Source organism: Mytilus trossulus, chromosome 8, assembly GCF_036588685.1.
Source record: "Mytilus trossulus isolate FHL-02 chromosome 8, PNRI_Mtr1.1.1.hap1, whole genome shotgun sequence".
NCBI classification, from domain to species: Eukaryota; Metazoa; Mollusca; class Bivalvia; order Mytilida; family Mytilidae; genus Mytilus; species Mytilus trossulus.
In genome coordinates, this window is record NC_086380.1 from 33,690,745 (window position 1) to 33,756,622 (window position 65,878).

The window sequence follows — 65,878 nt, forward strand, 5'->3', positions numbered from 1 at the left end:
TCTGATATTTAAAGAAAATGTGTACAAAAGTGAATATTTTAATTAAAAAAGTTATATTCCATATAAACACTCAGGAAATTTCAAGTATAATGAGTATAACAAAGGAATTACCTCCCTTTTGTCCTGAAAATTTCACCCTGTTGAGACTCCACACCCTTTAAATATTTAACAATACAAAATTTGTACAATTAAAATAAAGAAATAATAATATGTAAAAACTACAACACATTTCAATAAAGGGATGCGCTTTAGCACATGATACGGCCGTTGCTCTTTTAAGTTTCACCAAAACTGCATAAAATCCCCCTTTTTTAAGTATAAAAATTCATTACTTAAGAAAACGTAAAATCTAAAATTAATAAAAAGGGAAAGGGAGCTTATGTCAATAGATATAAACAATTCACCAAAGTTTCATAGACATTGGTGAAAGCCTTTTTGAGTTATTGTCCAGGTGTGAAAAATCCCCCTTTTTTATGAATAAAGCCCCATAAATTCAAAACTTAAAATCTGGAATTTATAACAATTAAAAGGGAGCAATAACAAAATGTATATAAAAATTCAGGAAACTAAAAAAAACCACTTTACATATTTTTTTTTAGATTCTCCATTCTAAACCAACTGGAGGCCTTTTGACTAGACAGACCATTATTAAGTTGACAAGTAAAATTTGTCTGCTCCATTTCATTTTCAAAGTAAAAATGAAATAGAGATACAGGGGGTGGGGGAATAACGAAGAAGATCTAACAATTGTAAATACAAGCTTCCAATCTAATTGAAAATGGAGAATCTTTACACCTTTTTTTTTTTTTTTTTTTTTTTTTTTATAAAAAATTACATTTTTTGAAATATATACAAAAAAAATTTGAATAACATTCTTCAGTTTTATCACATAATCATTGCTGCAGCCACAGCTTTCTGAAATAGAAATAAACATTCTTAAACATATTTGTCAAAACAAGATCAAACCGATATACCGATTTATACAATTATTAGCAAAAAAGGATGATAAAATCAATGGTTGATGTGCATCATGTTTATTTTCCTTTATTAGTTGTATGAATTAATGCATTGGTTTTCTAGTTTGAAACTGTTTCACATTTTGTTATGTTCAGGCAGGGCCTTTAAAACTGGTACTGTAAAACCAGAAATTATTGCATGCTATTCTTGTGATTTTTCAACAAATGGACAAATATGCAAGATAAATAATCCCAAGATTTCAGAAAAATCTGGCCTCAAAGTTTTGCATTAGAGATTAGATTTATAAATACAAGTTCCTATTGTGATATTCAACCAGTTGCATTATTTACATTCATATAGGTTTTGCTCATTGCTGAAGGTCCTACAGTGATTGTAATTTGCTTCTCTTTATATTGATAGTTGAGTAGTTGGCAATCTTATAACATCTCTTTATTCTTAAATACCCAATCCAGATTACCAGTATAATTAAAACTATTAATTTGGAAAATATTTCAAAATACATGTGTTCATAAAAAAATACATGGTGAATTTAAAAGTTCATTAATCAATATTTTAGTTTCTTACCATAAAATTCAGCTCCAATGGCCGTTTCCCAGCTTCAATCCTTGCAGACAAGCTGTGGTGCTAACCTGAAATATAAAATACAAAATTGTTTTAAGGCGAAGTGTACGTAATTAAACTTTACAATGGATTTTTTTTAAATTTCACATACGAATTCTGCTTGTAAAATTACACAATAAAATGAAATAAAAAAAGGGGGTAACTGTTTTCGTTTTTGAGATACGAGCCGTTGAAATTAACTACTCGATACACCAAAATTACAAAGGATATATAGGGAAAATCATCAAAATTAGCAGATATTTTTACATTATCAAAATTTTCTATTTTGTTGGACAATGGATTTTTTTCTTAAATTGATATACGATTTACAAATGAAAGACGAATCCATCGGTGCAAAGAAAGTCCTTGGCAACCGTATTATTTTTTTATGCTACTCTCTGTTGAAGTTTAGTTTTTGGCCGGAACATTGAAATTATCTGGCGACGTCATTGTCTGCAGTAACGTCGCCACAACTTCTACGACGAAACTCTATTATACCGTACAATGCCGTAGCAATGGCGTTCGTGTGTATTACCCGTCTTCCTATGTATTACAAATGATCTTACGCTATAATTTGATAAGGAAATAAACTAACTAATTTTAAAGAATATTTCTGTCGCAAAAGAAAATGCAAGTTTGTAAATTAATTTACCGCAAATGAAAGAAATTTGCCGTAGACTCTAATTTCATCTTTTCTATATTAGAGTTATTTCCGAACCTTTTTCAATGATGGCATGGATTGTTTAATTCTTTTATGAATCAAATATCGAGTTTGAATTAGTCCCGGTTAACACAGTGTTGTCAGAATGAATTGATCGGCTTTAATACTAAGATCTGGTATACACCTCATTTTCAATCTTACTTCTGTATGTTTGTATTTAAAAAAGTAGACCTATTTTCTGCATATTTTCATGTTCGTCATTCTGCATGTTGTTGATCTGAGGATTTGCACACAATATAGTCTACATCATAAACCTATTTCATTAGTCATGTTTACACACATGCTAAAGACACATCTCTGCCAAAACATATTTTATTTTACAAAATTTCCAATCCCTTTCCCTTTTCTTTAACTAAATGACAAAGAATGATGTAATGTTTGCTGAATGAAGTTTCAGTAACATAAGAAAATATTTGTTTGTTCCATGCATTATTTGTTAAAAATCCACATTTAAGGATTTAAATTGATTGATTGATTGTTGGTTGCTTAACGTCCAGTGGCAAATATGTCATGCATGTTCAGGACGAGAACAATTTAATAATAAATACAATAGGAAGTTTTGTTCATATAAACAGATGCCATCCGGGATGATGGTCTGAGAAATTTGGAGTGCCACTAGAAAATGAGACTACATGTATATTAGATAGGGACAGAAATTTTGCCGCATGCAACAGTCCACATATTCAACCCTTAAATTATAGTTGTTACAATGGTTTTTAACGGGCATAGAGTGTGGCACTCTCTTTACACGAGGCATCGGATTTAGTGTTCCCATTCTGACCGGACGTGACTGCGAGCTTAATAAATCCTGCACAGCCAAACGGATGCTCCTCTTCGGCAAATCTTTTACTGCCGGTCGGGAGAAGACCAAGCGACCATATTTCGTTACCCTAGTAACACGGATTTAAACAATAAGCATAATGCATACTATGGTTCTTCAACTATTTTAGTTCTTATACATCCGTGGCTTTAAAATGTTCTGCCTTTAGTGTCCCTTATCTAGGTTAATCCAGAAAAGTGCTTCATTTCATTTTATCTTCTGAATTTTTTAGACCGCAATGAGTAAAAAGAAGGACCCGCTTATATATACATTTTTAAAAAAATTGAAAAGATCAGAGTATTTGGTATAACTACCAGTCGCAGATATTTCATACATGTATATTCAAAATGAAAACCTTACACCTTATGTGATTCTTTTGAGATCGACGTACCTAGTCAGTGCAATAACGACCCCAACATACCCATGCAGTGTTATGAAATAATATTTGTGTAGGGGAATGCTTTAAATAGCGATGAATATAGAGTAACGCTTTAAATTAACTGGTGTAAAATTAATTATATAAGAATGCGACCTTATGAGAATTATCATGTTCGATGCTTTAAAAATTTTATCTAATAAAATGTTACAAGAATGTTACACCACAGAGTAACTCAGTGTAATGCACGGAGATTATTCATACTGTATTGCTACACAGGTTTACCTAACAAAGTGCAGTACGAATATAGCCTCTGCATAATGCAAATGCACGGCTTTCCTATTTATTTCATATAAAACAATAAGGAGATGTGGTATGACATCCAATGAGTCAACTACCTGCCACTGGTTAAATGAAGTCGATGTAAGCAATAACTATTAACAACCAAACTCTTTTCAACAATTAAAGGGACAAAAACATAATGTGTAGGCCACAAAAACACCGATATGAAAAATGCAAAAAATTTTCAACTAGACAATCAACAACCTAATTCATGAAAAAAAGAGTTACGAAAAACAAATACCATGTTGTGAAGTAACAGACTTGAACCAAATTGATAAACAAACCAGTATAAAACTATTAGTCCAATAATACAAATCTTTGGAGTTTGAAATGTATATTCAACGATTTTTATCGGATACATTTTTTTTTTGGGGGGGGGGGGGGGGGGGGGTCAATGTTTAAAATAAGAAAAGTAATATCCTATAAAAAAAAATGTTGAATGTCAATGATATGAAACTCCAAATTCTTACATTATTGGACAAGTAATTTGTAGATCCTTACGGGAGTTGGACCCCCCTTTTTGGGCCGATCAATGCATTTGAATGGGGACATATAGTTGGAACCCCCCCTTTTTTTAATGGCTGGATCCGCCCCTGCTAGTACACCATGGGCTTCTCAATTCTTGTATTATGATCTATTATCATGAACTAAGTGAAAGCATAGAGCTGACTGAGTGCGAGATCTTCTTGGATAATCATTGAGGTCATTTCACCTCTCATTTCACTAAACATTAAATCACAGTTACAAGTGCCACAAAACTTTCCTGGCCTCTTTTCTTTAACCGTAATGATATTTTCTACTCATTTATAATCTTGAATTGAGACATATTAGGAATAATTAACACGTTACTCTGTCAAAATTACATTTTTTAAAATTTGAAATGATGCACACAGGCACAATAAAAGAAAACAAATTTTGCTATCTCTTCGAAATTGGAATTTGGAAAAGAAGAAATATATGACATGTTATATTTTTATCATACATGAATCATGTGTATTTGTACTTTCAATTTCAATTTGGTTCTAAATTTAGATTCAGTTTTCCAATAAATTTCGGACGGAATAGAAGACACCTGTTTATTTTCTGCACATGTATAAAAAGTTGAAAACTGGAAGTTGAAGGACATAGTTTTTACTTATTCTAAGATAAATGTTTAGAGTGATCACTTTTTAGTTTACTATGAGTATATTTTTGGGGCCTAATTTGTTAACTTTTGTCTTTGTTCTTCCGACTTGTAAGTGTTGCCCTAGACTAGTCGTCAAATTATATTCTCTTGGTATCGTCTTATTTTCTAAATTGATGTAAAACATGTCCTAAAATTTTCATTAGCACAAAATACGAACATGTCAACGTTTTTTTAATCTAATAATTAATTTCACATGTCATTCATTAATTGTTCGGTAACCTAAAACTGTATGTTGAGTACTGTGTGTTTTTGTTCAAAACTACGGCTTGTAAAACGATATTGTTGGATCAATTCAGGTTTAATTTTAAAAATTAGATAATTAATAATAGAAGTAGAATCGTCACATGTTTATTTATTTATAATTCTGTTGTGAGGCGTTTTTACAATCTGTTGATATCAAAAGTTTTCACACGAAATGCCTTTCATGTCCCATGCGTCTGAAACAAAAAAAAATCAACTAGTATTAAAGTCAGGCTGCACTAAACAATAGAATGCTTTGATTTCTAAATGGAGTAATTCAGATAATTTCTCATGATTAGGTTTTTTAAGACAGCATGGGCGTGCTTGTTGGATTTATGATAGACCGCACGAAGTATTTTCTCTTTACTGTGTCCTTTCTTGGAGTAAGGGAGATAACTTGCGTAACTAACGTCGAACGTTATTAATCCCGTATTCCGCTAGGGGCGTGCAATTACGTACACTTCGCCTTAAAGGATATAACTTCTGAAATACTGTATCTATGATATATAAAATGGGTTATATATGCGATAGGTTTTGAGAACATTGGTTAGACATCAATCCAACAACACAATTCAATCCTAAAAGGAGTAGGCTTAAAAGGTTTAAGTTGGCCCTAAGATTATTTTTTTTTAAAAATCAAGCCCAAATACTACAAATTTAACATATATATTGTTCTGGTATCATTATTGATACAAAATAAACACTTCATTTTGGCACCTGACACTATAAACTATTAAGTTATGACATCTTGATTATGCAGTTCTGGTGTATTCGCAAAAGCGCCAATTAAGGTCCAATTTTTCACAATTCAGAACAGTTTTTAGCATATCCAGTAATAGTTTACGTCTTTTTATTTAAATACATGTATTACCCTTGGTTCCTATAAGTTACGAAACATTTTGGATCAAAGGTATTCTTTAAGCTTTTAGGTAAGAAAATTCACAAAATTATAGCATTTTGATAATATCTCCCAATATAGCTAATTATGGAGACTACAATGTATTATAAAGAAGCGATTTATTTTAAGTCACATTAAGTTTCTTGAAATATATCCATTTAAGATCCAAATTGGGGCCCCTTTGATATTCTATGATAAAAGTTGAAATTTAAAATCTGTTATAAGGCCATACTTTGCCAAGAGACCATTGTCATATGATACTGATAAAATAAAGAGTATATACTGTTGACCAAACTCTTATAAACCTTTAACCCTAAAAAAGCCATGGGCGTCAAGTTGGTTACCTATTCCCTATTCCCTATTCGTTACCTATTCCCTATTCCCTATTCGTTACCTATTCGTTACCTATTCCCTATTCCCTATTCGTTACCTATTCGTTACCTATTCCCTATTCCCTATTCGTTACCTATTCGTTACCTATTCCCTATTCCCTATTCGTTGCCTATTCGTTACCTATTCCCTATTCCCTATTCGTTGCCTATTCGTTACCTATTCCCTATTCCCTATTCGTTACCTATTCGTTACCTATTCGTTACTTATTTGATTTTTAATATCCATCCCCCTTTTTAATTATGGCATTGTAAAGTTTAATATGGCTGCCATGGAAACGGCACAATTGTGAAAAAAAAATATGTTTTTGGTTTTGGGTGAACTGTTTGGATATGCTTCAACTCAGAATCATCATATTTTAAAACAATGTAGGTGCCCACTATATACAGGTGTTGGATGACTTTGGCGATCATTGGTACTACAATGTTGCCATGGAAACTACACCAAAATTTTCAAAATTCTCAAAATGCTCAAAACTTCATGAAACTTCACAGTAATGATGAGCAACAATGGTAGATGTGGCATTTGGAGTTGGAATTTCTAAATAGGTCTTGTTTCCATGGAAACAATGCAAAAAGGTCAAAAATTTCAAAAATAAGAATTTTGAGTAAACTGGATGAATCTTTACAGGATGGTAACTGGCATAGGCAGAGTCGGATTTTGAAGTTAAAATTTTCAAAATGGCAGCCGTAACCATGGAAACAGCAAAAATATCAAACATTTCAAAATGTTCAAACTTAATGAAACTTTGCAAAAATGTTACTAGACATCTGTAGATGCTCTCTTTCACTTTGGAATTGTCAAAATGGCTGCCGCTCACCTGGTAATAGGGGGAAGGGTGCCATCCGTTATTGCTAGCAATTACAAATCTAGTTGTTAATACTCTTACATATGGTAATAGTTCTAAATTTGTTGAGGTAAAATGATCTTTTTATGACCTATTTATATGTGTTTGTGCTCAACCGATCCTTTTACTTCATGTTCGATACGCATTTGTTCCTTACTTGGTTTTTTTATACGTTCTACTTTTTAACTGCTTTATGTCCGTATGTTTGAAGATGGATCTTGGTTCGACGGGATGAAATCACCGTGTTAGCACATGCATAAAAAAGAAGATGTGGTATGATTGCCAATGAGACAACACTCCACATTAGACCAAAATGACACAGAAATTATCAACTATAGTTTACTGTACGGCCTTCAACAATGAGCATAGCCCAAACCGTGTAGTCACCTATAAAAGGCCCAGGCACGATAACCTCATACAATTCAAACAACAAAATTGACCGCCGTATTTCATATACAAAAAAAACGGAAATATGCAACACAAAAACAAACAATAACTACTTAATTTCAGGCTTATAATACGAGTATATTACGTTGCACCTTTTAAAACATCATTTTCAATTGTTTTGTTGTCACTGGTGGAAGATTTGGGCTCTTAGAGGTGATATAACTCTATAAGTGCATTTGTATCCGTTCCAGCGCTCGGAAAATACCCTGTTACCTATTCGTTACTTATTCGCTTTTCCAAAGTTTTTTGTACGTTGCACCTTTTAGAAAAGAATTTTCAATTAAGTTCATATCTCTGGTGGTAATAATGTGTTCTTATAGATGAAATACCCCTATTAGCACATATTTACTCGTTCTAGCGCTCGGATAATACCCTGTTACTTATTCGTTCCTTATTTGCTTTAATGCACGGGGTATACGTTGCACCTTGAAATAAATCGTTTTTTAATTGTGTTCATGTCTCTGGTGGTAACAATGTGTTCTTAGGGATGAGATGACCCTATTAGAGCGCATGAACCCGTTCCAGCGCTCGGTAAATAACTTGTTACCTATTCGTTACCTATTCGTTACCTATTCACTTATGATACGTTTGTTGTACGTTGCACCTTTGAGAAAAGGATTTTCTATTAAATTCATATCTCTAGTGGTAATAATGTGTTCTTATAGATGAAATACCCCTATTACCGCGTATGTACCCGTTCCAGCGCTCAGTAAATACCCTGTTACCTATTCGTTACCTATTCACTTATAATACGTTTCTTGTACGTTGCATCTTTCAGAAAAGACTTTTCAATTGTGTCCGTGTCTCTGGTGGTAAAAATGTGTTCTTAGAGATGAAAATACCCTATTGGCGCGCATGTACCTGTCCCAGCGCTCCGTTAATAACCTGTTACCTATTCGTTACCTATTCACTTTTAATATTTTTGTTGTACGTTGCACCTTTTAGAAAAGGATTTTCAATTGTGCCCATAAGTCTGGTGGTAACAATGTGTTCTTAGAGATGAAATGACCTTATTAGCGCGCATGTACCCGTTCCAGCGCACGGTAAATACCCTGTTACCTATTCGTTACCTATTCGTTACCTATTCACTTATAATCCGTTTGTTGTACGTTGTACCTGTTAGAAAAGGATTTTTAATTGTCTTTATGTCTCTTGTGATAACAATGTGTTCTTAGAGATGACATTACCCTATTACCGCGCATGTACCCGTTCGAGCGCTCGATTAATACCCTGTTACCTATTCACTTATAAAACGTTTGTTGTACGTTGCACCTTTTAGAAAAGGATTTTTAATTGTCTCCATGTCTCTTGTGATAACAATGTGTTCTTAGAGATGAAATTATCCTATTAGCGCGCATGTACCCGTTTCAGCGCTAGGTAAATACCCTGTTACCTATTCGTTATCTATTCGTTACCTATTCACTTATAGAACGTTTGTTGTACGTTGCACCTTTTAGCAAAGGATTTTCAATTAAATTCATATCTCTGGTGTTAATAATATGTTCTTAGAGATGAAAGACCCCTATTGGCGCGTATGTACCCGTTCCAGCGCTGAGTTAATACCATGTTTCTTATTCGTTCCTTATTTGCTTTTTATGCACGAGGTATACGTTGCACCTTGAAATAAATCGTTTTTTAATTGTGTTCATGTCTCTGGTGGTAACAATGTGTTCTTAGAGATGAAATGACCCTATTAGAGCGCATGTACCCGTTCCAGCGCTCGGTAAATAACCTGTTACCTATTCGTTACTAATTCGCTTTTAATGCGCGGGGTATACGGTGCACCTTGAAATGAATCGTTTTTTAATTGTTTTCTAGTCTCTGGTGGTAAGAATGTGTTCTTAGAGATGAAATTACCCTATTAGCGCGCATGTACCCGTTCCAGCGTTCGTTTAATACCCTGTTACCTATTCGTTACCTATTCGTTACCTATTCACTTATAATACGCTTGTTGTACATTGCACCTTTTAGAAAAGGATTTTCAATTGTGCCCATGTCTCTGGTGGTAACAATGTGTTCTTAGAGATGAAATGACTCTATTAAAGCGCAAGTTCCCGTTCCAGCGCTCGGTAAATACCCTGTTACCTATTCGTTACTTATTCGCTTTTAATGCGCGGGGTATACGGTGCACCTTGAAATAAATCGTTTTTTAATTGTGTTCATGTCTCTGGTGGTAACAATGTGTTCTTAGAGATGAAATGACCCTATTAGCGCGCATGTACCAGTTCTAGTGCTCGGTAAATAACCTGTTACCTATTCGTTACTTATTCGCTTTTAATGCGCGGGGTATACGGTTCACCTTGAAATGAATCTTTTTTTAATTGTTTTCAAGTCTCTGGTGGTAACAATGTGTTCTAAGAGATGAAATGACCCTATTAGCGCGCATGTACCCGTTCCAGCGCTCGGTTAATACCCTGTTACCTATTCGTTACCTATTCACTTATAATACGTTTGTTGTACATTGCACCTTTTAGCAAAGGATTTTCAATTGTGCCCATGTCTCTGGTGGTAACAATGTGTTCATAGAGATGAAATGACTCTATTAAAGCGCATGTACCCGTTCCAGCGCTCGGAAAATACCCTGTTACCTATTCGTTACTTATTCGCTTTTTAATGCGCAGGGTATACGGTGCACCTTGAAATAAATCGTTTTTTAATTGTGTTCATGTCTCTGGTGGTAACAATGTGTTCTCAGAGATGAAATGACCCTATTAGAGCGCATGTAACCGTTCCAGCGCTCGGTAAATGACCTGTTACCTATTCGTTACTTATTCGCTTTTAATGCGCGGGATATACGGTGCACCTTGAAATGAATCTTTTTTAAATTGTTTTCAAGTCTCTTGTGGTAACAATGTGTTCTTAGAGATGAGATGGCCCTATTAGAGCGCATGAGCCCGTTCCAGCGCTCGGTAAATAACTTGTTACCTATTCGTTACCTATTCACTTATGATACGTTTGTTGTACGTTGCACCTTTGAGAAAAGGATTTTCAATTGTGCCCATGTCTCTGGTGTCAACAATGTGTTCTTAGAGATGAAATGACTCTATTAAAGTAAATGTACCCGTTCCAGCGCTCGGTAAAAACCCTGTTACCTATTCGTTACTTATTCGCTTTTAATGCGCGGGGTATACGGTGCACCTTGAAATAAATCGTTTTTTAATTGTGTTCATGTCTCTGGTGGTAACAATGTGTTCTTAAAGATGAAATTACCCTATTTGAGCGCATGTACCCGTTCCAGCGCTCGGTAAATAACCTGTTACCTATTCGTTACTTATTCGCCTTTAATGTGCGGGGTATACGGTGCACCTTTAAATGAATCTTTTTTTAATTGTTTTCAAGTCTCTGGTGGTAACAATGTGTTCTTAGAGATGAAATGACCCTATTAGCGCGCATGTACCCGTTCCAGCGCTCGGATAATACCCTGTTACCTATTCGTTACCTATTCACTTATAATAAGTTTGTTGTACATTGCACCTTTTAGAAAAGGATTTTCAATTGTGCCCATGTCTCTGGTGGTAACAATGTGTTCTTAGAGATGAAATGACTCTATTAAAGCGCATGCACCCGTTCCAGCGCTCAGTAAATAACTTGTTACCTATTCGTTACTTATTCGCTTTTAATGCGCGGGGTGTACGGTGCACCTTGAAATGAATCTTTTTTTAATTGTTTTCAAGTCTCTGGTGGTAAAAATGTGTTCTTAGAGATGAAATGACCCTATTAGCGCTTATGTACCCGTTCCAGCGTTCGGTTAATACCCTGTTACCTATTCGTTACCTATTCGCTACCTATTCACTTATAATACGTTTGTTGTACATTGCACCTTTTAGAAAAGGTTTTTTAATTGTCTACATGTCTCTTGTAGTAACAATGTGTTCTTAAAGATGAAATTACCCTATTAGCGTGCATGTACCCGTTCCAGCGCTCAGTAAATACCCTGTTACCTATTCGTTACCTATTCACTTTTAATATATTTGTTGTACGTTGCACCTTTTAGAAAAGGATTTTCAATTGTGCCCATGTCGCTGGTGGTAACAATGTGTTCTTAGAGATGAAATAACCCTATTAGCGCGCATTTACCCGTTCCAGCGTTCGGTTAATACCCTGTTACCTATTCGTTACCTATTCACTTATAATACGTTTGTTGTACATTGCACCTTTTAGAAAAGGATTTTCAATTGTGCCCATGTCTCTGGTGGTAACAATGTGTTCTTAGAAATGAAATGACTCTATTAGAGCGCATGTACCCGTTCCAGCGCTCGGTAAATAACTTGTTACCTATTCGTTACTTATTCGCTTTTAATGCGCGGGGTGTACGGTGCACCTTGAAATGAATCGTTTTTTTAATTGTTTTCAAGTCTCTGGTGGTAACAATGTGTTTTTAGAGATGAAATGACCCTATTAGCGCGCATGTACCCGTTCCAGCGTTCGGTTAATACCCTGTTTCCTATTCGTTACCTATTCGCTACCTATTCGTTACCTATTCGTTACCTATTCACTTATAATACGTTTGTTGTACGTTGCACCTTTTAAAAAAGGATTTTCAATTGTGCCCATGTCTCTGGTGGTAACAATGTGTTCTTAGAGATGAAATGACCCTATTACAGCGCATGTACCCGTTCCAGCGCTTGGTAAATAACCTGTTACCTATTCGTTACCTATTCGCTTTTGATGCGCGGGGTATACGGTGCACCTTCAAATACATCTTTTTATAATTGTGTTCATGTCTCTAATGGTAACAATTTGTTCTTAGAGATGAAATGACCCTATAAGAGCGCATGAACCCGTTCCAGCGCTCGGTTAATACCCTGTTACCTATTCGTTACCTATTCGTTACCTATTCACTTATAATACGTTTGTTGTACGTTGCACCTTTTAGAAAAGGATTTTTAATAGTCTCCATGTCTCTTGTGGTAAAAATGTGTTCTTAGAGATGCAATTACCCTATAAGCGCCCATGTACCCGTTCTAGCGCTCAGTAAATACCCTGATACCTATTCGTTACCTATTCACTTATAATACGTTTGTTGTACGTTGCACCTTTTAGAAAAGGAATTTCAATTGTGTCCGTGTCTCTGGTGGTAACGATGTGTTCTTAGAGATGAAATGACCCTATAAGAGCGCATGAACCCGTTCCAGCGCTCGGTTAATAACCTGTTACCTATTCGTTACCTATTCGTTACCTATTCACTTATAGTACGTTTGTTGTACGTTGCACCTTTAAGAAAAGGATTTTCAATTAAATTCATATCTCTGGTGGTAACGATGTGTTCTTATAGATGTATTACCCCTATAAGATTGCATGTACCCATTCCAATGCTCGGTTAATACCCTGTTACTTATTCGTTACCTATTCGTTACTTATTCGCTTTCAATATGTTTGTTGTACGTTGCACCTTTTCAAAAAGGATTTTCAATTGTGCCCATGTCTCTGGTAGTAACAATATGTTCTTAGAGGTGAAATAACTCTATTGGAGCGCATGTACCCGTTCCAGCGCTCGGTAAATAACTTGTTACCCATTCGTTACTTATTCGCTTTTAATGCGCGGGGTGTACGGTGCACCTTGAAATGAATCGTTTTTTAATTGTTTTCAAGTCTCTGGTGGTAACAATGTGTTCTTAGAGATGAAATGACCCTTTTAGCGCGCTGTACCCGTTCCAGCGTTCGGTTAATACCCTGTTACCTATTCGTTACCTATTCGTTACCTATTCACTTATAGTACGTTTGTTGTACGTTACACCTTGTAGAAAAGGATTTTCAATTAAATTCATATCTCTGGTGGTAATAATGTGTTCTTGTAGATGAAATACTCCTATTAGCGCGTATGTATCCGTTCCAGCGCTCAGTTTATACCCTGTTTCTTATTCGTTCCTTATTTGCTTTTTATGCACGAGATATACGTTGCACCTTGAAATAAATCGTTTTTTTATTGTGTTGATGTCTCTGGGTTTCATCTCTAAGAACACATTGTTACTATTAGAGACATGAACACAATTATAAAAAGATGTATTTGAAGGTGCACCGTATACCCCACGCATCAAAAGCGAATAGGTAACGAATAGGTATCAGGTTATTTACCAAGCGCTGGAACGGGTACATTTGCTCTAATAGTGTCATTTCATCTCTAAGAACACATTGTTACCACCAGAGACATGTGCACAATTGAAAATCCTTTTTTAAAAGGTGCAACGTACAACAAACATATTGAAAGCGAATAAGTAACGAATAGGTAACAGGGTATTAACCGAGCGCTTGAACGGGTACATGCGGGCTAATAGGGTCATGTCATCTCTAAGAACACATTGTTACCACCAGAGACACACACACAATTGAAAATCCTTTCCTAAAAGGTGCAACGTACAACAAACGTATTATAAGTGAATAGGTAACGAATAGGTAACAGGGTATTTACTGAGCGCTGGAACGGGTACATGCAATCTTATAGGGGTAATACATCTATAAGAACACATCGTTACCACCAGAGATATGAATTTAATTGAAAATCCTTTTCTTAAAGGTGCAACGTACAACAAACGTACTATAAGTGAATAGGTAACGAATAGGTAACGAATAGGTAACAGGGTATTAACCGAGCGCTGGAACGGGTTCATGCGCTCTTATAGGGTCATTTCATCTCTAATAAAATTGAGAATGGAAATGGGGAATGTGTCAAAGAGACAACAACCCGACCAAAATAAAATAAAAAACACAACAGCAGAAGGTCACCAACAGGTCTTCAATGTAGCGAGAAATTCCCGCACCCGGAGGTGTCCTTCAGCTGGCCCCCAAACAAACATATACTAGTTCAGTGATAATGAACGCCATACTTATTTCCAAATTGTACACAAGAAACTAAAATTTAAATAATACAAGACTAACAAAGGCCAGAGGCTCCTGACTTGGGATAGGCGCAAAAATGCAGCGGGGTTAAACATGTTTGTGAGATCTCAACCCTCCCCCTAAGAACACATTGTTACCACCAGAGACACGGACACAATTGAAAATCCTTTTCTAAAAGGTGCAACGTACAACAAACGTATTATAAGTGAATAGGTAACGAATAAGTATCAGGGTATTTACTGAGCGCTAGAACGGGTACATGGGCGCTTATAGGGTAATTTCATCTCTAAGAACACATTGTTACCACAAGAGACATGGAGACAATTAAAAATCCTTTTCTAAAAGGTGCAACGTACAACAAACGTATTATAAGTGAATAGGTAACGAATAGGTAACAGGGTATTAAACGAGCGCTGGAACGGGTTAATGCGCTCTTATAGGGTCATTTCATCTCTAAGAACACATTGTTACCATTAGAGACATGAACACAATTATAAAAAGATGTATTTGAAGGTGCACCGTATACCCCGCGCATCAAAAGCGAATAGGTAACGAATAGGTAACAGGTTATTTACCAAGCGCTGGAACGGGTACATGCGCTCTAATAAGGTCATTTCATCCCTAAGAACACATTGTTACCACCAGAGACATGGGCAATTGAAAATCCTTTTTTAAAAGGTGCAACGTACAACAAACGTATTAAAAGCGAATAAGTAACGAATAGGTAGCGAATAGGTAACGAATAGGTAGCGAATAGGTAACGAATAGGTAACAGGGTATTAACCGAACGCTGGAACGGGTACATGCGCGCTAATAGGGTCATTTCATCTCTAAGAACACATTGTTACCACCAGAGACTTGAAAACAATTAAAAAAACGATTCATTTCAAGGTGCACCGTACACCCCGCGCATTAAAAGCGAATAAGTAACGAATAGGTATCAAGTTATTTACCGAGCGCTGGAACGGGTACATGCGCTCTAATAGAGTCATTTCATCTCTAAGAACACATTGTTACCACCAGAGACATGGGCACAATTGAAAATCCTTTTCTAAAAGGTGCAATGTACAACAAACGTATTATAAGTGAATAAGTAACGAATAGGTAACAGGGTATTAACCGAGCGCTGGAACGGGTACATGCGCGCTAATAGGGTCATTTCATCTCTAAGAACACATTGTTACCACCAGAGACTTGAAAACAATTAAAAAAAGATTCATTTCATGGTGCACCGTATACCCCGCGCATTAAAAGCGAATAAGTAACGAATAGGTTATAGGTTATTTACCGAGCGCTGGAACGGGTACATGCGCTCTTATAGGGTCATTTCATCTCTAGGAACACATTGTTACCACCAGAGACATGAACACAATTAAAAAACGATTTATTTCAAGGTGCACCGTATAACCAGCGCATTAAAAGCGAATAAGTAACGAATAGGTAACAGAGTTTTTACCGAGCGCTAGAACGGGTACATGCGCTTTAATAGAGTCATTTCATCTCTAAGAACACATTGTTACCACCAGAGACATGGGCACAATTGAAAATCCTTTTCTAAAAGGTGCAATGTACAACAAACGTATTATAAACGAATAGGTAACGAATAGGAAACAGGCCTAGGGTATTAACCTAACGCTGGAACGGGTACATGCGCGCTAATAGGGTCATTTTATCTCTAAGAACACATTGTTACCACCAGACTTATGGGCACAATTGAAAATCCTTTTCTAAAAGGTGCAACGTACAACAAATATATTAAAAGTGAATAGGTAACGAATAGGTTACATATTATTAACGGAGCGCTGGGACGGGAACATGCGCGCCAATAGGGTATTTTCATCTTTAAGAACACATTTTCACCACCAGAGACACGGACACAATTGAAAATTCTTTTCTAAAAGATGCAACGTACATGAAACGTATTATAAGTGAAAAGGTAACGAAAAGGTAACAGGGTATTAACTGAGCGCTGGAACGGGTACATACGCGGTAATAGGGGTATTTCATCTATAAGAACACATTGTTACCACCAGAGACTTGAAAACAATTAAAAAAAGATTCATTTCAAGGTGCACCGTATACCCCGTGCATTAAAAGCGAATAAGTAACGAATAGGTAACAGGTTATTTACCGAGCGCTGGAACGGTTACATGCGCTCTAATAGGGTCATTTCATCTCTAAGAACACATTGTTATCACCAGAGACATGAACACAATTAAAAAACGATTTATTTCAAGGTGCACCGTATACCCCGCGCATTAAAAAGCGAAAAAGTAACGAATAGGTAACAGGGTATTAACCGAGCGCTGGAACGGGTACATGCGCTTTAATAGAGTCATTTCATCTCTAAGAACACATTGTTACCAGCAGAGACATGGGCACAATTGAAAATCCTTTTCTAAAAGGTGCAATGTACAACAAACGTATTATAAGTGAATAGGTAACGAATTGGTAACAGGGTATTAACCGAGCGCTGGAACGGGTACATGCGCGCTAATAGGGTCATTTCATCTCTAAGAGCACATTGTTACCACCAGAGACATGAACACAATTAAAAAACGATTTATTTTAAGGTGCACCGTATACCCCGCGCATTAAAAGCGAATAAGTAACGAATAGGTAACAGGGTATTTACCGAGCGCTGGAACGGGTACATGCGCTTTAATAGAGTCATTTCATCTCTAAGAACACATTGTTACCACCGGAGACATGTAGACAATTAAAAAACCTTTTCTAAAAGGTGCAATGTACAACAAACGTATTATAAGTGAATAGGTAACGAATAGGTAACGAATAGGTAACAGGGTATTAACCGAACGCTGGAACGGGTACATGCGCGCTAATAGGGTACTTTCATCTCTAAGAACACATTCTTACCACCAGAGACTTGAAAACAATTAAAAAACGATTCATTTCAAGGTGCACCGTATACCCCGCGCATTGAAAGCGAATTAGTAACGAATAGGTAACAGGTTATTTACCGAGCGCTGGAACGGGTACATGCGCTCTAATAGGGTCATTTCATCTCTAAGAACACATTGTTACCACCAGAGACATGAACACAATTAAAAAACGATTCATTTCAAGGTGCAACGTATACCTCGTGCATAAAAAGCAAATAAGGAACGAATAAGAAACAGGGTATTAACTGAGCGCTGGGACGGGTACATACGCGCCAATAGGGGTCTTTCATCTCTAAGAACACATTATTAACACCAGAGATATGAATTTAATTGAAAATCCTTTGCTAAAAGGTGCAACGTACAACAAACGTTCTATAAGTGAATAGGTAACGAAAAGGTAACGAATAGGTAACAGGGTATTTACCTAGCGCTGAAACGGGTAAATGCGCGCTAATAGGATAATTTCATCTCTAAGAACACTTTGTTATCACAAGAGACATGGAGACAATTAAAAATCCTTTTCTAAAAGGTGCAACGTACAACAAACGTATTTTAAGTGAATAGGTAACAGGGTATTAACCGAGCACTGGAACGGGTACATGCGCGGTATGGGGTAATGTCATCTCTAAGAACACATTGTTATCACAAGAGACATAAAGACAATTAAAAAAGGTGCAACGTACAACAAATATATTAAAAGTGAATAGGTAACGAATAGGTAACAGGTTATAAACGGAGCGCTGGGACGGGTACATGCGCGCCAATAGGGTATTTTCATCTCTAAGAACACATTTTTACCACCAGAGACACTGACACAATTGAAAATTCTTTTCTAAAAGATGCAACGTACAAGAAACGTATTATAAGTGAATAGGTAACGAATAGGTAACAGGGTATTTACTGAGCGCTGGAACGGGTACATACGCGGTAATAGGGGTATTTCATCTATTAGAACACATTATTACCACTAGATATATGAATTTAATAGAAAATCCTTTTCTCCAAGGTGCAACGTACAACAAACGTATCATAAGTGAATAGGTAACGAATAGGTAACGAATAGGTAACAAGTAATTTACCGAGCGCTGGAACGGGTTCATGCGCTCTAATAGGGTCATCTCATCTCTAAGAACACATTGTTACCACCAGAACACAATTAAAAAACGATTTATTTCAAGGTGCAACGTATACCCCGTGCATTAAAAGCAAATAAGGAACGAATAAGTAACAGGGTATTATCCGAGCGCTAGAACGAGTACATATGTGCTAATAGGGGTATTTCATCTATAAGAACACATTATTACCACCAGAGATATGAACTTAATTGAACATTCTTTTCTAAAAGGTGCAACGTACAAAAAACTTTTGAAAAGCGAATAAGTAACGAATAGGTAACAGGGTATTTTCCGAGCGCTGGAACGGATACAAATGCACTTATAGAGTTATATCACCTCTAAGAGCCCAAATCTTCCACCAGTGACAACAAAACAATTGAAAATGATGTTTTAAAAGGTGCAACGTAAGATGTTCGTATTATAAGCCTGAAATTAAGTAGTTATTGTTTGTTTTTGTGCTACATATTTCCGTTTTTGTTTGTATATGAAATACGGCGGTCAATTTTGTTGTTTGAATTGTATGAGGTTGTCATGCCTGTGCCTTTTATAGGTGACTTCACGGTTTGGGCTTTGCTCATTGTTGAAGGCCGTACAGTAAACTATAGTTGATAATTTCTGTGTCATTTTGGTCTAATGTGGAGTGTTGTCTCATTGGCAATCATACCACATCTTCAAGTGCTAACACGGTGATTTCATCCCGTCGAACCAAGATCCATCTTCAAACATATGGACATAAAGCAGTTAAAAAGTAGAACGTATAAAAAAAAACAAGTAAGGAACAAATGCGTATCGAACATGAAGTAAAAGGATCGATTGAGCACAAACACATATAAATAGGTCATAAAAAAATCATTTTACCTCAACAAATTTAGAACTATTACCATATGTAAGAGTATTAACAACTAGATTTGTAATTGCTAGCAATAACGGATGGCACCCTTCCCCCTATTACCAGGTGCGCGGCAGCCATTTTGACAATTCCAAAGTGAAAGAGAGCATTTACAGATGTCTAGTAACATTTTTGCAAAGTTTCATTAAGTTTGAACATTTTGAAATGTTTGATATTTTTGCTGTTTCCATGGTTACGGCTGCCATTTTGAAAATTCTAACTTCAAAATCCGACTCTGCCTATCTATGCCAGTTACCATCCTGTAAAGTTTCATCCAGTTTACTCAAAATTCTTATTTTTGAAATGTTTGACCTTTTTGCATTGTTTCCATGGTAACAAGACCTATTTTGGAAATTCCAACTCCAAATGCCACATCTACCATTGTTGCTCATCATTGCTGTGAAGTTTCATGAAGTTTTGAGCATTTTGAGAATTTTGAAAATTTTGGTGTAGTTTCCATGGCAACATTGTAGTTCCAATGATCGCCAAAGTAATCCAACACCTGTATATAGTGGGCGCCTACATTGTTTTAAAATATGATGATTCTGAGTTGAAGCATATCCAAACAGTTCACCCAAAAAAAAACAGATTTTTTTTCACAATTGTGCCGTTTCCATGGCAGCCATATTAAACTTTTCAATGCCATAATTAAAAAGGGGGAAGGATATTAAAAATCAAATAAGTAACGAATAGGTAACGAAAAGGGAATAGGTAACGAATAGGTAACGAATAGGGAATAGGGAATAGGTAACGAATAGGCAACGAATAGGGAATAGGGAATAGGTAACGAATAGGCAACGAATAGGGAATAGGGAATAGGTAACGAATAGGTAACGAATAGGGAATAGGGAATAGGTAACGAATAAGTAACGAATAGGGAATAGGGAATAGGTAACGAAAAGGTAACGAATAGGGAATAGGGAATAGGTAACGAATAGGGAATAGGGAATAGGTAACCAACTTGACGCCCATAAAAAAGCCAGTATTCATTTTAAAATAATCTTATTTATAGATTTTTTTTTTTAAACAGGATTAACAATACTGGTACCTACCTACATATTAGCTGTATTTGACCACCAAGTCTTATTCCCACACCATGAAAACATGCCACAGAAAGTACCTAAAAAGAAATTAACACATTTATTAATTTTACAAACCAATTTCTATGTCAACCTAAAGATTGATTTACACATTTTTCTGATTTCTTACTTCAAGTACCAATAGTATAAAATCCACATATTTGGTAAAGATTGAAAAACAAACAAAAGTAGTCAAGGTTTATGATTTGAATTCTGCACTCAACTAATTTGAATAATGAAAATGAGTTGTCTCCCATTGAATGAACAAATCTTGCTGTTAATTGTGCTAGTCTCCCCTTGAAAGTTAATTCCTATCTTAGAATTTACTCCTGCAATTGTAATAGAAATTCTTGTTAATGTACAATCAAGGGGTACAATCAAAATTACATGATGGATATACACACACCGGAAGTTACAGTCGAACTCGCCGCTTGAAAGGTTAGTAGTTGCATTTTCAATTAAATTTTGATTAATAAGTTGGCACACCGAATGTCGGATAGTATGTAGTTTTAAAATACACAATTGTTTTTGCTAGAAAGCGTGCAGTTATTGAAAACACTTCGACACAGTTCCAAATTTTCAACGAATTTTTGTGTCGAAGTGTTAGCATTAACTGCACGATTTCCAGCAATGATAATTGTGCATTTCAAAACTAGATAGTATCCGACATTCCGTGCACTACCTTATTTATTTAATTTCATTGATATAAACAAGTAAATACGACTACTTACCTTTCAAGCGGTCTGCTCGACTGTTACTTCCGGTGTGTGTATATCCATCACGTGATTTTGTACCCCTTGACAATGGTATCCCAAAATATTAAACTGGTAAATAAATTATTGAAAGATGTTTTTCATGCAGAAAATAAGGATGAATATGTACATTTAACAAATATTTCTAGAAAATGTATAGAAATTGTTTGACTTCAATAAACTTGCCTTCTCAATTTCATGGTAAAGCCTCAGACTTGGTTGAAAATTTTATTGACCATCTTCCTTAGAGCTGCTCTCCTGGCTGCCAGAGTGGCTGTCATCATTATCTTAATTGCAATCTTTTCGTTTTTGGTCCATTATTTATAGAAATAAATAAAAAAAATATCAGATGCACTCTCAATTAATCATGTATCTTGAAAATTTCACCAAATCAATTCTACCGATAGTGTCCCATAATTTCTCCCACCCTTAAATCTATTATCTGGAGCTCTGTTTACATTTTTTTTTTATTTACAGAACTCTGAATAATAGTCATTGTTAGCTAGTATACATCTGATATTAAACAAAAAACTTATACATATGAATATTTAAGTAAAATAATAAATTTAAAAGAATGAGGAGTTAAACAGGGGAATAATTTATTACCTCCCTTTGCCAAAAATTTCACCTGTTTAGACTCCACATCATTGCTATATCTAACAAAAATACAAGATGGTATAGCTATAATAAATAATAAATAATTTGATATAAATTATTTAAATAATTAACAAAAATATTTAGTACATCATTGTTCACCTAGGTGGTTCACTTCCATTACTCCGATTTTCTCAACCAATTGAAAAAATGGACACCAAGATATATAACAAATCTTGCTTATTGTGGCATTTAACACTAAAAATCTGAATTAATCTTTTCTCACCAAGATGTGTTTTTTTCTATGCTTCTTGTGAAATAATCTTTTTTATAGCTAAAAACACTGCAAAAAATAACAAACTAATGAAGAAAAAAAGAGATACATCCAACAAATCAGAAAACCAAAATGTACATTTTAACAAAATAACCTTTTTTTTCTTTTTTTTTTTTAGATTCTCCATTTTTAACCTTCTGGAAATGTTTGATAACACATTGACCATAATTAAGATATCAAGAGTAGGTTTAAAAGTAAAATCGGAAAATTATGAAGTATCAATTTAGCCAACAACTTCCAGCTTTGTTGAAAATGGAGAATCTTTACAATTTAAAAAATTTTTTTTTGGTAAAAAAATATGAACATTTTTTAAAACATACACAAAAATAGTCTGAATTACATTCTTTTTGGTTTCAGTTGTATTGCACAATAATTTCCTGCAGCCACAGTTGAAGTCACCTGAAAAAGAAATATACATTCTAATATCTTTCAGAACAATATTCAATGCAAAGGAATAAGTAACTAGTTAATAAATGCACTTATGATGCATAGAACAATAGAACATTGCTTTTACTTTGCTTTGAAGTGATTCTGTAGACTGAATTTACAAACAACCAGTCTTCAGTAGCAAACAAGGGATGACAAGTAGTTGGTTGTTGTTCGACGTATTTATAGATTATCGTTGAGATGACCAATGATAATCTGTTTATCGCTTTTTTACCTATGACGACCTTGTCAATTTCAATGTCAATTTTGTTAGCAACGCCACATGGTCTCCTTAGTTTCTAGCGAGAAGCAAAAAAAAAAAGATCAAAGGAAAAATGCACAAAATAGCGACCATTTGTTGCTTACATATCATTTGGTCTCTGGGAGATAGTTGTTTCAGTGGCAATCATACCACATGATGGTCCACATCCCATTCATTATACAATGTATATACGGGGAACAATTTTAGAAAACTAGATAGTAAGATTTTCTAAGTAACTGAATAATTTTTTTATTTCCTTTATTTATCTTGATACCTCCCTTTAGATTATATCACAGTTATAGTTCAAGAAAAATTAAAGTTTACTACGTCTCAAGATCTGCATAATTAAAATATAATACTTCTTTGCATAACATTCTAGGGTATTTACATGTTCTTGGCTAAATGACTCATTAATTTATGTATTGGTTCTTACCATATTAGTCAGCTCCAATGGCCATTCTCAGCCTCAATCCTTACAGACAAGCTGATGCTAATCTGAAATATAAAGTGTTAAGTCTTACCAGAATGGTTTCAAAAGATCACTGTTACCATATGAAATTAAAAAGAAATAGGTTATATATGTGTAATAGAGGCTGAGAACATATATTAACTAGATAGCAATCCAACAAACTAAATAATTAGGTTCAATATTCAAAATTACGTTATGTTTGTACTGATAAAAAAAAAATGCGTAAACTAGAAACCAAACTCTTAGAAACTTTCAAGCCTGAACCACATAAAATTTAAAAAGAATATTTATAAAACATTTATTTTATTCGAAACTGTATACTGGCACCTACCTATATACTAGCTGTATTAGACCTCCAAGTCTTATTCCCACACCATGAAAAAATCTCACAAAAAAAAACTGAAATATATGAAAATTTACAATTTATATACTTTATATTTCAATTTCCCTGACATTTACCAAACATTATTCCAATTTCTTACTATAACATAAATAACTGTAAAATCAATATAAAAGATTAAAATCAAAAACAGTAAGTCTTAAGTTTATTGATTGAATTTTCAACTCCACAAAAATAATAATTTAAATATATTCCATTGTTTATAAAGGTAAATTATGAGTTATCTCCCATTAAATGGCAAAAATAACATTTTACATTAGCAACATCAACTCTATCATATGCCCTTAATATACAATTTTTATCAAATTACTGATTGTATAGAAAATGTTTGGCTTAATTAAACTTGCCTTCTTATTTTCTTGGTGAAGCCTCAGACTTGGTTGAAGATTTATGTAACCATCTTCCTTGGAGCTGCTGCCATGGCTACTTTTCATGCTTTTCAACATAATTCTTTGTGATAACCAGTTCACTGAATCCATTTTAATATTCCAATGTCCTTTCCGTTGTATATAATCCAATATACAATTGTCCAAAGAATGTTCCAAAGCATCTCACAATATTTTCTTTTTACATTCATGGCAGCATGGAAGTAATTCTCAATATAAAAAATAATTGTTTGAACTCATACATAAAACAGTAAAAATATCAGATGTGCTTTTATACATGTAACTTGAATTTTGAAAATTGACCAAATGTTGTTTTTTAAATACCCACAATTTCTCTTTCCATTTTTATTTAGAACTATGTTTACATTTTTTTTATTTACATAGCTCAAATTATTGCTCTTATATTAGTTAGCAGACATCTGATATGTAAATACCTAAAAAAAGAGGTTATAAAAAAAGAACAGAATATTTATTGGCTAACACCTATAAATCACAAATATTTTTTTAATATTTTGGAGCATAGTTTAATAAAATTTCCCTTGTTTTAAGTTTCTCTTCACACACATCATAAGTATGAAAATAATTCTACAAAAATTTATCATAGCCTGAAGTAGCTCAGTTGTGCAAGTTCATATTTTCCATCAACAAAGGAGAATGGTCTTTACTGAAATTTAAATATATGGAAATATAAAAGGTCAAACATTTGTGATGACGATTAACCTTAATCAATTTGCATGCTCATCATGTGAGTTCTAAACAAAAATTGTTACATTCTTACGAAGGTTTAAATAAAAATCTCCTAATTCAAGAATAGAAAAAATTATAACTGCAGGAGTTGATTACACAAACGAGTACTGTCTGTAAATTTTAATAAAATTTCACAAATTTCGGGAAAATGGGGGGAAATTTCTCAACCAGTTTCATACTAGGAATAACACAACTTCAACGTGAGTGCAATCTTCCTTTGAAGTTTCAATGGTAAAAGAAACGCTGATAATATAAAATACAAATATAATACAAAATAGTGGTATGTTGTAAGAAATCTTTACATTTAGGATAAAATTTAGGATGAAATATTGTAAACTCAAAAAATCCTGTTTCTTTAAATTAAAAAATAATTGTCCAAATTCAAATTCCATGTAATAAAATCATTAAACTAGAATAGTTGAAGGAAATAGTTTCAAAATTTACAATTCAAAAGTAACATTTTTGTTCCCAAATTAAGTTTGATACATGAACCATATTAATCGGTGATGTCAAAATTTGTTTTTCATAAGAATGCTTCCAAAAAACTTAAGAGAAGAGAAATCACTGATATCTTGACATTAATATAGATGGACTGACACAAGGTAAACTTTGGGAATGACTGGTTCCTTAAATGGAGGATAACAATCAGAACTAGCTCTGTCAATACACAAGACAGGAAACACCTCTTTTCTGCCATTTGGAAACAAATCCCATGTAATAACGTAAATAGTTTTTTCCATCTTCAAATGATAAAAAAGCAATTATTCTCCCCCAGGGGTGGTTCCAGCCATTTTTAAAGAGATGGGGCTCCCACCCAGGATAAAAGGCAGGGTTCAAACTAGGTTCTGTTCTCATTTAATTGCAACCAAAAAAATTGTACAGGTTCTGCAGATCCCAGTGTCTCGCTTACTTTTGCTGTTAATCCCAGGCTCAACAAAAATGAGGGGGGGGGAATATCAATAAAAATATTCCTCTCAGACTATCATTTGATTGTAAGAAGCTTCTGTCCAAGTTTGGTAAAAATCCAGAATAGTTTATGAATCTAATAATTGTTTTAAAAACTTTAACTTCAGAATATAAGGTTAACTAAGTCCATTAATAAGCAAAATACGGAAAAACAGGAAATAAGTTTTAACTATTTTTTGTCTAGATACTAGCTTTTGATCATAAACAAGCTTCTATCTAAGTTTGTTACAAATCCAGAATTTTTGAAGAAAGTTATTAAAATTTTAAAAACTTTAGTGAATGTATTGTATCCTGGCATTTATAAGTAGAATATGGAAAAATTAATTTGTTTCATTTACAAAATTTACTTCTGGGTACTATCTTATGATCATATACAAGCTTAGGTGGAAGTTTTAGAAATCCAGAATAGTTTTAGAAAGTTATAAAAATTTCAAAAAACTTAAACTAAAGAGTGAATTTTTGTGATCGCCAATGATGACGCTGCTGACAGAATGTAGGATGGCCAAGTCTCATGTTTTTTTCAATTAAAGTTGAAGGCTCGACAAAAAGTATTAATGGTTTAAAAAGAATGTTAAATAAAATTTGTTGAATAGTGTTTAATCAAATTTTGCAGAGGTACATGCTTCCAATTGGCTTCCCTCAGAGTTACATGCCTCTAATTGGGACCGCGCTGCCAGGGGTACTGCTTCTAATTAGCTTTAGCAGACAGAGGTATATATGTACTGCTTCAAATCAGCTTCGCAACAAGACAGAGGGTATGTGCTCCCAATTAGCTTCACTAAGAGGTACATGCTTCCAATTGGCTTCGCTCAGACAAACGTACTGCTTCCAGTGTCGAAATGGTACGGTATGCAAGTCTGTACTATATCCAGCCTAGTAAATGGTACATAATTGCAAGTCAAATGTCGTCCAAATATACAAAAACATATTTTATTTAACATTCTTGATCTAGTTTATTTTCGCATCTACCTTCACTCTCCTATTTATAATTTATCCTGATGGTGACATTGTGAAATGCAAATTATCATTACAGGATTCTGCAGTTCCCTATAGTGTCAATCCTGATGAAGGTGCCATAGGATCCAAAATATGGCTATCTTATCAAATTCACTTTAGCAATCCCTTAATTTTTTTTATTATCTTTTGATTAAAAGAAGCATGTCCTAGTTCTGTCAAAGTTTGGTAAAAATCCAGAATAGTTTATGAATTTAATAAATATTTTAAAAACTTTAACAGCAGACTGAATGTTATGTTAACTTGAAGAAAAACTAAGTCAGTTATAAGTGAAAAATACAGAAAAATGGAATTTTATTTTTACAAAATTTACTTCTGGGTACATGTACTATCTTATCATCATAAACAAGCTTTGGTCCAAGCTTGGTACAAATCCAGGAGAGTTTAAGAAAGTTATCAAAGTTTTTAAAACTTTAACCACAGAGTGAATGTAATATTTCCCAGGAGAAAAACTAAGTCCAGTTACAAGTAAAATACGAAGAAATGGAATGTTATTTTTACAATATTTACTTCTGAATACTATCTTATGATCATTTACAAACTTCTGTCCAAGTTTGGTATAAATCCAGGATAGTTTAAGAAAGCTATTAAAATTTTAAAAACGTTAACCACAGAGTGAATATTTGTGGACGATGCCAATGACGGAATGTAGGATCGCTATGTGTCACTTTTTCAACTTAAGTCAAAGGCTCGACAAAAGGAGGATCCAACCTCTCCAGAACTCCCACCCTCTGAATCTACCACTGCCCCTAAAGTATGGTACATGATCTAATTTGAACCTGCTTAGTTATAAAAAAGAAGATGAGGTATGATTGCCAATGAGACAACTATCCACTATCCACTAAAGACCAAAATGACACAAACATTAACAATTATAATATGTTTAAAGTGAATATTGTATGCAATTTTTAAAAGAAATATAAGGGGAATTTCGAAAAGAAATGTCAAAATCTTGTCATGATGAGTAATTGTTAAATGTGACGAAAAAGTTAAAATTAAAAATAGTTGTTAATTATGTACTGATAATTATAAACCAAATAGTTATACCAAACATTTTTAAGAATTACACTGATTTTAGAAAAATATGATGCCGAATGGACAAATGTCATTTTTAGAAATTTCTTAATTAAATTAAATTTGAAACAAGTTATCTCCCTTGCTTAAAAGTAAAAGTTTTCAGCTGTGTAAAGACAAAGCAAAGAAACAAACAACTATTTCGCTTAAATACAACATTCGAGGCTAATTGATGAAACTTGATTACAAATATTTTTCAACCAAATGTGAATACTGTGGATTCCTTATTATTGACAGTTTTTTTTATTATTATTATTCATGTGAATGACAAATTTTAGGTTTTCACAAAATTATTTTTTGGGGGATTTGTATGGAGAATTTGTAAAATGTCTGAATGAAAGCATATTATTGGGGGTTAGAGTTAAAAATGAACCCAAGAATGATATATTTGAAGCAAAATAATTAGATACTTCTGTTTAATACTAGGGATTTTTATCTAAATAACTCTGGGAAATGATGATAGTTTCAGATAAATAAGAATGAAGGTTTAAGGGGGGTATTTGAAATGATTTAAATACTTGTTCTTCCCACTTGGTCAAAGCATTAAGTGAATTTAATTTAAAAGGTAGATTATAATTTTGAAATGTTACTTTTACTTCACCATTATCTTGTTAGCAATCAGTGCTTTTAAGAAACAGATACCCTGAAATAATTTTGATGACGCTTAAGTATATAACATTTTGGGTAATTTTTCACAATAAGGTATTTGAATTCAATCTAAGATACAAATATATTTTTAATATTTTGGTTTCCAATACATCATAATATGTCAAATATAATTTAGAATTTGATTAAAGACCTTTGTTTTTGACATTGTTTCGAAAATTATAAAACTTTTTTACAGATTTAAGCTCAAAATTATAATTTTTTTAATACTTAAATTACCAAACAAATATCAAATATTTTCATTTCAGAATTACATATAAAGATTCCCTCAAAAGCAGAACACCATATCCTGAACACTTGAAAACCATGACACCATTCAAAGAACCAATGAAAAAACAAAAGAAACAACCAGACCCTAGCAACTGCAAGCTACTCCAAAGAGAAACTATGTTAGTAATAGATAAGAAACGCAGCGCTCTGAGCTCAATGTATTTCTGAAATGGTCATTTGATATTTGCTTAGTCTTCAAAAAAAAAATCAAGATGAACATTAATGTTCAGCTATGAAACTTTAAATGCAGATGACAAACTTTAATTTAGTTTCAAGTACAAATGTACTGTTATTCTCCAATTTGACAATCAAGATGTATTGAAAACAGTAAAATATTTAGGGAAGTTGTTAAATTACAAAACTGAAATTTCAGTTTTATCATTTAAACGAGTGTATCACCAAAAACTGCATGAATTGTTTTGAAAATTTCAACCACCCGAAAGCACTAACAATGCAAACAAGACAATGTTTAAAAATGTTTTATAAATATCTGTTGATCATTTGATCCAAGGACCTTAAACTGTTTTACAACCTAATAAACCTCATCCTAAGTTATTTCAACTATCACCCTTTCTGCATTGATCAATTTGATAAAGAAATTAAATAAATGGGCGTTCCACTCTGGGTTAATCTCCAACCTCTTTTTTAGCTTCAAATGTTGTTGCATATATAAGTATGGAGATTTGTCACATTGGCACTCATACCACATCTTCCTATATATATCAATTTAACTATTGAAATTGATGGGCAAACCATTTTGCTGCATTTCAGAAGAAAATCTTGTTCAATGGTTAAATAGTGTTGTAATCAAATTAAATCAATCTTCTTCCACGGTTTTATCATTTAATATCCAGTTTTTAATGTATATTATAATTTGTATGCCTGAATCTTTTTTTGAGTTTTTTTCGGTCAAATTTCTAACTTGGTTGTTCACATGAAATGCTTAATAAAAATCTCTGTCATTTATGTATTCAAGCTGAATATGTTCTCAAATAAAATACTTTTTGGTAATTTTTAAATATGAAATGAAAATTATTCCAGAATCCACCGACAAGAATCAAATAAGTACCACTTGTATTTATATCGGCATATTTATCTTAATATTTTTAAATTATGAGAAGGTGTCCATGGCTTTAATTAATCAAATTATTATTTGGCTACAGTTAAAAATTATTGGATGAAAACTTTTACAACAACAAAAAAATGCTCGACATAATCTTCCAGAATCGTTGATGGTGAATGTTTGGGATAATCATAAATATTTTTTTTTATTACAATATCAACTAATTTCAGAAATTCAAAATCTTATTCAATTAATCTGAACCAAACCATATTTTCCCCAATTACTAAATACTTTGCAGACATATCTTAATTTTCAAGCAGTTTTTTACCACTTCCCAAGGGTAAAATATACATGAATTTGATCTTGGCATAGTGTACCTGAATTTTACTTCACAAATTTAGAGCAAAATTGCATCATTTGTTGAAATACCATATCGTATTGATACCCTTATTTTATACAACTTGCCTCCCCTTCTAATTTAGTGAATTTTTATTTCGCTACTCAGTGGCAGAATCCAGAACTTTTCATGAGGGGGCCCCCTCTAGTCATACTACAGTGATTCCTTATATAATCAACCAAAAGGAGTATGTTCGATAAGGTCCTAAAATGCTTAAGTTTCAAATTCAGATTAATCGACCAATATCACGATAAATTACAGCTAATCCATTGACTAGCTAGGATATACACAATTTTGTTGGAAATTTTACGTTTCTGCGTTTCATTATGACGTCACAAGTTGAACTCATATTGATTTTCACGAAAAAATCAATGAAAATGGGTAAATTTCCATAGATTATTGGACAGGAAATATAGAGCGCATACGTCGACAACAAAGATCTTTTAAAATAATGTTTGTGAAGACATTTCACACGTCTTATTTGAATCTTAAGCTTGTCGACGCCTGCGCTCTATGTTTCCTGGTCCTTCATTTGGTTGCAATCTGGCTTATTTTGACAAATTTCACCAAAATCCCTTATTTTGACCTTTTTGGGATGTAAAAATTAACGTGTTAGAAGTAAACTTTGACAAAAACAGTTCTGTGTAACTTTCTAACATGTCTTTAAGGCAACTTGAAACAGTTATTGTCTTGTTACTATGAACTTTATAATTGGGGCCAAATATGGTTCTTACCGAACTTACTCCTTTACCAACAAAAGGGGGGGGCAAGGCTCCCTGGATCCACCTATGCTACTGTCATTCAAGATATCAGTGTTTTCATGTAAACCTGAATCATAATTTGTCATTTTACCTTATATTTTCTGTAAAAAACAATACATTATTATATTCTGGAACAGTTCAATTGTAAAAACTCTTAGAAGCATATCTTAATTTTCTAAAAAAAAAATATAGAAATTTTTTATTTGTAATCTTTTATTTAACACATTTATTAATTTGGTTATGCATGAAAAAGGTTTGAACATTTATTTTCATATTCGTTGATTAAAGTAAATTAACATTTCCAATAAAAAAAAAATTATTCAAGAAATTATTTACTAATTATTTTTGATAGTCCAATGGAATTTTCAAAAAATTACAATATGTAAAACATTTTGAAGAAAGAGATGAAGTACACATAAAAATTTCATGTTGCATTTTGACAATTTTTGATAGAATAAATGCAGCACAGAATGAAAAAAAAAACATTTTACTTACACAAGTAGTAGATAAGTTAACATATCAAATACTTGCTAACATTCTGTGGTGTCTGAGATCACCCTTTTTTTTGTTTTGGTTGGTGCTTGGTGTCAGATCATTCCTGGTCTTTGGTAAGGTTGTTGTGCCTGAAAGCATCCCTGATCTTTGGAAAGGTTGGTGCATGGTGTCTGAGATCATCCCTGGCTATTTAGTTTAGTTGGTTGCATGGTGCCTGAAAACCTCTTAGGTCTTTGGTTGGGTTGGTGCTTTTTGCCCTAGTTCATGTCTGTTCTTTGTTTTGGTTGGTGCTCAGTGCTGGAGATCATCCCTGGTCTTTGGTTGAATTGGTGCTTGAGAATCTCTCAGGTCTTTGAATGGGTTGTTGCTGTATAATATTTTGTTGTCAGTGTAGACAATTTTCCGTCACTTTTTTTGGTTATGTGTTGTCTTTTTTCACCACATGGTTTGAGATTGTACATCTTGTTGATCAAAATATCTGACTGTTTTGTTTGAATTTTGAGGATAGTAGTAAAAATACTATTAGAGATATGCTATTCCCAGATGTTCCAGGACATGGATACCTTCATGATTACACTGTGTGTGCTGCTTCCTTGAAAAAAGGTGAAAACAAGATGTCTCATGTTAAATTTTGTGAGGTAGGATATTTCTCGTGTTCCAGGGTGTTCTCAAATTACACCAGTTAATACTTCTGATTGATTTGTTCTGTGGTTTTACCTCATTGACAAAAATACACAGAGACAAAAATAATAAATACTGCATACATATACATCTTCGTAAGAACTCTGAAATAGATATGAAGAAGAAAGATTAGTTATTTGCACTTCCATAAAAGAAATCTACATGCCACTCTTCTTCTGTCACAACATAGCCAAACTCTAGGGTGTATGACTGAGGTTGCATCTACAACAAAAACAAATTTGTAAATTATTAGTGTTTGAGAATGTTGGTGTCACTTCCATCAAATGAGTCCATGACTGAAACATCCTCTCGGCTGCATCTGCAAAAACAAATCTGTAGTGTCGTGGAGAACGTTTTTGTCACTTTCATCAAACGGGCCCTTTAACAAGCTCATGGTAGAGTGATCTTGTTACTATTGTATAGTGCTGCGGAAACTCTGCGCTACCCTCCCTGGCCTAGTACAACGGAGTCTATCCAACGTCTATGACTGTAACATCCCACTGCTGCAATCTGCGAAAAACAAAATAATAGAATTAATAATCTGTTGTTGAACTCTGAAATGAAATAAAAATACATATACAACATTACACATATAAGAAAAAAATCAATTAAACTTTATTTTATTTTCTTTGAGGTAAATTTCAAAAATTAAATACATATTTTTTTAATTTAACTTTGGTATCTTCCTTTTTTTTATGTAGCTCTTGTTGACCATTATACCAGACTGTTTTAACTATTAGAGGTATTGTATTTCTAGAAGTTCAAGGACATGCATACATTCTTGACTACACTGTGTGCTGCTTCAATGAAAAAAGGTGAAAATAAGATGTTGTGTTAAATTTTTATGAGGTAGGATATTTTTTGTGTTCCAGAGTGTTCTCTCTCAAATTACACTAGTCAAACTTATTACTTCTGATCGATGTACTGTTCTTTGGGTTTTAACTCATTGACAAAAATACACCAAAAGACAAAAAATAATAAATATTTTATACCTATGCATCTTTGTAAGAACTCTGAAATGGATATAAGAAGAAAGATTAGTAATTTGTCACTTCCATAAAAATGGACATACAGAAGTCTATATGCCACTCTTCTTCTGTCACAACATAGCCAAACTCTAGGGTGTATGACTGAGGTTGCATCTACAACAAAAACAAATTTGTAAATTATTAGTGTTTGAGAATGTTGGTGCCACTTCCATCAAATGAGTCCATGACTGAAACATCCTCTCGGCTGCATCTGCAAAAACAAATCTGTAGTGTTGTGGAGAACTTTGGTGTCACTTTCATCAAATGGGCCCTTTAACAAGCTCATGGTAGAGTGATCTTGCTACTATTGTATAGTGCTGCGGAAACTCTGCGCTACCCTCCCTGGCCTAGTACAACGGAGTCTATCCAACGTCTATGACTGTAACATCCCACTGCTGCAATCTGCGAAAATCAAAATTATAGAATTAATAATCTGTTGTTGAACTCTGAAATGAAATATAAATACATATACAACATTACACATATAAGAATAAAATCAATTAAACTTTATTTTCTTTCCTTTGAAGTAAATTTCAAAATTAAATATTTCTTTTTTAATTTAACTTTTACTTTATTTTCCCACAAAATTTAGCTTTGTAAATGTTGTAAAAATACACAAATTATTAGTCTGTTTCTTTTGTTACCTTTTCTGAAGTTGGACACAGACTTCTTTTTAATGAGTTTTACGGTGCAAATTGCTGTGTTTGTTTTTTCTACATTGGCTCATAGAGGTATAAGTGTGGGTTGAGATCTCTCAAAACATGTTTAACCCACTGCATTTTTGCACCTGTCCCTTGTTAGAAGCCTCTGGACCTTGTTAGTCTCGTAGGTTTTTTAATTTCAGTTCATTTTAATATATGTTTGAGTTTAGTATGACATCCACTTTCACTGACCTAGTGAACATTTTTGTGTAGGGGTCAGCTGAAGCCTGCCTCCAGATGCTGGATTTTCTTACTGAGTTGAAGAGTCATTAGTTGATTCGGCTGTTTTTTGCTCTTTGGTTGGGTTGTTGTCTCAGACATAATTCTTTTGTATAAGATTTGTACTTTGCAAATAATTGCACTCAAGTGAGTAAAAAATTGAAGCAAAAACATTTGAGTTTTACCACTGAAATAATATTTTTTGTTGGCAAAACCGTTTTATTTTGACATTCTGTTCTTTTTATTATCTGAGCAATCATCTACTACAATGGTTCTTATTAAATGTTGTATGCATACAGACCAAAATGAGGTTGAATTGTGATTTTGGGAAAAAAAATGAAATCAGCAATGCTTTTCAGATCATTTATACCAATTTAACTATAAAAATGACTGTTAATAATTACAAGTCATTTCTTCATTATTCCACTTTTATTAATATTTATAAAAAAAACAAAGTGCTGTTATTGTTTATCTAAATCATTGCAAATGCCTCTTTAAGTGATAAATTATCTAAATGTAATTTTTTTTAAGCAGAAGGTGGCTAAAATACACAAGATAATGATAATTAAGTAATTTTTATAACAATTTGAAGCTCCTACCTAAGCTTAGGAATTTGATGGTTTCTTTAATGTTTTTTGAGTGAAAGTGACAAGCTCCAGGGGAGGATCCAGCCATTTTAAAAAGGGGGGTTCCCAACCCAGAGTAAAGGGGGGGAGGGGTGGGGGAGTCAAACTATATGCTCCCATTCAAATGCATTGATAGGCCCCAAAAAAGGGGGGTTCCCAACCCAGATTAAAAGGGGGGGTCCAACTATATGCTCCCATTCAAATGCATTGATGGGCCAAAAAAAAGGGGGGTTCCAAATTCCAGCCCCCCCCCACCCCTGGATTCACCACTGAGCTCATTGTGTAAAAGGCATATTCTATTGTGCAAACCATAAGCCTTGCTATCAACAATAAATTTGGTGAAAACTTTATCAAAAATACAAGTCAAATCTTCTTATCACTAAAAAAAGGTTATATTGCCTTTTGTTCAAACTCATTTACACTCTGACGAAACTAAAAAAAAATCAGTCAAAGTCAATCAAATGTTTAGCATTGACAATGCATATAACATTTCAATGGAACTAACGTACATAAGGTTCTTTGTGACTCAAGAGGTGAAAGCCCATAAAACTACTAACAATGACCAAATGCTTTCCATGTCTCCAACAAAGTTGTCACTAGTACCATTCAACTTCAATCAACATTGTGTTTGTCTTAGTCAAAGTCAAAGTGCAGTGCTAGTGAAATTGTCTCAACAGAGTAGAAATGAGTAAAAAATGTTTTTGAAGATACTTGAACATTTATAAAATTATATTTATTTCAAGATGTAGGACACACGTTTGGACATTTTAGTGTGCTGATTAGGGTCTCCATGCTGTGGTATTTTGTTAGAAGAATGGCATCCTACATCTTAGTCTTGGAATTTATTTTGAAAAATGAAGAAAAAAATCTTTTGTTGATTGTAAGCATGGCAAAAGGCAAAACAATTTCTGTATTTCTTTTATCTAAGTTATCAATTATATATGTGAGGGGGATAGGACCTATATTGGGACTCAGGAATCTGGTATTTTAAAGCACAGGATTTAGGGATTGACCCCTTCAGGATAAAGTTTTTTTTTTTAATTTCTTGATGTCAGGATCTAAATTTATTTAAATTTCGAGAGCTCAGGATTTTGTGTTTTTAAGGCCGGGATTTCTGGATCAGGACCCCTCTTTAAGTTTTCAGAATTATTCCATGTGGTCAGAGTTATCTCCCATTGATCAAACAACTCCATATTTACTTACATTGTTAAATTTTGAAAAATGACCAGAGCAACTGAATTAATTCTAAAGACCATTCAGGTAGTGGCCATTTTCCTCAATGATAAGAGTGACATTTTTCTCTTGTTGGGGAGTCAAGATTTCCATTATTTTTTTAAACCATAAATTGGCTTATTTAAAATTTGAAACCCCTCAATTTGAAAAGTTTTCTGTATGAAATTTTGTCGTTAAATGGTTAGGCATTGCACAAAACAGGCTCAAGCTTTATTTAAAAAAAAAATTCACCCTGCAACATGCTCATGTGCTTAGGTCAGATATTTGTGTGTATGTAAGTTATTTGTCAGTCTGTTCATTTTATTCACAAATATTTTAGACTTTGGATGATTTACAAGTTCACGTATTGTATAAACATCAGACTATAGTTGAAACCTCTAGATGGTTTGGTTATTTATTTTCCTTTGGTCACTGTCTTGTTGGTGTATACCCTTGATCCCCCATTTTCCATAATGATGCTTAATATTTAACCAACAATAAGAATACTCACCAAGTATAATTTAAGATGAGGTTCTTACCATACTCTTTGGTAACCCCAAATATACTTAATACATTGCTTACTCTTCAAGGTCATACGGTTCTTCTTTCTGCTCAGTTGTTTGGTCCCTACAAAATATCATTTTATTTTAATATATGAAAGGATTGAAACTCAAAACTGTATTGTTCATCCTTTTTTAATAAAATGTTTATTCAGTCACATGTTTTCCTTGGTACATCTCCTTTAATCAATGCCATATTTCACCTCATTTCTAATATATTTATTTCAAGAAAGATAAAATTAAACACCACTATTATCCTATAAAACAAACCTCAAAATTTTAACCAATACATACCTGAGTAATCATTTCCAATGCTGTAAAGCTTCATCATAAACTGATTGATGAAATGCAGCTGGCTGATTTTCTAATCATTGTAATGTTGACTATAGTCTGATTCTCTAATCATTGTAATGTTGACTCTAGTCTGATTTTCTAATCATTGTAATGTTCACTGTAGTCTGATTCTCTAATCATTGTTATGTTGACTATACAGTCTAGGTGTCTGTAAGTCTTCACATTTCTCTGGTTCAACAATTCATCAAAATAAGACTGTTGCATTTTGTGGATAATAGTCTTGTAAATTCTCTGAAAAACCAAATGTAATTAACTTTTATATAAAAAATGTATTCAGAAGGTATTGCCAACAAATTCAGTTGGTACACTGTCAGTCTCCTAGACATATACATGAATGTGTCCCCTATTCCTGTTGTTGTAGGTAGATACTATTTGGAAGCAATACCTGGTCAAGTTACATGGATCTTTCAACTTGAAATGCATGATATATTTGCCACAGGGGGTTATGCACCCACAACCAATCATGAATTTTACCATGGTTACAGAACTTATAGTTACAGTTCGATGATGTTTATACAAGAGTAAAAGCTTGAAAACATAACAACTCTAATAAATCAATAAACTTAAAGAAATGGGGTAAAGTCATCATATTGTAATTTCACATGCAACATGAAAAATTAGTGAAATCATTCAATTCTCCAAAAGTAATTTTCTGGAACTTTTAAAATCTAAAATCCAACACAGATCACTTTGAATCAATTAATTGCCTTAAAATTCTTTCAAACATATTTCATGTCCCCTAATATTCTAATGAAACAAGAATGTGTCCATAGTACACGGATGCCCCACTCACACTATAATTTTCCATGTTCAGTGGACCGTGTAATTGGGGTCAAAACTTTAATTTGAAATTAAAATTAATAAGATCATATCATAGGGAACATGTGTACTAAGTTTCAAGTAAATGTGACTTTAACTTCATCAAAAACTACCTTGACCAAAAACTTTAACCTGAACTTTGAACTTTCATTTTCTATGTTCAGTGGACCATGAAATTGGGATCAAAACTATAATTTGGCATTAAAATTAGAAAGATCATATCATAGGGAACATGTGTACTAAGTTTCAAGTAGATGTGACTCAGTTTAACTTCATCAAAAACTACCTTGACCAAAAACTTTAACCTGAACTTTGCACTTTCATTTTCTATGTTCAGTGGACCATCGTAGGTGGGGCATAAAAATACCTAGGTCTTTGTCCAAGTAAAAATCAATTTAAACTGATTTGGCTTCTAATTCTAACCTATTGATCACACGACCATATATCGGTTCAAATTCTAACCTTTTGATCACATGACCATATAGGTGTTACACAACAATCTACTCATTTCACACTTTAGTAACTGGCTGTGCAGAAAAATATCTACTGACAAAGGACATACTGCAAATAAATTATGTAACTGAACTTTACTCAGATCAATAACAAAAACGTGAAAAAAGTGTTAAAACAATTAAGAGAAAACCATGTACATAATATTTATTACCACCAAAACGGCTGCAAGTAAATCGAGGATCAAGGACAATATAATGGAGAATCAAGTCTTCTACTTTTTGAATTATGGCTTTATCATCTTTATAAAATACAAACAGACTGCATCTACTATAAACTTGAAAACTGTAAACTTGAAATATAATTCCATGTATCAGTAAAATACGAAAAAGTAAAATAAATATTTTCAAATAGTTGAGCAAAAATATGCCATCTGCATTTTCAGTTGGTGCAACCTTTTCAAACATCACGATACTTGCTACAGCATCGACTCAGGCACTTGTTTTGTAGTAACCAGTGCATGCTCTAGTTTATTTTTTTTTATTTATTCCGATGTCAATGAACACGATTGATTGTTGGTTACTTGGTGTCCAGTGGCAAATATTTCATGCATATTCAGGACGATCAATGAACACGAGCCAACTTATTAAATTTCATCAGATAGTCTTCTATATCATATCTTAATTTTTCGAAAAAGATTTCAAAAGTCGTCTTTTGATCCATATTTTTAATAATGAAAATAATCTGGGAAAATACCAAGGGGTTAATATCTACCTTGAGTATGTGTGGTTTCACAAACAGTTCAAATCAAATCTTTTGCTTCTGTAAACTGCATGTGTCCATCTTGTTCGTTTGAAGACAAAGTGCTATTTGAAACACTTCGGCGGGAAGTTTTCCACTGGTCAATAATGAAGGGTCTAAAAACTCCAAACCAATGAAAACTCACAAGTAAGACACACCCTCGGTATTAAAACTGCTCACAAAATTTATTTGACAATAAAATTTAGATCTCAAATCGAGCATAAAAAGGTGTGATAATACATTTGATATAAAAATGACTTGTAAAGATCTTTTTTTATCCTAAAGACTCATGAAATTAAGAGACCGTGGCATTTTATACATAAACAGTTACAAATAATAAATAAGAAACAACACGAACTCCATTAAAAAAGTTACAATTAAATATGTATCATAATCTAGTTGTTCTTTATCACTTAGATCACATTTTTCCCCCAGATCCATCAATAGAACAAACACTACCAGCTTCAATTGGCAACTTGTGACTTCCACATCTAAATTTATTAATAGTATACATCATTTCAGGTGGGGAAACAGAGAGATATTTCTCAAAACCAAATTCAGTCTTACAATTCTATAATTAATACACTTAGGTGAGTTAAATATTTGTGCTTTCCAATTTTCAATAAATTTTTCATGAAGAAACTGTTTAACTTGTCTTGACAGAATAACATTTCTTTCCATAGTTTGGTTATTCCTACAATGATTATAACCACATTCAAGTAAAATTTCGTTGATACATGGTAACCATTTAGAGTGATACACATCATCTTCGTCAAGTCTATATAACATATCATATCGTGCGTGATATTTTCTTTTTTTTACCATTTAAAATAAGTTGCAAAAAGACAACCATTCTGGCTTTAATACAAATAGGCATAGGTTCTCTACCAAGCTCTCCATAAACAATACAATTTGGAGTACATTTTTTAATCTTCAAAATATACTTGCAAAATTCTATTGCAAAGATTAAATAATTTCATTGTTTTCGTAACCCCACACTTGAGCATCATACAACAATATAGGTGCAACCATTGCATCAAATATTTGTAACAAAATATCAACTGGTAAACAAAGCCTTCTCGCTTTACACAATGCATAGAGCATGGCCTTCCTAGCCTGTTAGACTAGCCGAGCTTTATTTTTTGAAAGTGTACCTTTTCTTAAAAAAGACTGTTCCCAGATATTGAAAATCTTCTATAACAACTATTTATTCATTATTATATAAAAACTGAGTATTCTCACACTGCCTATTTTTGAAAGTAGAATAACATTGGTCTTAGTTACATTGACTTTAAGTTTCCAGGTCTCACAATATAAAAACATCACATTTAGACTTTAGTGCAGATTGCAATTCAGCTGCCAGATTCTGCAAAAATAACAGTATCATCAGCATATATACTAGTCAACAAAAGAAACGATACACGACTTTAGAATAAAATTTATCAAAGAGTATTAAAATTTTAACAAAATGAGTTACACTATTTCCAAAGGCTTTCATTTGCAATGTATGCAATTGTGATAATGAAAATCAAAACCTTTCGGAGAGTACCTTAATTCCATGTAAACGATCATAGGGTGCAAATTATTTTTGTGGAAAGTTTGACACAAAATCGTCACACAATTTTCTAAGTACCAAATAGAATTATCAAATTCGTTTAAAAAATATTCATAACGCTAATCAAGTTAATATGTTCATGTTGTAACTAATTATATATATAATGGGTTGAATTGAAAAAAAATGGGTAAAAAATGTGTTTATGAAATCTCATAAAATGCAAAAAAATAAATTGTTTTCGTCTCAAATCAATGTTTTAGATATGAAAACAACACACTGTAACTTTAGAACCTTTCGGATTAGTTTTAAGATTGTTAACGTTCTATTTAATTTCACTTTACACATACAGTCAATGGTAAATCAATTGATAATGTTTACATTTTAACGATTTCTTGTTGGGCAGAACTTTGCTTTACAAATAAACAAAGAAACTGTACGATTTTTAAAAAAGAATTAATGTCAAACATTGTCTTTATTGTCATTGAAAGGTTGACATCATTAGTTAGAACTTCTGTTTTTAAAATTGTTGTTTTATGTAAATTTTGTCAAAAAACTTGAATTTCGCAAAATGACGTCACGAAAGCCCCAAAAATTCTTTTTTTTTAAACGGATTTATATTTTCATGGTCATTTAATATCACTACCTTCAATATTGGTCCTATAAACGAGAAACTTCATCTTTAATTTGAAAAAAGTCTTGTATCGTTTCTTGTGTTGACTAGTATAGAGGGGGCGCAAGGGGGGTCCCCATAACAGCAAAACAGTGAATTGATTTGGTGAAAAACAGATAACAAGGAATTGAAATAGGATAATAACAGATAACAGTAAATGAAATATGAAAATAATTCTGTCTAGGACCAATCCAGTAGATGACTCGTAGATCTTAGTATATAACTTGTGGTATGGACCTAGAAAATTGTAATTTGTGTAAACAAGACGTTTAATTCGGCCGTTGAGGCAGTTCTGCCTTGGTTGATTTTTTTCCGCAACTTGTACAATAAGTTATAGTATGGATGTTGAATTTTCTGAACGAAATTACTAGTTTCTGTTTTTGATATACGGATATTTTTAATCAAGGGCATTCGAGGGATCAATTTTTAATGATTTAGGTTTTATTTTTTTATTTTTGAAAGTAGTGCAGCCAGTGACACTTTATTATCAATTTGATTTTTAGATTTTTTATTTCTGAAAAGCAATATACATTTATATACATTTGTACTTTACAAGTAATAAAAAAAAACATTGATGCACAATATATTTTTTTTTATTTAATGACCTCATGATAAAACATACTTATAAAATACAAAAATACCCAGATCAGTGGAGGGTGTCTTCAACCTATGTCAACATTTGATAAAAACATATTCAATCTATGCCTACAAACAAAATACAATAGGTGTTGTTATAGCAATTATTAATTAATAAAAGGTAAAATACAGTCAGTATATTTAAGCATTAAAAATACTCTTTGAAATTTCAGAAACAAAAATAAAGTATTTGGAAAATTGTGTTGTAGTAAAAATGGAATATTTTTTTTTCTAAAAAGACAAAAATTGTTAAAAGAATCCTTGATACTAGCAAAATTGTGTTGAAAAAAATAAAAAAATAAAAATGACAAAAAAAAAGACCATCTTTCTGAAATTAAACACTTAAATGTAACAATACTTGAGAAAAAAAGAGATAAAAGGCTATTTTATTGGTGCAAATTTTTATGATCATTTTTTTTCATTATTTTGTTGATAAAATGATGATAATGAGATAATTTGCAAAACTACTAAAAAATGAGTGTAATTTATACAAACAAACTTGTGACTATCCTAAGACAATCATTAGAAACCGCTTGTTTAGTCCTTACTTTGTGACCAACTTTAGAAAATGTCAAAATTTAGAACCACTTTGTGGAACCCACTAAGGACTAGAATAAACTTTAAAATAATTCTATGACATGTATTACTCCTGAGCTATCTTTGTGAAACTTGCACAAGAGACCAAACTTTAAGGATAACATGACACCAGTTGATTGTGCAGATGCAGCATCATATCTTATAGTATGACTTTTGAGACAATCATAATAGTAAAATTTTTCTAATTCTATGTCCAGTAGTTGTCGTTTGTTTATGTAATTTGTACGTTAAAATCAATCGGGTCCAGGACCAATCCAGTATATCTTATGATTATCCTTCGTTTTCAAATCAATTTCCTATGTGCATACATTTAGAGTAATAAAGAGCTGGTAAACTCAGTGTATGATAAATATTTCTGGTTATGGAATACATTCTTCTGCATTTATTTCCATGTTTTTCTAGAAATTCACAATTGCATGTTTGTAGTTCAATTATTGTGTGTATACTAAAAAAAAGGTGTGAGCCAAGGCTCCGTGTTGAAGGCCGTTCATTGACCTATACTGGTTTACCTTATAAATGATAATTTTTTTTTTATTATTTTTTTTTTTATCTTATTTTTTTTTTTTATAAATGATTGTTCCTTTACGCCGCATTAGCACAAAAAGGCTATATCGCGGTGAACTTTTATAAATGTTATTTGGATGGAGAGATCATGTCTGATCATTGTCAATCACACCACATCTTCCTTTATCTATATGTTAGAATTTATAGTGAACATTTATAATAGATATTTTACATGATTCAGTGCTTATTAAATACACGAGTATCAATAGTGTATTATGCCATTGTATTTAAAGAAAACTTTTTTATATAAAACTTAATATTTTTGATCATATATTTTATATTACATGTATTTATGAGAATGACACTGATATATATTTAATATGACAAGATGCTTGCTTCTTTAATAAAAATCCATAAAATTCTTCTTTTTCCTCATCACTTCATTATATTAATTTTTAGCTAGTTCTTATTTAAAAAAGAGATCCTCAACACACACAATTATAACTACATTTTCACTTGTGTTGTACTTGTAAAACCTTTATACTTTAACGGTAGGTTTAAACTGGTTGTAAATTGATTAGCCCCTGATTAATTTATGTTTTTATAACACTTTATCTGTAACAAATTATTCAACCTATGCCAACATTTTTTCATACAATTTTATACCTTAATTTCAAAATGTTGGCATAGGTTGAATGAACCCAGTGGAGACAGGACCGATGTAACTGACACATGCATGCCAGTTATTGTTATTTTGATAATAGAAATTGACTCAAGTGACAATTCTGATAGTATAATAGAAATTGGAACTAGTGAAAATTTGGATAACACCAAGTGAAACACCAATAATGCATCTTGTGTGAAATTATAGAATATGGAAAATTTGGGTACAGCATTGTAGAAGCTGTAGGATTTTTTAAAGGGTATTTGTCGAAAAATGAAACTGAAGACACATCTTTTTTCATCATTGGTTTCTGAGCTTCAATTTTCGCCATGTGAAGCAGTTAAAAAGCTTTTAAAAATATGGTGAGGGTTCTCTTTCATGTATATGAAAAGAGAGGGAGTAGCACTTATAATATAAATGCTAAAGGAAAAAGATGTTGTATAATTCCCAAAGCCATAATCAGGGACAGTGGTGTAATAGTCCAGCATTAAGATTATTATGTGGTTATTAAATAAAAAAAATCTATAGGATGGACCAATGCTTTTTTTATAACAAAATCCATACTATAAGTTATTGTACAAGTAATAAGTGAATTATAATTTGTACAAAATGCTACATGTTCACAGACAACGGAATTTATTACAAAGGATAATAATAATATATACTGGAATGGTCCTGGATCCAATTGATTTTAATAATAATGTTTATGTGATGTATGTTACTGAAATTCTTCTGCAAATACAGGGCCACCCGATATTACCAGTAGAAAGACCCCAATAGATATACATTGTAAGAAGATGTGGTAAGCGTGTCAATGAGACTATTATCCATTTAAATCACAATTTTCAATTATCTTCAATTTCTACGGAGGATTGGCTGTCAAAATGCTTACATTCCAATTTTCAATAACAGTTAACAGCAAATAGATTCTCACAATAACAGATAACAAAATAGATAATAGTCCTATAACAGCTTACAAAGAATAAGACAATAACAGCTAACAGTAAATATATTTTCAGAATAACAGATAACAAAGAATTTAAATGGCCCATAATAGCATAACAGTTAAACCCCTTGCCCCCCCTCAGTATAGTAACAAATACAATTTAACCTTCAATATCATCATTATCAAACAGCAAGTGAGAAATAGTACATACATCATTAAGACCATCATAGGCATCTGATAAGAACCATGTCAGATCATTAAGAAAAAATGGAAATATTAAATGAGAGAGGTTTTCTCCTGGTCTGACTCCTACATTTGGAGCAAAATATTCAGAGAAATTATTACCTTCTCTTATACATGATTTTGCATTTTCATACAGATTCTGTACAGCAATAAGCATTTTACCATCAATATCATTTCGTAACTTGCCATAGTTAACTATGGCAAAAATTGTTACGAAATGGTATTGATGATAAAATGCTTATTGCTGTACAGAATCTACTAACCAAGTCCGTCCGTCCGTCAGTCCTGTTTCTTGTCATCGCAACTCCTCTCAATCCGCTCAACAGAATTTCACGAAACCTTTTCAGATAATAAGGACATACTATGTAGTTGTGCATATCGACGGGAAATTGCGATTAAATTTTTTTTCTAGGAGTTATGCCCCTTTGAACTTATTTACTTTAACGTACTACTGCAACAGTTTGTCATCGCAACTCCTCTCAAACCACACAACAGAATTTCACGAAACCTTTTCAGTTAATAAGGACATACTATGTAGTTGTGCATATCAACGGGAAATTGCGATTCAAATTTTTTTCCAGGAGTTATACGCCCCTTTGAACTTATTTACTTTAATGTACTACTACAACAGTTTGTCATCGCAACTCCTCTCAAACCACACAACAGAATTTCACGAAACCTTTTCAGTTAATAAGGACATACTATGTAGTTGTGCATATCGACGGGAAATTGCGATTCAATTTTTTTTCTAGGAGTTACGCCCCTTTGAACTTATTTACTTTAGTGTACTACTGCAACAGTTTGTCATCGCAACTCCTCTCAAACCACACAACAGAATTTCACGAAACCTTTTCAGATAATAAGGACATACTATGTAGTTGTGCATATCAACGGGAAATTGCGATTCAATTTTTTTTCCAGGAGTTATACGCCCCTTTGAACTTATTTACTTTAATGTACTACTGCAACAGTTTGTCATCGCAACTCCTCTCAAACCACACAACAGAATTTCACGAAACCTTTTCAGTTAATAAGGACATACTATGTAGTTGTGCATATTGAAGGAAAATTGCGATTCAATTTTTTTTCTAGGAGTTACGCCCCTTTGAACTTATTTACTTTAGTGAATTACTGCAACAGTTTGTCATCGCAACTCCTCTGAAACTACTCAACAGAATTTCATGAAACCTTTTCAGATAATAAGGACATACTATGTAGATGTGCATATCGACAAGACATTTTTATTCATTTTTTTTTCTAGGAGTTATGCCCCTTTGAACTTATTTGCTTCAATGTACTTCTGCAACAGTTTGTCATCTCAACTCCTCTGAAACCACACAACAGAATTTCATGAAATTTTGTAGATAATAAGGACATACTATGCATGTAGATGTGCATATTGACAGGAAATTATTATTCAATATTTTTTCTTATACAATTTGTTTCCTTACACTTATTTAATTTCTCCAATGACAATGTGGGGACGTGGGGTATGTGAGCGTGCTCACTAAGGTTCTTTTATTGATTTAGGGATATACGGCTGGCGGGCATGTGTGTTCAATTACATGAAAAGCCTTGGAAGAAATATTTTCAAATTTAGATAAGTTGTTTCCTGTGACTAAATGAAGGCCAATTGCAATTTTCATGATTTCAGATATCTTCTTGTTGAGTTAACATCCTTTTTAATATTCAAAAGTGGTACTTGTACTTCTAATGTGCTTCAGTTATTTCTCTATGAACAGAAATTGTTAATTATATACTGGTATAAAAAGTTTGATTACACTAAGTGTGTTTATACGACTGCAAAATATTTAACTGTGCCGTGATCATTTATAAGAATACTATCAAAACTGTAAGTAAAACCCATAAACATACAAAAAAACTGATTCAAAGAGTATCAACACTGAAACAAACTCAAATTGCAAGGAATTTTCATGTTTTGTTTTGTCAATTTTTATAGCAAAAGAGATGAGAACATCTAAAATGTGTTAAAAATTGTTAGCCAAGTCGGAATAGCAATAACAAATCTTTGTTTCTTTAGTGTCTGGTTATGAGGATGTTGAATATCGTATCGCTAAGGTATAGAAATAGTGACATATGGACGAAAAAACGAACATTTCTGAATAACTTTCTTACAAATTTGCTTGAAAAAATAATAATTTTCAAAAACTAGCTTCTTAAGAAAAAGAAGTTGGATTATGTTCTCCCAAAATTAATTTCTAGTCTTACAGAGAAGGTGACTTATATGCTTAAATTTCATAAGATTTGTTAATGGTATCTGTGGCTCAGTGGAAAGATTACACCCGGATGATTGCGTGTTCAAACCTCACTGCCGGAGGATGAAAAGCTAAATTCCTATATTAAATTTAATTTAACTTAACTTTATTTTCAATTTCAATAAAGACAACTGAAATACATGATTACATCAAAAACAAAAATCTTAACCCCCCCCCCCCCTTTTCTCCCCTCTCTCTGTTTTTGTTACATTCTTAGCCTGGGCACTCAATAATACCAGATTTTTATTCAATATTTACTCAAAATTCTTTCCTAAAGACTCATTCTGTAAGCAGTTATGAATAGTACATCTTTAACATAAACTTGAGCCATTTATTTGACTATGACAAAAATTCTCAAAAAATCCACTATTTTTCGGAGTTTCGAGTCTTGATATTTCTACCAATCAGAGAGGTTTTGCATCTTTCTGTATAAAGTTTTCACCGATAACGTTTCCGAAAGTCTTCATGCATTAATTTAACACTAAAACTATGTTCTATGTTTGTCACTAAACGTCTGTAAAACCGCTTTTCCGCTTGAACTATACATTTTTGTCACTTTAATTCAGCATGTCACGTGACTTTTGAGAGATATCACGTGACCAAAGTAAGAATTATTTTCCTTAAATCAAGTTTTCCTGAAACCTTGGTCAATTATCTATCAGATGAGTCTAACTTGTCCTTTGTAGGAGCTTTTTATCGAAATGTGCAATTGATTGAAAACAGATACCCTTTATTCGGGAAGAAAAGGTAAAAATCCTTGAATGTTAAAGGGTTAAATAAAACCTGTGACTGCCGTGGATAGAAAACTTGAAAATTATATCAGACAGAAAAATACACTTTATTCGTAGTATATGTATTTATTTCAAAATAAAAAAGAAAAACGCAAACCGGGGTTCTAATTTGACTTAAAATTCATCTAATGACGGATATAAGACAGAAAATACACTGTATTCGTAGTATTAATGTATGTTCAAAGTATACAGAAAAACGCAAACCGGAAAGCTAATCTGACTTAAAATTTTGCCCAATGACGGAAACATATCCGGACGTCTTTTTTCTCGTTTTTCACCTAAAATAACTCAATCCGAATAACCATATGAATGGATGACAAATGCGATTATGCACTGTACCCATAGGACACAGAGGGATGATGATTAATTTATTGTGGAAAGAAGAGAAGCGACACCCAAAATGAGGTCTTCTCGTTTAATAGTATAGATATTTAAACAAACTCATCCTTCGGATTCGTTTGTTTAAATATGTTAACTCGTAAAAACCATGGTATATATAGTACATAACAGGCATAGGTTTGACAATCATGCATGTCACCCGTAATTACATTTACATGTAAAAATTTCCCTATTTGGATCCAGATTTAAAAATAGAATGAAGAGGGTTTCTCCTGTTTCTTAGCGAGTAAGCAAACATTTAGTATTTCCGACAATGTACATGTATTGTTTATATCCTACAATTTAAATCTGGCTTTAAGGTTTAAACTCTGATTTGTGTATTTAATTATTTTGAAAGCAAAATGAAAAGTATTACCATGATGAAATAATTGTTTTTCCATTATTGAATCGTGCATTATTTGTGTATTGGATTACTTGATTTTCATCTCTATTTGTTTACTGACACATGACGAAATAGTTAAATTTAATTATTTTACAAAATCGTTGTCATTATCAAAAGATTAAAATCGACTGATTAAATGAATATGAGAGTTCAATTATTATCGGCGATGTCGCCCCCGGAAATTAGCCGTCAGCAATAAACAGTCAGTTAGCGTCAAAACAGCTAACAAATGTGTTTATTAAGTATGTTTAAAGTATATGATGTATATTGTATCTAATCAGCCCTTCTGTATTTCACAGTTGTTTAAAAGTAGTTTGTTAATTGCGTGCCGTGTGCAGAACGTCGCCCCTCTTCTAAAAAAGGACGGTATAAAAACTATTTTTCATATAAAATCTTGCAAACGATTGTAGTCCAATTATAACACTCGTTACATTGTTCTTTGATATATTTAGAATCCGTAATAAACCTTAATTATCTGGAAAATGAGATAATGAATTATCTGACGGTATTTTTAAAAAATAATCTGGCAAACGATTGTCGTCCAATCAGAACACTCGTTACATTATTCTTTGGTATTTTTAAAACTGAATTATCTGGAAAATGAGATAATGAATTATCTGAAATTCAGATAATCAATTATCTGGAGATAAATTAGGATTATCTGAAAATCGTTCAGATAAACCTAGCTTTTCTTAATATTTTCAAATAAACCGGGATTTTCTCCAGATAATGAATTTTCTGTATTATCTGAGATAAACTAGGATTTTTTCGAATTTGAATTAAGCTGAGATAATCTAAGTTTATCTGAGATACACCGGGATTATCTCTGATAAACCTAATTTATCTGAGATAATCTAAGATTAATTAATAAAAGTGGTTCAGGCGTGCCATAAGTATCCTAGTTCAAGTCAGTATCTCAGATATGATATATATTTATAGCATAGCAAATAATGTTATATGTACTATATTGTAAGGTGAACATATCTGTCCGGCAAGTATAATATAAACACCTGTCATTTATCAATAATTCAACACAACTTGAGGTCCTCTGATGTTCAGTACTTAGTACTTTGATTGTATTTTGTAAACAACATGTACTGTATGTTTTGTCATTAAATAACAATTCTATGGTGGTGTGTATCACTGCTTTTTTTAAACCAAAATCCATATCATAAATTATTGTTCAAGTTATTATAAGTAAATTTTCGTCAAATACAAAAGTATTTACAAATTGTAAATTTTACAGGTACTTTTTGTACAACTTAAAATTTTTACATAGTCAAAATACAAATTATAATTTGTACAATATTTTTTTCGTACTATTTGACAAGTTATAATTTGTACAAAATGATAACTTGTACACAACATATATATAAACGTTAACAATTCAATCTTCATGAAAAGTATGCTTCGTTTGAATTCATCAATGAAAAAAATGGGTGCTTCACAAACAATAATTGTTTTATTCAAAAGTTTAGCTGTTTTTTGTTTTAATTTGGTTGACATTTGAAGCCAATTATAATGTTAAGTTGCGATGAGTGAGTATTGTGCGGGGACTTAACACTAGTGAGATGATCAAAACAAAAACAAAAACTAGTGGGAACATGCCTTTTACCTTAATATATGCATTCATCAATAGGTTATATTCATATGATTCAGGCCCGTAAATATACCAGAATGAATAGATATAAAAGCAGGAAATATAATAACTGTCTAGTCAATTAAGTTCGATGCTTAATGTCACAGATAACAAGTCATTTCCTTAAATGTGAAATATTTGGTCAAGAATAGGTCTTTCCATTTTTATGTAGGTGTTTGAGGTGGTTTTTTATATGTCTAGACCTTTCACTCACACTTTGTAATATAAGCTGGTCAGGTTTATTGAATACCTAAAACAAGCTTCAAATATCCTTTCTAACTCTATTTCTCTGTATTGACTTTCGTGAAATAAAAATGCAAGACTATCTCTTTTTGGAAAAATGCATTTAATATATTAATATATATTTTTCGCTTTTGCAGACAGGTAATAATAAAAACATATGAATAAATTAATTTGATCATGAAATAGTCATAAATTATCGACCTGGTCATCGTTTATATATATAAATTAGTGACAAAATAATCATTATTATATATCAATGAGGTATTTATTGTGTTAAATTAACATATGAAGGCAACACGATCTGACCAATTTTTACGGTTAACTGAACGAGACATAACTTTCTTTGTGCCAGTTTTCTAACTCTCCAAAAAGAAAACGCCACAATTCTAACCTGGAAATGTTTACCTTTTGAGTTTTTGTATATCTAGGAAAATTAATAATTATAATAATATTTAATTTAAACCTGTTATTCTTCGAAAGGTAAGTGAAATGAGAACTTGTATTTTTTATATTTTACAGCATTTAAAAAAAACAAACATGTATTTATTTAAGAATTGAATGCTTCTTTTTGTAAATTTATTGGGGTGTAAAAGCGTTGACCGAAGTACATTTTGTATGAAGCGCGGAAGCGCTTCATTCTAAAAATGTACACACGGTCAACGCTTTTACAACCCTATAAAGTTACAAAAAGAAGCATTCAATACTTATAATTACATTTTTTAGCTAGGATTATAAAAACACGATTTTCATGAAGTTTAATTTTTAAATTCACCTGTGCACTTTATTGTGCGACCTCGTGTCATCATGAATGAAATGTTATTGTCTCATGCAATTGCTTACGGAATAACATGTGATGTGCAATTAGCCAATAAGAATAACGTATTATAATGACACATACATCTAATGTAATTATTTTTGCATTGAAAGGCTTGAAACTATGAATTAATTCGAATAAAAGTCGATTAAATAAACACTATTTCAATCATATTATATTAGGTTCAATTCTTAAAAAAAATAAGTGTAATTTTACCATTTAATTCTTCTTTGAAAGTCGGCATTATATTTATAATTTTATTTAAAATAAATTATCAAAGCCAACTTTTTGGGTACAAAAGCGTCTCTCAGTGACCACGTGAATTTTAAAATTAAGAATGTTTCTGATTTACGGCATGGTCATAATTATGAGTCAACAATTGTAACAAGACAAGATCAAACCATAAAAATGCTTTTAACGTAACACAATGTCAAAAATCTACATTTTATTATCTTACAAAACATAAATAAAAAAAACGTGTTTCAAAATAATTGTTTTATTGCCATAAATGAGGTTCTGGAAGGGTTTTTGTCGTTTCCGTATTCATGACTTTTTAGGCCATTTTTAACTATTCTACAATTCTTTAGTCATATATGTTCTTTTTTCTCTGTATAATCTAAACATCCCATTTTTCTTTATTCTTATTTCTTTTGACTATTTTTTCTCAATTTATAACGTTTTTACCCATTATTAACTACTATAATAACTTCTTGCTCATTCTTCAGTAATTTGTAAATCCCAACCAGACACTCATATATTTTGTCAAATCCTATCACACTGACCACCGTAGTTCTTAGATAACCTATAAACATAATTTGTATATAACATTATAACAAAAACGTTTGTATTTGCAGGGTCAAGATGTTTACTTTCTTATATATTGTCTTTTCTGTTGTTATATTCAACAAAGCACAAGGTAAGTTTATATTATTGGTTATCTTTAAACGATATTGTTTCCACAACACCTAAACGAGACAGAGCACACAAACAAAATCCGTAATATGATTTGATTGTATGTTCACGATGTCATTTTACAGCGTAAATTATAGAAGATGAACAACTAGATAACCCTGTCGCACTCCTATTCATTGGTTTTTATAAGTGCTCTATATATAGCAAGTAAAGTGTTGGTATTGTTAAATAAAGGCGGAAGATAACAAAGGGGTAGTCAAACTCACCAATTGAAGACCAATTCACAATAAACCATTTTTGGAGTGTAAAAAATTCTTTGGATGTTTTAGATAAATTACGGGCTTTTGATGGTCCTTTTGATTTTGTTAATAGTTTTGATTTTTCTACTCTTTACACTACACTTCCACACTATCTTATTAAACAAAAGTTTTTTCTCAATATACTGCTGAAATTTACTTCAAGGAACTTACTTTAAATAAATCAAATGTATTCGGTAATAACTGTCCTTTCCTTGATTTAATATAATTAGATATTTCGGTTTTAAACGGGAAACTGCACACTAAAATTAACGACAAAAGAGACGATTTCTCGTTCCCTATTGTCAATTTTCCATTTTTAGATGGTGATGTTCCTTTGGTACCATCTTACAGTGTTTATATTTCACAACTTGTTCGCTATGCCCGTGTCTGTTGTGACGTTTTTGATTTTAACGACCGCAACCTATGTATTACTGGTAAATTATTAAACCAGGGATATCGTTACCATAAATTACTGAAAACCTTTTCTACCATTTTTTTTCCATAGATATAAAGATTTGGTTTTGAAGTTTGGTTGAACCTGTAGAAAACTTATTTCAAACGGGATATCACATCCTCATTTTTACGGAAATGTTGTTAACCGTGCCCGGAAATTGAGAAATGATTCATGTAAACTTGTTGCTCCTTTAAATAAACTTATTCTAAAAGGTTACCTATTCAACACTGTAATAAGATCATTGAATATTGTTTTTATTGGTATAAATATTGATTTTGTTATCAGTAGATTAAAAGTAACTAAATATTACTAGTATGTTATACATGTATACATATACATTTTCATGGATCTACAATCTGCCGATATCTATAACTTGGCATTGCACAAGGTCATGTTTTTCTCTGGCTGTTTATGACGTCTTTACACTAAATCCATTGTATGTTGGATGTGTACGGATTGATGTTTTAGTCTTAGAGGCATGCTTTTTTAATTAGTTGTTAGTGGCTTTGAACTAGCTGTCAAATAACTGAGAGTACTCTCAGATCTGGTCGTTGTGTCTTTTTGTGTCGGGATGTATAAGTACCCGGCCACGTCAACTTGTATTTTTGGTCTATCTGATGAGCAAAATCTTTTTTAACTGATTTTTATAGTTCGTTCTTATGTTGTACTGTTATACCACAGTCCCAGGTTAGGGGGTTGGGATCCCTCTAACATGTTTAACCCGGCCACACTATTTATGTATATGCCTGTCCCAAGTCAGGAGCCTGTAATTCAGTGGTTGTCGTTCGTTTATGTGTTACATATTTGTTTTTCGTTCATTTTTTTACATAAATAAGGCCGTTAGTTTTCTCGTTTGAATTGTTTGACATTGTCTCCGGGTGCGGTAATTTCTCGCTACATTGAAGACCTGTTGGTGACCTTCTGCTGTTGTCTTTTTATTTGGTCGGGTTGTTGTCTCTTTGACACATTCCCAATTTCCATTCTCAATTTTATCTTATCGGGGCCTTTTATAGCTGACTATGCGATATGGGCTTTGCTCATTGTTGAAGACCGTACGGTTACATATACAAACCAACAAAAAACCGACAATAAACAGCTAAGCCACGAGCGCGTGATACGCCCGTCGTCTTTTGTGTAACGTTTTATGCAATAATCAAAAATAGTTTCTGAGATACAGCGCGACATGTGAACCCCCCCCCCTTTTTTTTTAACAAAAGACTCAATAACTCTAAAACAAAATTTCGAATCATCACCAAAAAGTATACAGATCTATTATGAAGTGTGTAAAGTTTTAAGTCTGTTTTAAATGTCGTAATTAACATCACATTTTATTATTTCTATTTGCAGCCGATTGTGGAGGGAAGGCAGATATCATATTTGCTATTCCTGGAAACGCAGACATTCCGGGGGAAGAATTCTTTCCGTTTGAAAGATTTTTAACCATGCTTACAGATTATTTTCAAATCGACAGAGATAATGTAAATGTAGGTCTGATATTATACGGTAGAGAATCTGTAGCAATTAGTTGGCCACAACCAATGAAGGATCAAACTCAAACCAATACCAGAATAAGCCTTCTTGCGCAAAGAGAATTATACAATGGAAAACTAAAAGGAGCAGCAGATGTCAAAGCGGCACTTTATCTAATGCGCCAAATGTTCAGAAATCCATCCGGTTATCCTCTGGTATTACCTAGACCGGGGACCAAACAGATTGGAGTAATGTTCACCTATGGCTCAGTTCAGGCAGATATGATTCAAGATGTCATGGCAGCTACAAAACAGTTTAAAGAAGCTGGAATCGACATGTATTCAGTAGGACGAATGCCAAATGGTGAATGGTTTTCAGAAATAGCATCTCATAAATGCAATGTTTTCTCAATGGAAAGTTATTCTGAGGGTTTGAGGGGTCTACTACCTTATATAGGGAGCAGCATATGTACAGGTTGGTTTATTTTTGCATGTACATTAAATCATTTTTTTATATTAAAAAAAATATACACATAAAATCCTTTCTTTTTGCGACAACGTATGAATCGGCACTGTTAATTTTTTCGTTCATCATCAAAACTTCAATCTGATTTATACATTTAGTGTTTCTTGATTTCCTTTGTATCCAAATTCTTCTTGTAGAATTGTATATTTAATATGTGATTCAAAAAGCAAGTTCAGAATAAACAAACAAAAAGTGTGCTCAAAATTTACAAAATAATCTTGAAGGGTATTGCGTAATGTAATATGTAATTCCCTTGACTAACTTAAAGTGACATGATAGTTTATATAAAAAAAAGAAAATATGATGGAAAGTCGACCAATAGTCTACAAGACACTATAGATAACAAAAGACATAGCAAGACGAACCCAACCAAAAACTGGGGCATTGCACGTGATTTTCGCAAGGATAGACACATCCTGCTTCACATATGGCACCAGTCGTTTTGCTCAAAGTAAAATGACGAAAAACATACAACAGTTGTTTCATATCTAGAGTTATCGTTCTTTACATAGGACAAGTTTCAGATTGTAAAAAAAGACTAAATTGCATACATCTATGATTTAAATTGTTATAATTTCTTGAATACATTTACTGACATTAATTATTATCCTTTCAGCAATAGAAGATGTTGTTAATGTTACAGCTGATAATTGTTTCCCCAGTAAGTAAAGCATGGTACATATTAACCGTTAGATGTATACCTGGATATAGAAATAAAAGTGCCCCTTTTAAATAACATTGAAAAAAATGAAGATAAAACAAATATTTTGGAAAAGAATAAAGATATTTAACATCAATATAATCATTAAAAATGTTGCCTAGATAACAGTCACATATATGCATTATATATAAAGGCAATCCGACAATATGTATGTTCACAAACACAAACACATTTACATTAAATGTTTATGGATATACAAATATGTGGGTTTTTTTAATTTGAGATTCATACATGTATACGCCTTTGTAACATTTGTATGAACGATCGTTCAGAGCTAACCTCGACATGACTGGAGAGAAACCATCTCCTATCTAGTGTTTCCATGTTTAAATTTATTGACTCAATTTATTGTCAATATTTTTGGCTTAATATACGGGTTGTTTGCGCATTATGTTAGATAAATGAAGAGTTCCGTTATAACACATACGGTTGATCCCAATATTGGTAAAGCATGCTTCATAGAGAGTTTCTTTGGCCAAACAATGGTCCCTGCAATTTATGTTTGGTGCGCAGATTTGTTTGTAAATGAAGCACTTACTTTAATAACGTTTCAACTATTTCTTTTCTTGAAAAAGAGGGTAGATGAACATACATGTAAGATTTCTTTGATGGTCGAACATCCAAAAATCTGACCGTAAGTTTTTTAGAACCGGTGTCGTTTGCAAACTACGACGTTTGGTTAGTATAAATTAATCTTATACTAGTATACGAAACGCTTTCGTCCTGTCAATTATGGTGGATTGATCGCAGTACAAGTCAACACAGACTTTTCGTCTAAATATCATTTAATACAAAGGAATGTAGAAAATCATCATATATTGTATATCTGTTAAACCGAATTTTGCTGAACATCAAGAAAACTGAAACATTTCATTTATTTACGTTAAAAAATTGGAATCTGTGTTGTATTTTATTTATTCAGACATGTAAATAAATGAGTAATATTTCAATGTCAAACATCTTTATAATACATGCTAATTCATTTTTTTTTCTTTTCAGAATTCTGGAAGCCAAGTCCAAACCCACCAGTTATTTGTCCCTCCTTGAATGCAATATTTCAGGATCCTTATAATTGTGCCTACTTATTCAAATGTGACTTGAATATTCCTGCACGTGAAAGATGCCCAACAGGGATGCTCTTTGATAACTCAATTAAAGCATGCAATCATAAAGATGCAGTGCCATGTTACTCGATGATCACGTGTCCAAGTCACATGGGTCTGTTTCCGCATCCAGAAACATGCAAAAAGTTCTTGAATTGTTTCGACAATATTCCATATGTACAAAAATGTCCACGTGACCTGTATTTTAAAAATGCTACCAAAATCTGCGAGGAAGAGCACAAAGTTAATTGCATATTTCACTGAGAAGTAGAACAAGTCCGCTAAAGGATCTTTGAAAGAATAATGTATAACAAGCTACATGTAAGATATTGAAATCCGGAATGTAGGAAGTTTCAAATTTGCCCTGAACACCAAAACTGTGTTAATTCTGTGACTGTTGGTAAATACCAGAGAAACTTCAGAAAAATTTGTATGAGGAGAACATATGATGAGATGAGATCATCCTAGTGCTTAATAAATTGTAATACAACAATTGTTAATTATATGCAAAATTATGCAAAAATGTCTGGAATATATAAATGATATGTATCTAGCGGCTGCTAATTAACAAAGGGTTGATGTTGACACATTGAATGCTTTAACCGATTATCATATGGTACACTAATATATCGTTGCTTGACTAAAAAAATATCCCAAAATGACGTCGAGTGTGATCGGAACTTGATGTTTTAATCCATTGCTTTGTTTATCTGTTCTGATTTTGATAATCAACGAAATTTGGTTTTGATTATCAGCAATAAGTAGTTATGTTTATCTGTTAATCAGCGGTATGTTGCCTTCTCAGCGAGCTACACAAAAATAAGGAGATGCGGTATGATTGACAATAAGACAACCAGTCAAGAGAATCCGCATATCGTGCATTCAAAGTTCCAAAAAGTTACGGTAGGGCTTTCATCAATGAGTCAAACCAATAATGCATAGTTGGTGATATAACTACCTGACATAATATATAAAACTTTGAAAACCAAAACCCCAAAGGCTAAACAATCATTAAAAAAAGAAACGAACACATATATAACAGACAATACAAATGACAGCCACTGGAAAATAGGCTATTGACGAGAAAAGCACACATGAATTTAACAGGTTTATGATCTTCCTATAACCTTGGCCAATGGTGTATTCAGTGGTCAATAGCTTTGTGTGTCAGTGTGATGTTGCTTTATGTATCAGTGTTACGTTGCTTTGTGTGTCAGTTTTATGTTGCTTTGTGAGTCAGTGTGATGTTGCTTTGAGTGTCAGATTTATATTGCTTTGTGTGTCAGTGTGATGTTGCTTTGAGTGTCGGTGTTAGGTTGCTTTGTGAATCAGTGTGATGTTGCTCTGAGTGTCAGATTTATATTGCTTTGTGTGTCAGTGCGATGTTGCTTTGAGTGTCGGTGTAAGGTTGCTTTGTGTGTCAGTGTGATGTTGCTTTGAGTGTCGGTGTTACGTTGCTTTATGTGTCAGTGTGATCTTGCTTTGTAAGTGTTACATTACTTTATTTGTCAGTGTAACATTACTTTATTTGTCAGTGTAAGGTTGCTTGGTGTGTCAGTGTTACGTTGCTTTGTTGGTCAGTGTTAGGTTGCTTTATGAGTCAGTGTGGTGTTGTTTTGAGTGTCAGTGTTATACTGCTTTGTCAGTCAGTGTGATGATGCTTTGAGTGTAACTGATTTGTGTCAGTGGTATACCGCTTTGTGTGTCAGTGTTGAGTTGTTTTGTGGGTCAGTGTTATGTTGCAGTGTGTGTCAGTGTTACGTTGCTTTACGTATCAGTGTTGTATTGCTTTGAGTGTCAGTTATATACAGCATGCTTTGTCCTTGTTCTAATCCTTTTGTGCAAAGAAAGATCTACAAATAAGTCAACATGACCAAAATGGTCAACTGATCCCTTAAAGAGTTATTGCTCTTTATAGTAATTTATTAACAATTTTTCATATTTTTTTGTAATCTTTAACAAAAATCTTCTCTGAAACTACTTAAACATATTTAACCAAACTTGTCCACAGTCATCATTATGGTATCTTGCTTGTAAAAATGTGTACGATGACCCCGCCGATGAACCAAGATGGCCGCCATGGCTAAAAATAATACATAGGGTAAAATGCATTTTGTGGCTCATATCTCCGAAACCAAAGCATTAATAGCACATCTATCGAGAACTAGATCCATCTGCCCTGTAATTTTCAGACAAACCAGGCTACCTGTTGTTGGGTTGCTGCCACTCAATTGGTAATTTCAAGAAGATTTTGCAGCTCTTGGTTATTATCTTGAATATTATTATAGACAGAGATAAACTGTAAATAGAAATAGTGTACAAAAAAGTCAGGGGCCTGTTTATCGAAGCTCTCTTAGGATTAGGACGTGTCTTAAGACCAACTTAGGACACATCTTAGTCCTAAATGGGTTTATCAAACATGTCGCAACTTAGGAAAATCCTAGGAATTGTCCTAACTTTAGGATACCAATTTAGGTGTCTTAAGATGGTCTTAGGATGATCCTAACTTTAGGATACATTCGAAGTTCGTCTTTTGTTCATTTTCACGCGTCTTATTTTGAAAGCAGTAGTAAAAATAGTTGGAATTCTCCGTAATGATATGAATAATGCACGAGATTTCCATTTGCACTGTTAAAGAAAGAAAATGTGACACTTCGAATTCAACTCACTAAAAATTAAAACATGTTGTGATTTTTACGTATTATATATCTTGTTTACGGTTAGTTTGTTATTTTTTTAATTTTGTGTCATGTTTTGTTTCATACAGTTTAAATGTACAATTATTTTACAAAAAATATTTATTGCCTTTAATTTAAAAATACATATTAGTTATTAGATTCTAATTAACCATATTTGAAATAAAAATATTGATAAAATATGATATCATAATTATTTCTTTTTCATATTCGGTTTGTATTTTCTTTTCCGCCAATACTTAAGACATCAGTTAGGACGTCCTAGCTAAGATATTCCTAAGATAGCTTTGATGTGCATGCTGAGACGTGTCGTAAGTCGGTCCTAACTTTATCCTAACTTCTGTCCTAAGAAATTCTTAGGACCGATCTTAGGACATTTTCGATAAACAGGCCCCAGAACTACAAATAATTCAACATGATAAAAACGGTCAATTGACCCCCTAAGGAGTTATTGCCCTATATTTTCAATTTTTAACAATTTTCATAAATTTTGTAATTTTGGAAATTTTTACAAAATATTTTTCCACTGTAACTACTGGGTAAAGTTCATTATAGAAAGAGATAATTTAATATGCACATAGACCAAGGTGAGCGACATAGGCTCTTTAGAGCCTCTAGTTGTAACATCGTTTTGGAAACTATTATGGGTTTTTTTTAATGCAACAATTACTTCTCAATTATTAATACAAATGGAATAAACATGAAGGATATGTAGGTCTCAAACGGGCATTTGACGGTCGGAAACATAGTTTTGCTGAGCGTAAAACAATATTTGCTAAGTAACATCTTGACGCCAGTAACTGTTATAATGCTATGACCCTTATTCCACTCCTGATAAAACAAACTTTGAAAAAAAAAATATTAGTTAATAAAATTTCGGCAAATTCCTAGCGATGTTAGTCATACAGCAAACAGATGACTACGTGATCATACTGGCCATAATTAACTATAGACACTCGTTTCATATGAACATTTTAAACTTCGCCCTCTCAAGTATAAACAAAGTTTATGAAATATACCCGCATAGGAAAAAAAATTATAAATGCCAAATCAAACGTACATTTTTATACTAGTAAATATTGTATATATTGGCGTATCTACGACTTGAACTGGACTGGTGAATTTTGATGGCAGAGATTGACAATTTTATTGTTCAGATAATTTGTTCCTCAATAAAATCAATGAATAACGGCTATAAAATCATTTTTTGTCACAATGACAGCTAGCTATCGTGATTTTTTATGAACAGGAAAGGCATCAATGACAAATCCCAAGTTTACACGGAAGTTACACATCGTTTAAGCAATCACTGCGCATAAATCACATTCGGACAGACCAAATGACAGAAAGTATACCATTCGTCATTCGTCTCAACTCGGCTGATTCCGTACCCTCCATTAAGGAGAGTAGCGGATTCTACCGAGCATTGCCGAATGAGAGTTTACATGTTAGACAAGAGTTATCTCCCTTCACATAGAAAGAAATTGTTAAATAAAACGAAAAAAAAAAATGATTTTCTTCTACATCGATGTTCGCATAAAATCTTAACTCTTAGAAGACCAAAATATACGAAATGTATATATTTTTTGTCGGTTTTGGTTGGGTTCGTGTAGCTCCGTCTCTATAGTTTTCTATTATTTTGTTTTGTGTTTTGCCAAGCCATTGTCAGTTTGTTTTCGACTTATGAGTTGGAATATCCTTTTGATAATGTAATAACGAATCAAAAACCTGTTTATTTCACTTTGTCACATTCATCAATAGTCAATATCTATTCTGTTGAATGATCCCTTATTCGTAAAAAAAAATCCGATATAATAATAAAAAAAAAATACGAAAGACAATCAGGAAAGTGAAAATGGGACAAATGCAGTTATAATTTTAGATGAATAATTTCAAATTGTTATAATTTTAGATGTTTAATTTCAAATTGATTCGATAATTATTGACGTATAATTAGAAACATACTTGGTTGCTTTCAAGAAATAAAAACATTTTTATAGCATTTTTTCTTCAAATGAATAAGCATACACAAAGGCATACTTTACATTATTAGCAGAAATTATATGAATTGAAAAATACAAAAAGATACATTTTACTTAATCATCCAAAACATAATTTAAGAGATCAATACATCATACAAAATACAGATTAAAACAATTCATCATAAATATACATGTACTTGGTTCATATGTACTTAATTCAGATAAATATATGTAACGATGCAGCCCAATACGTAAATGTAATGATACTTGATTATAAAAGGAGAAGATGTGGTATGATTGCCAATGAGATAACTCTCCACAAGAGACCAAAATGACACAGAAATTAACAACTAAGGGTAACTGTACGGCCTTCAACAATAAGCAAAGATAATACTGCATATTCGGCTATAAAAGACCCCGAAATGACAATGTAAAACAATTCAAACGAGAAAATTAACGGCTTTATTTAAGTACGTAATTGTTGATTGTTCATTCCATTATAAACATGTACAACAAAAATCTTAATTCAGAACGCAAGGATCAACAGTGTTCAATATGTTTTTCATGTTTTCATGTTCCTGAGTGTCGCAGAAAGGCATTGCAGACTAAATACTTAAAAAATTAGCACAACCCTTATTCAAAAGTCTAAGTTTGACTTGAAATTGACACTTACATCTCCTGTTCTTATCACAACTTAATGGAGAATCGTTTATTAGAAAATATATATATTGTTATGTGTTTCTTTATTCTACATTGGCTAGGGTAGTAAAAAGGGGGGGGGGGGTCGGCATCTCACAAAACATGTTTAACCTTGCCGCATTTTTTAGCTTGTCCCAAATTAGGATCCTGTGGTCTTTGTAAGTCTTGTATGTGTTTTAATTTTAGTTCGTTTATTAATTTTATGAGTTAAGTGTGACGTCCATTTTCACTGAACTAGTACACAATTTTATTTAGGGCCAGCTGAGGACATCTTCCGGGTGTCTCCGACTGGTGTCTGCTCTTTAGTCGAGTTGTTGTCTCTTTGATATATTCCATATTTCCATTCTCAATTTTTAAGATTGAAATTATCACGTTGAATCTCATTGATCATCGTCTTCACTGTCTTGAGTTGTCGGAGTCTTGTTGTGTGTTTTAAGTTGTCCGAGTCTTGTTGAGTGTTCTAAGTTGTCGGAGTCTTCTTGAGTGCTTTAAGTTGTCGTAGTTTTTCTGAGTGCTTTAAGATGTCGTAGTATTCTTGAGCGTTTTGAGTTGTTGGAGTCTATAGTGTTTTGAGTTGTCTGAGTGTTCTTGAGTGTTTTAAAATGTTGATTTCTTCCTGAGTGTTTTGAGTTATCTGGGTCTTCTTGAGTGTTTCAATATATCGGAGTCTTTTTGAGTGTTTTAAGTTGTCAGTGTCTTCTTGAGTATTTTGAGTTTTCTGAGTCTTTTTGAGTGTTTTGAGTGACGTCTTTTTATGTTGCTTTTCAGAAAATTTGTCTTTTTGTGGTGTTGGGTTGCTGTCTACCAAACATGTTTTTCTTCATATGTCACGACACGTGTTTCTGAAATAAAATTCATCAGATATAAGAAGAGATTAAAAACATTACTTTCACAGTGAAATGTAGTAATTTCAGGAAGACCAACCAAAAAATAATAATAAGAGAACTTGAAAATGCGCTACTGTTTTCTTGTGGCATTTCAGTATGTTCTGGAGTTTCTTTTAAATGTTATTGACCGAGTCATCATATTGAGTCGAAGGTAAATATATTTTACTTTCATTTATGCGGGTAACACCTGTTTCTGTGAAAAAGATACCTTCGTTTAAAAGATATAATGAGCCTGGAAGGTGAATTCTTTCTTTTTTACGAAAACGAATTAATGCTTAGCAATTGTCTGTTTGTCATTAAATATTATTGTGAAGTGTTTTCTAATTTACAGTTTTTTTTTTATCATATCTTATAATTCGTGAAGTTAAAAACTACTTAATTCTTTTGGATCATGCATTAACAGTTATAACCATTAATTAAGAGGATATTGTCACGTTGTTAGTTTAAATCGTGGATTATGGTGACATCTTAGGCTAATAAATGGATTCAGAAATGTGTCCAATATAAGCAAATAAAGCAACAGACACAAAGTAATCAGATGGCAGCAAAAGTCTACACTATTTTAGTCCCAACTTTAATACTACAATTCGGTCCATTCTCGCTACTCAAGACGTAATATAAAGTATTCAAATTTTGGGTTTAAAGTTGTTAAGATGAGAGCATTTCGTTGGCAAAAGCAATGATGAATACTGACACATTGTAAACTTTTAAAAAGGAAAGAGTTTGATTCCCAGTGACAGGGAACGTACATTTCAAAGATCAAAGGTAAGCAAATTCACTAAGTTATTCTTATTAGATTTGGCGAATATAATTAGTGAATTTAATTAGTCAATCTATTTCAGTGACTGATTTAAGAAGAGTTGAAGCTATAAAGCAAGACACCATCTTTATTGAATAGACTGGCGTCATCAAAATACAAACATAAACATAAGGCATGCATAATGTGTAATTTAGAGTTGGTATAAGCAATGTAATTACATTTTACATACGCGGCGAAGAGCTTTTAAAACTGTCATCAGGAATGCGCAAGACTTTACTTTCAGTTGGAAGAAAAGCAAAAATGTAAAACGTTGTCTAACTTTAGTAAAGACACAGATTGGCCACCAAATCTTCATTAAAACTGCGTTCAGGCTGATAATTAAAACAAGACAACTATAAATTGCAACAAAAAAAACCCAGACTTTTTTGTAAAAAATTTAATGCTTAAAGTAATGACATTAGTTTTCGAGTCAAAATGCTAACTAAAGATACATGTATATCGGAGGCCAACATTTATAACTTAACTGGATCTTGTTATAGAGATGTGTTATCTGGTCGCATCGCATTGGTAGATGTTCTATGTTAAAATAAAACCTAATAGAAAAAGAAAGTATCTGTAAAAATTCAAACATAGGATTTTAAACACACTTAAGTCATGTTTAAATACAATAAAGATCAATAATTAACATGAGGGGTTTCATGATTGGAGACGGAATCACATAAACATTTTGAAATCCATAATTCATCCACTGAGGTTTAGTGAGAGGTTTAGCTAGCTATAACCCAAGGTTTAGTCCAACATTTGTTTTACATATGGTAATACCTGTACCAAGGCAGGAATGTGATCGTTGTTTTCTATTTGTATGATAGGTTTGAGTTTTTGATTTTGCCATTTGATTGTTTTCGGTTTTGTGATTTATTGAATTTCGAAATGTCTCCAGGATAGACAAGATACTTCAACAAATTAACTATCATTTGATGTTTATCTTTCCAGTAACAATGAATAATCAATGACTTGTGTAAGGGCAATGACTTCTTACATAAGAGAAGTTACTAGTGGATCCCGGACGAGGTGATGATTTTGTGAAAAGGAGAAATTGAAAAATTCCGAATCAAAATTCCAAAAATATTATGCTATACAAATAGTGTTGTACAAACTCATTCGAGCAAAATGAATAAAATACCAATTGAAACAACACTTAAATAAGAATTTTAGAAAACTATCAAGCATTTGAATGTAAGCATAATATGACACACCGATGTATAGTATGCCAGACTAATTTTCTTTTTTGGACGGTATGTTCCTATGACACCATCTTATATATCATCCTTACTAAATCGCTATATGCACGTCTCTGTAGTGACGATTGGAATTTCAATGAATATAATCTATATATATTTATGTCAGAAGATATGGTATGTTCACCAATGAGGCAACTATCCACCAGAGTCAAAATAAAGAGAATGAAGCAAGTATAGACAACCATACGGCCTCCAATGACGAGAGAAAAAACCCATACTGTTTTTAAATAAGTAGTTTGAAAATGGCCCTGACGTAAAAAAAAAATATGAAATAATTCAATTGAGAAAGCAAGTTATCCAAACAGTTTACGAAAACAAATATGACAGACATGAACCCAATACTGTAATAATACAAGTTTCTTGTCTTTGGACAGGCACATAAAGGTGTGCAGCAGGACGTTTGCGCTTTATTTAGCTATACCAAGAAAGGATATGTGCGCTTCATACACTATGGAAATTTGCGATTTTTATTATTTTTTATTTATGATAGTTTACACAAATGTGCCTGCAATCTA

The 65,878-nt window shown here is 32.7% G+C and overlaps 1 protein-coding gene and 3 long non-coding RNA genes across 4 annotated transcripts; 1 reads left to right on the top strand and 3 right to left on the bottom strand.

The window, feature by feature from the left end:
* Nucleotides 1–472: 472 nt before the first annotated feature.
* LOC134680853 (uncharacterized) lies at nucleotides 473–20,705 on the bottom strand. The gene is made up of 3 exons (XR_010100524.1): nucleotides 20,642–20,705; nucleotides 1,543–1,607; nucleotides 473–915 (listed from the first exon to the last, which is right to left on the bottom strand). It is a non-coding gene; the product is annotated as an uncharacterized LOC134680853 (long non-coding RNA).
* Nucleotides 20,706–22,608: 1,903 nt separating this feature from the next.
* LOC134680852 (uncharacterized) lies at nucleotides 22,609–23,906 on the bottom strand. Its single transcript, XR_010100523.1, has 3 exons — nucleotides 23,837–23,906; nucleotides 23,470–23,531; nucleotides 22,609–22,747 (listed from the first exon to the last, which is right to left on the bottom strand). It is a non-coding gene; the product is annotated as an uncharacterized LOC134680852 (long non-coding RNA).
* An 11,472-nt stretch (nucleotides 23,907–35,378) lies between these two features.
* LOC134680854 (uncharacterized) lies at nucleotides 35,379–39,272 on the bottom strand. The gene is made up of 3 exons (XR_010100525.1): nucleotides 39,169–39,272; nucleotides 37,066–37,356; nucleotides 35,379–36,838 (listed from the first exon to the last, which is right to left on the bottom strand). It is a non-coding gene; the product is annotated as an uncharacterized LOC134680854 (long non-coding RNA).
* An 11,745-nt stretch (nucleotides 39,273–51,017) lies between these two features.
* On the top strand, nucleotides 51,018–57,587 carry LOC134680855 (uncharacterized). Its single transcript, XM_063540122.1, has 5 exons — nucleotides 51,018–51,220; nucleotides 52,409–52,470; nucleotides 54,567–55,163; nucleotides 55,831–55,875; nucleotides 56,935–57,587. Exons 2-5 carry the CDS (start codon nucleotides 52,416–52,418, stop codon nucleotides 57,300–57,302), a joined length of 1,065 nt encoding a protein of 354 aa, XP_063396192.1. The 5' UTR covers nucleotides 51,018–51,220; nucleotides 52,409–52,415; the 3' UTR covers nucleotides 57,303–57,587.
* The last annotated feature ends 8,291 nt before the right edge of the window (nucleotides 57,588–65,878 follow it).

Excerpts from the sequence above, each read along its gene's own strand:
- LOC134680855 (XM_063540122.1), top strand. The coding sequence starts at position 52,416 with ATGTTTACTTTCTTATATATTGTCTTTTCTGTTGTTATATTCAACAAA. Across the intron at positions 55,164-55,830 it reads AGGGAGCAGCATATGTACAG|CAATAGAAGATGTTGTTAAT; the intron begins GTTGGTTTATTT and ends TTATCCTTTCAG. Across the intron at positions 55,876-56,934 it reads AGCTGATAATTGTTTCCCCA|AATTCTGGAAGCCAAGTCCA; the intron begins GTAAGTAAAGCA and ends TTTTCTTTTCAG.